Source organism: Balaenoptera borealis (genome assembly GCF_965194805.1).
Source record: "Balaenoptera borealis genome assembly, contig: HAP1_SCAFFOLD_297, whole genome shotgun sequence".
In the NCBI taxonomy this organism is placed as follows: Eukaryota; Metazoa; Chordata; class Mammalia; order Artiodactyla; family Balaenopteridae; genus Balaenoptera; species Balaenoptera borealis.
In genome coordinates this window covers 595,132-667,220 of record NW_028123885.1, presented here as the reverse complement: position 1 = coordinate 667,220, position 72,089 = coordinate 595,132, and positions in this window count along the sequence as shown.

Here is a 72,089-nt window from a genome sequence, read left to right as displayed (position 1 = left end):
ACCATCTTCTGGGTTTCTCATGCATGTTTTTGATGTAGGAAGATGCCCTTGAACCTGGAGATTTGGGACCCATGTGATGGGTGTCACGCAGTATTACTTTAAAGGGTCTGCGTTGGCTCATCCAACCTCACCAAACCTCTCAGCCGCAAGAGTGTCCACCCTTATGTCTCACCCAGCTGTGGGTCTAGATATGGTCGATCCAGGTTGCATCACAGCCCCTGAACGAATTGTGTAAGAATTTCTCTCTCTTTCACTGTCTTTGTTTCATGGGTGTTTCAAAGTAATTTATTTTTATAATGGGGTTTAGCTGCTTTTCACTGCTGTGTTTATGCCGCTTTACACCCACTTGACACACTAACAGAGAGATATCAATACATAGGTTTTACGATTATTATTAGTCAGATATATTCTTGTGCGGTGAATAGGGCGTGTTGAGTCCAGTTCTCTGAGCAAGGAGTAGGTCTTGTCTATTACATATTGGGTTTATGGAACGGTATCTGAGCTAATTTGATACCCTTGTTTTATGTATCACCCCACCTCACCTTTCCCGTTAAGCAGCCGTAGTGTGTTTTCTGCATGTGTGACTCTGTTCTGTTTTGTAATTCAGTTCAAGTGTAACGGATTTTACATTCCCTCTATCAGTGATACCTTATGAGAAGTGTCCTTTTCTGTGTGACTTATTTCACTTAGAATCGTCGTACCTAAATCCACTCATCATGCTGCTACTAACCTTACGACATTGATTTCATGGCTGAGTGATATTCCATTGTACATAAGGACCACAACTTCTTTATCCATTTTTCTCTTTCCTGGGATATTTAAGGTGGAATGAAGTGGAGGTCCTGGTCAACAGAGCAGCCCTAAACTTTGGGGTGCTTGTGTCTTGCTGATTTTTAATTTTCCCAATTTATACCCCCATGAGTGGAAGTGCCCTATGCTCTCTAAGCTGTGTTTTTCAGATGTTTCAGGACTCACCGGACACTTCTCCGGAGTGGCTCTTGGCAATTTACATCCCGCCCATCAGTGTAGTAAGGCTCCCATTTCTCCATGGCCTGTCCTGCATTTCTGGTTTTGACACTTTTTTCAGCATGGCCCTTTTGACCGATGGGAAGCGAGACTTCTTTGTAGCGCTGATTTGCCTTTCCAGGTTGCTTGGTTGGCCAAAAAGGGCGTATGCGTTTTTTCTTGAATATATTCAGGAAAAAACGCATACGCCCTTTTTGGCCAAGGGCATCATTGTCAACGTTATGCCGCTTTTCATGTGCTTTAAAGGCGATTTGTATCTACCTCCTGAAATCTGTTTCCTGCAATTCTGCCTTGATTTCAAATCCTCTTCTTTGCCTTCCCTCAATATATTTGTGGACGAGAGTTATCATTTATAACTCTGCAGGTTTGTGAATTGCAGTGCCCTGAACCTCCATTTTACAACTCGTTTTTATGGGAGCTGGCCGCAAAATCGCAGAATGGCTTCAGGCCCTGTTCTGGTTCCGGGGGGCAGGCTGAGCCTGTGGTTAATTCTTCTTTCTGATGGGAAAATAGAGTGACCTGTGCCTGTCCCAACACCAAGAGCTAGTCTCTCGTTGGTTCCACGTCTTCCCGTTTATCCTCAGGACAAATTGCAACCTGTATGGAACAGGAGGTTAAAGGTGCTGATGCTCCAAGTAGGGAGCTTGCTAGTAAAGTGGCTGGAATGGCGAACCCGGGCACAAGGAGATGAGAAATGAGGTGCGTTTTAGAAACCTTTCCCCATCACACGGTGGACCATCTTCTGGGTTTCTCATGCATGTTTTTGATGTAGGAAGATGCCCTTGAACCTGGAGATTTCGGACCCATGCGATGGGTACCACGCAGTATTCCTTTAAAGGGTCTGCGTTTGCTCACCCAACCTCACCAAACCTCTCATCCCCAAGAGTGTCCACCCTTATGTCTCATCCAGCTGTGCGTCTAGATATGGTCAATCCAGGTTGCATCACAGCCCCTGAACGCATTGTGTAAGAATTTCTCTCTCTTTCACTGTCTTTGTTTCATGGGTGTTTCAAAGTAATTTATTTTTATAATGGGGTTTAGCTGCTTTTCACTGCTGTGTTTATGCCGCTTTACACCCACTTGACACACTAACAGAGAGATATCAATACATAGGTTTTACGATTATTATTAGTCAGATATATTCTTGTGCGGTGAATAGGGCGTGTTGAGTCCAGTTCTCTGAGCAAGGAGTAGGTCTTGTCTATTACATATTGGGTTTATGGAACGGTATCTGAGCTAATTTGATACCCTTGTTTTATGTATCACCCCACCTCACCTTTCCCGTTAAGCAGCCATAGTGTGTTTTCTGCATGTGTGACTCTGTTCTGTTTTGTAATTCAGTTCAAGTGTAACGGTTTTTACATTCCCTCTATCAGTGATACCTTATGAGAAGTGTCCTTTTCTGTGTGACTTATTTCACTTAGAATCGTCGTACCTAAATCCACTCATCATGCTGCTACTAACCTTACGACATTGATTTCATGGTTGAGTGATATTCCATTGTACATAAGGACCACAACTTCTTTATCCATTTTTCTCTTTCCTGGGATATTTAAGGTGGAATGAAGTGGAGGTCCTGGTCAACAGAGCAGCCCTAAACTTTGGGGTGCTTGTGTCTTGCTGATTTTTAATTTTCCCAATTTATACCCCCATGAGTGGAAGTGCCCTATGCTCTCTAAGCTGTGTTTTTCAGATGTTTCAGGACTCACCGGACACTTCTCCAGAGTGGCTGTTGACAATTTACATCCCGCCCATCAGTGTAGCAAGGCTCCCATTTCTCCATGGCCTGTCCTGCATTTCTGGTTTTGGCACTTTTTCCAGCATGGCCCTTTTGACCGATGGGAAGCGAGACTTCTTTGTAGAGCTGATTTGCCTTTCCAGGTTGCTTGGTTGGCCAAAAAGGGCGTATGCGTTTTTTCCTGAATATATTCAGGAAAAAACGCATACGCCCTTTTTGGCCAAGGGCATCACTGTCAACGTTTTGCCGCTTTTCATGTGCTTTAAAGGCGATTCGTATCTACCTCCTGAAATCTGTTTCCTGCAATTCTGCCTTGATTTCAAATCCTCTTCTTTGCCTTCCCTCAATATATTTGTGGACGAGAGTTATCATTTATAACTCTGCAGGTTTGTGAATTGCAGTGCCCTGAACCTCCATTTTACAACTCGTTTTTATGGGAGCTGGCCGCAAAATCGCAGAATGGCTTCAGGCCCTGTCCTGGTTCCGGGGCGCAGGCTGAGCCTGTGGTTAATTCTTCTTTTTGATGGGAAAATAGAGTGACCTGTGCCTGTCCCAACACCAAGAGCTAGTCTCTCGTTGGTTCCACGTCTTCCCGTTTATCCTCAGGACAAATTGCAACCTGTATGGAACAGGAGGTTAAAGGTGCTGATGCTCCAAGTAGGGAGCTTGCTAGTAAAGAGGCTGGAATGGCGAACCCGGGCACAAGGAGATGAGAAATGAGGTGCGTTTTAGAAACCTTTCCCCATCACACGGTGTACCATCTTCTGGGTTTCTCATGCATGTTTTTGATGTAGGAAGATGCCCTTGAACCTGGAGATTTGGGACCCATGCGATGGGTACCACGCAGTATTACTTTAAAGGGTCTGCGTTTGCTCACCCAACCTCACCAAACCTCTCAGCCCCAAGAGTGTCCACCCTTATGTCTCATCCAGCTGTGCGTCTAGATATGGTCAATCCAGGTTGCATCACAGCCCCTGAACGCATTGTGTAAGAATTTCTCTCTGTTTCACTGTCTTTGTTTCATGGGTGTTTCAAAGTAATTTATTTTTATAATGGGGTTTAGCTGCTTTTCACTGCTGTGTTTATGCCGCTTTACACCCACTTGACACACTAACAGAGAGATATCAATACATAGGTTTTACGATTATTATTAGTCAGATATAGTCTTGTACGGTGAATAGGGCGTGTTGAGTCCAGTTCTCTGAGCAAGGAGTAGGTCTTGTCTATTACATATTGGGTTTATGGAACGGTATCTGAGCTAATTTGATACCCTTGTTTTATGTATCACCCCACCTCACCTTTCCCGTTAAGCAGCCATAGTGTGTTTTCTGCATGTGTGACTCTGTTCTGTTTTGTAATTCAGTTCAAGTGTAACGGTTTTTACATTCCCTCTATCAGTGATACCTTATGAGAAGTGTCCTTTTCTGTGTGACTTATTTCACTTAGAATCGTCGTACCTAAATCCACTCATCATGCTGCTACTAACCTTACGACATTGATTTCCTGGCTGAGTGATATTCCATTGTACATAAGGACCACAACTTCTTTATCCATTTTTCTCTTTCCTGGGATATTTAAGGTGGAATGAAGTGGAGGTCCTGGTCAACAGAGCAGCCCTAAACTTTGGGGTGCTTGTGTCTTGCTGATTTTTAATTTTCCCAATTTATACCCCCATGAGTGGAAGTGCCCTATGCTCTCTAAGCTGTGTTTTTCAGATGTTTCAGGACTCACCGGACACTTCTCCAGAGTGGCTCTTGGCAATTTACATCCCGCCCATCAGTGTAGCAAGGCTCCCATTTCTCCATGGCCTGTCCTGCATTTCTGGTTTTGACACTTTTTTCAGCATGGCCCTTTTGACCGATGGGAAGCGAGACTTCTTTGTAGAGCTGATTTGCCTTTCCAGGTTGCTTGGTTGGCCAAAAAGGGCGTATGCGTTTTTTCCTGAATATATTCAGGAAAAAACGCATACGCCCTTTTTGGCCAAGGGCATCACTGTCAACGTTTTGCCGCTTTTCATGTGCTTTAAAGGCGATTCGAATCTACCTCCTGAAATCTGTTTCCTGCAATTCTGCCTTGATTTCAAATCCTCTTCTTTGCCTTCCCTCAATATATTTGTGGACGAGAGTTATCATTTATAACTCTGCAGGTTTGTGAATTGCAGTGCCCTGAACCTCCATTTTACAACTCGTTTTTATGGGAGCTGGCCGCAAAATCGCAGAATGGCTTCAGGCCCTGTTCTGGTTCCGGGGGTCAGGCTGAGCCTGTGGTTAATTCTTCTTTCTGATGGGAAAATAGAGTGACCTGTGCCTGTCCCAACACCAGGAGCTAGTCTCTCGTTGGTTCCACGTCTTCCCGTTTATCCTCAGGACAAATTGCAACCTGTACGGAACAGGAGGTTAAAGGTGCTGATGCTCCAAGTAGGGAGTTTGCTAGTAAAGCGGCTGGAATGGCGAACCCGGGCACAAGGAGATGAGAAATGAGGTGCGTTTTAGAAACCTTTCCCCATCACACGGTGTACCATCTTCTGGGTTTCTCATGCATGTTTTTGATGTAGGAAGATGCCCTTGAACCTGGAGATTTGGGACCCATGCGATGGGTACCACGCAGTATTACTTTAAAGGGTCTGCGTTTGCTCACCCAACCTCACCAAACCTCTCAGCCCCAAGAGTGTCCACCCTTATGTCTCATCCAGCTGTGCGTCTAGATATGGTCAATCCAGGTTGCATCACAGCCCCTGAACGCATTGTGTAAGAATTTCTCTCTCTTTCACTGTCTTTGTTTCATGGGTGTTTCAAAGTAATTTATTTTTATAATGGGGTTTAGCTGCTTTTCACTGCTGTGTTTATGCCGCTTTACACCCACTTGACACACTAACAGAGAGATATCAATACATAGGTTTTACGATTATTATTAGTCAGATATATTCTTGTGCGGTGAATAGGGCGTGTTGAGTCCAGTTCTCTGAGCAAGGAGTAGGTCTTGTCTATTACATATTGGGTTTATGGAACGGTATCTGAGCTAATTTGAAACCCTTGTTTTATGTATCACCCCACCTCACCTTTCCCGTTAAGCAGCCACAGTGTGTTTTCTGCATGTGTGACTCTGTTCTGTTTTGTAATTCAGTTCAAGTGTAACGGTTTTTACATTCCCTCTATCAGTGATACCTTATGAGAAGTGTCCTTTTCTGTGTGACTTATTTCACTTAGAATCGTCGTACCTAAATCCACTCATCATGCTGCTACTAACCTTACGACATTGATTTCATGGCTGAGTGATATTCCATTGTACATAAGGACCACAACTTCTTTATCTATTTTTCTCTTTCCTGGGATATTTAAGGTGGAATGAAGTGGAGGTCCTTGTCAACAGAGCAGCCCTAAACTTTGGGGTGCTTGTGTCTTGCTGATTTTTAATTTTCCCAATTTATACCCCCATGAGTGGAAGTGCCCTATGCTCTCTAAGCTGTGTTTTTCAGATGTTTCAGGACTCACCGGACACTTCTCCAGAGTGGCTCTTGGCAATTTACATCCCGCCCATCAGTGTAGCAAGGCTCCCAGTTCTCCATGGCCTGTCCTGCATTTCTGGTTTTGACACTTTTTTCAGCATGGCCCTTTTGACCGATGGGAAGCGAGACTTCTTTGTAGCGCTGATTTGCCTTTCCAGGTTGCTTGGTTGGCCAAAAAGGGCGTATGCGTTTTTTCCTGAATATATTCAGGAAAAATCGCATACGCCCTTTTTGGCCAAGGGCATCATTGTCAACGTTTTGCCACTTTTCATGTGCTTTAAAGGCGATTCGAATCTACCTCCTGAAATCTGTTTCCTGCAATTCTGCCTTGATTTCAAATCCTCTTCTTTGCCTTCCCTCAGTATATTTGTGGAGGAGAGTTATCATTTATAACTCTGCAGGTTTGTGAATTGCAGTGCCCTGAACCTCCATTTTACAACTCGTTTTTATGGGAGCTGGCCGCAAAATCGCAGAATGTCTTCAGGCCCTGTTCTGGTTCCAGGGGTCAGGCTGAGCCTGTGGTTAATTCTTCTTTCTGATGGGAAAATAGAGTGACCTGTGCCTGTCCCAACACCAAGAGCTAGTCTCTCGTTGGTTCCACGTCTTCCCGTTTATCCTCAGGACAAATTGCAACCTGTACGGAACAGGAGGTTAAAGGTGCTGATGCTCCAAGTAGGGAGCTTGCTAGTAAAGCGGCTGGAATGGCGAACCTGGGCACAAGGAGATGAGAAATGAGGTGCGTTTTAGAAACCTTTCCCCATCACACGGTGTACCATCTTCTGGGTTTCTCATGCATGTTTTTGATGTAGGAAGATGCCCTTGAACCTGGAGATTTGGGACCCATGCGATGGGTACCACGCAGTATTACTTTAAAGGGTCTGCATTTGCTCACCCAACCTCACCAAACCTCTCAGCCCCAAGAGTGTCCACCCTTATGTCTCATCCAGCTGTGCGTCTAGATATGGTCAATCCAGGTTGCATCACAGCCCCTGAACGCATTGTGTAAGAATTTCTCTCTCTTTCACTGTCTTTGTTTCATGGGTGTTTCAAAGTAATTTATTTTTATAATGGGGTTTAGCTGCTTTTCACTGCTGTGTTTATGCCGCTTTACACCCACTTGACACACTAACAGAGAGATATCAATACATAGGTTTTACGATTATTATTAGTCAGATATATTCTTGTGCGGTGAATAGGGCGTGTTGAGTCCAGTTCTCTGAGCAAGGAGTAGGTCTTGTCTATTACATATTGGGTTTATGGAACGGTATCTGAGCTAATTTGATACCCTTGTTTTATGTATCACCCCACCTCACCTTTCCCGTTAAGCAGCCACAGTGTGTTTTCTGCATGTGTGACTCTGTTCTGTTTTGTAATTCAGTTCAAGTGTAACGGTTTTTACATTCCCTCTATCAGTGATACCTTATGAGAAGTGTCCTTTTCTGTGTGACTTATTTCACTTAGAATCGTCGTACCTAAATCCACTCATCATGCTGCTACTAACCTTACGACATTGATTTCCTGGCTGAGTGATATTCCATTGTACATAAGGACCACAACTTCTTTATCTATTTTTCTCTTTCCTGGGATATTTAAGGTGGAATGAAGTGGAGGTCCTGGTCAACAGAGCAGCCCTAAACTTTGGGGTGCTTGTGTCTTGCTGATTTTTAATTTTCCCAATTTATACCCCCATGAGTGGAAGTGCCCTATGCTCTCTAAGCTGTGTTTTTCAGATGTTTCAGGACTCACCGGACACTTCTCCAGAGTGGCTCTTGGCAATTTACATCCCGCCCATCAGTGTAGCAAGGCTCCCAGTTCTCCATGGCCTGTCCTGCATTTCTGGTTTTGACACTTTTTTCAGCATGGCCCTTTTGACCGATGGGAAGCGAGACTTCTTTGTAGCGCTGATTTGCCTTTCCAGGTTGCTTGGTTGGCCAAAAAGGGCGTATGCGTTTTTTCCTGAATATATTCAGGAAAAAACGCATACGCCCTTTTTGGCCAAGGGCATCATTGTCAACGTTTTGCCGCTTTTCATGTGCTTTAAAGGCGATTCGAATCTACCTCCTGAAATCTGTTTCCTGCAATTCTGCCTTGATTTCAAATCCTCTTCTTTGCCTTCCCTCAGTATATTTGTGGAGGAGAGTTATCATTTATAACTCTGCAGGTTTGTGAATTGCAGTGCCCTGAACCTCCATTTTACAACTCGTTTTTATGGGAGCTGGCCGCAAAATCACAGAATGGCTTCAGGCCCTGTTCTGGTTCTGGGGCGCAGGCTGAGCCTGTGGTTAATTCTTCTTTCTGATGGGAAAATAGAGTGACCTGTGCCTGTCCCAACACCAAGAGCTAGTCTCTCGTTGGTTCCACGTCTTCCCGTTTATCCTCTGGACAAATTGCAACCTGTATGTAACAGGAGGTTAAAGGTGCTGATGCTCCAAGTAGGGAGCTTGCTAGTAAAGAGCCTGGAATGGCGAACCCGGGCACAAGGAGATGAGAAATGAGGTGCGTTTTAGAAACCTTTCCCCATCACACGGTGTACCATCTTCTGGGTTTCTCATGCATGTTTTTGATGTAGGAAGATGCCCTTGAACCTGGAGATTTGGGACCCATGCGATGGGTACCACGCAGTATTACTTTAAAGGGTCTGCGTTTGCTCACCCAACCTCACCAAACCTCTCAGCCCCAAGAGTGTCCACCCTTATGTCTCATCCAGCTGTGCGTCTAGATATGGTCAATCCAGGTTGCATCACAGCCCCTGAACGCATTGTGTAAGAATTTCGCTCTCTTTCACTGTCTTTGTTTCATGGGTGTTTCAAAGTAATTTATTTTTATAATGGGGTTTAGCTGCTTTTCACTGCTGTGTTTATGCCGCTTTACACCCACTTGACACACTAACAGAGAGATATCAATACATAGGTTTTACGATTATTATTAGTCAGATATAGTCTTGTGCGGTGAATAGGGCGTGTTGAGTCCAGTTCTCTGAGCAAGGAGTAGGTCTTGTCTATTACATATTGGGTTTATGGAACGGTATCTGAGCTAATTTGATACCCTTGTTTTATGTATCACCCCACCTCACCTTTCCCGTTAAGCAGCCATAGTGTGTTTTCTGCATGTGTGACTCTGTTCTGTTTTGTAATTCAGTTCAAGTGTAACGGTTTTTACATTCCCTCTATCAGTGATACCTTATGAGAAGTGTCCTTTTCTGTGTGACTTATTTCACTTAGAATCGTCGTACCTAAATCCACTCATCATGCTGCTACTAACCTTACGACATTGATTTCCTGGCTGAGTGATATTCCATTGTACATAAGGACCACAACTTCTTTATCCATTTTTCTCTTTCCTGGGATATTTAAGGTGGAATGAAGTGGAGGTCCTGGTCAACAGAGCAGCCCTAAACTTTGGGGTGCTTGTGTCTTGCTGATTTTTAATTTTCCCAATTTATACCCCCATGAGTGGAAGTGCCCTATGCTCTCTAAGCTGTGTTTTTCAGATGTTTCAGGACTCACCGGACACTTCTCCAGAGTGGCTCTTGGCAATTTACATCCCGCCCATCAGTGTAGCAAGGCTCCCATTTCTCTATGGCCTGTCCTGCATTTCTGGTTTTGACACTTTTTTCAGCATGGCCCTTTTGACCGATGGGAAGCGAGACTTCTTTGTAGCGCTGATTTGCCTTTCCAGGTTGCTTGGTTGGCCAAAAAGGGCGTATGCGTTTTTTCCTGAATATATTCAGGAAAAAACGCATACGCCCTTTTTGGCCAAGGGCATCATTGTCAACGTTTTGCCGCTTTTCATGTGCTTTAAAGGCGATTCGAATCTACCTCCTGAAATCTGTTTCCTGCAATTCTGCCTTGATTTCAAATCCTCTTCTTTGCCTTCCCTCAGTATATTTGTGGAGGAGAGTTATCATTTATAACTCTGCAGGTTTGTGAATTGCAGTGCCCTGAACCTCCATTTTACAACTCGTTTTTATGGGAGCTGGCCGCAAAATCGCAGAATGGCTTCAGGCCCTGTTCTGGTTCCAGGGGTCAGGCTGAGCCTGTGGTTAATTCTTCTTTCTGATGGGAAAATAGAGTGACCTGTGCCTGTCCCAACACCAAGAGCTAGTCTCTCGTTGGTTCCACGTCTTCCCGTTTATCCTCAGGACAAATTGCAACCTGTACGGAACAGGAGGTTAAAGGTGCTGATGCTCCAAGTAGGGAGCTTGCTAGTAAAGCGGCTGGAATGGCGAACCCGGGCACAAGGAGATGAGAAATGAGGTGCGTTTTAGAAACCTTTCCCCATCACACGGTGTACCATCTTCTGGGTTTCTCATGCATGTTTTTGATGTAGGAAGATGCCCTTGAACCTGGAGATTTGGGACCAATGCGATGGGTACCACGCAGTATTACGTTAAAGGGTCTGCGTTTGCTCACCCAACCTCACCAAACCTCTCAGCCCCAAGAGTGTCCACCCTTATGTCTCATCCAGCTGTGCGTCTAGATATGGTCAATCCAGGTTGCATCACAGCCCCTGAACGCATTGTGTAAGAATTTCTCTCTGTTTCACTGTCTTTGTTTCATGGGTGTTTCAAAGTAATTTATTTTTATAATGGGGTTTAGCTGCTTTTCACTGCTGTGTTTATGCCGCTTTACACCCACTTGACACACTAACAGAGAGATATCAATACATAGGTTTACGATTATTATTAGTCAGATATATTCTTGTGCGGTGAATAGGGCGTGTTGAGTCCAGTTCTCTGAGCAAGGAGTAGGTCTTGTCTATTACATATTGGGTTTATGGAACGGTATCTGAGCTAATTTGATACCCTTGTTTTATGTATCACCCCACCTCACCTTTCCCGTTAAGCAGCCATAGTGTGTTTTCTGCATGTGTGACTCTGTTCTGTTTTGTAATTCAGTTCAAGTGTAACGGTTTTTACATTCCCTCTATCAGTGATACCTTATGAGAAGTGTCCTTTTCTGTGTGACTTATTTCACTTAGAATCGTCGTACCTAAATCCACTCATCATGCTGCTACTAACCTTACGACATTGATTTCCTGGCTGAGTGATATTCCATTGTACATAAGGACCACAACTTCTTTATCCATTTTTCTCTTTCCTGGGATATTTAAGGTGGAATGAAGTGGAGGTCCTGGTCAACAGAGCAGCCCTAAACTTTGGGGTGCTTGTGTCTTGCTGATTTTTAATTTTCCCAATTTATACCCCCATGAGTGGAAGTGCCCTATGCTCTCTAAGCTGTGTTTTTCAGATGTTTCAGGACTCACCGGACACTTCTCCGGAGTGGCTCTTGGCAATTTACATCCCGCCCATCAGTGTAGTAAGGCTCCCATTTCTCCATGGCCTGTCCTGCATTTCTGGTTTTGACACTTTTTTCAGCATGGCCCTTTTGACCGATGGGAAGCGAGACTTCTTTGTAGCGCTGATTTGCCTTTCCAGGTTGCTTGGTTGGCCAAAAAGGGCGTATGCGTTTTTTCTTGAATATATTCAGGAAAAAACGCATACGCCCTTTTTGGCCAAGGGCATCATTGTCAACGTTATGCCGCTTTTCATGTGCTTTAAAGGCGATTCGTATCTACCTCCTGAAATCTGTTTCCTGCAATTCTGCCTTGATTTCAAATCCTCTTCTTTGCCTTCCCTCAATATATTTGTGGACGAGAGTTATCATTTATAACTCTGCAGGTTTGTGAATTGCAGTGCCCTGAACCTCCATTTTACAACTCGTTTTTATGGGAGCTGGCCGCAAAATCGCAGAATGGCTTCAGGCCCTGTTCTGGTTCCGGGGGGCAGGCTGAGCCTGTGGTTAATTCTTCTTTCTGATGGGAAAATAGAGTGACCTGTGCCTGTCCCAACACCAAGAGCTAGTCTCTCGTTGGTTCCACGTCTTCCCGTTTATCCTCAGGACAAATTGCAACCTGTATGGAACAGGAGGTTAAAGGTGCTGATGCTCCAAGTAGGGAGCTTGCTAGTAAAGTGGCTGGAATGGCGAACCCGGGCACAAGGAGATGAGAAATGAGGTGCGTTTTAGAAACCTTTCCCCATCACACGGTGGACCATCTTCTGGGTTTCTCATGCATGTTTTTGATGTAGGAAGATGCCCTTGAACCTGGAGATTTCGGACCCATGCGATGGGTACCACGCAGTATTCCTTTAAAGGGTCTGCGTTTGCTCACCCAACCTCACCAAACCTCTCAGCCCCAAGAGTGTCCACCCTTATGTCTCATCCAGCTGTGCGTCTAGATATGGTCAATCCAGGTTGCATCACAGCCCCTGAACGCATTGTGTAAGAATTTCTCTCTCTTTCACTGTCTTTGTTTCATGGGTGTTTCAAAGTAATTTATTTTTATAATGGGGTTTAGCTGCTTTTCACTGCTGTGTTTATGCCGCTTTACACCCACTTGACACACTAACAGAGAGATATCAATACATAGGTTTTACGATTATTATTAGTCAGATATATTCTTGTGCGGTGAATAGGGCGTGTTGAGTCCAGTTCTCTGAGCAAGGAGTAGGTCTTGTCTATTACATATTGGGTTTATGGAACGGTATCTGAGCTAATTTGATACCCTTGTTTTATGTATCACCCCACCTCACCTTTCCCGTTAAGCAGCCGTAGTGTGTTTTCTGCATGTGTGACTCTGTTCTGTTTTGTAATTCAGTTCAAGTGTAACGGATTTTACATTCCCTCTATCAGTGATACCTTATGAGAAGTGTCCTTTTCTGTGTGACTTATTTCACTTAGAATCGTCGTACCTAAATCCACTCATCATGCTGCTACTAACCTTACGACATTGATTTCATGGCTGAGTGATATTCCATTGTACATAAGGACCACAACTTCTTTATCCATTTTTCTCTTTCCTGGGATATTTAAGGTGGAATGAAGTGGAGGTCCTGGTCAACAGAGCAGCCCTAAACTTTGGGGTGCTTGTGTCTTGCTGATTTTTAATTTTCCCAATTTATACCCCTATGAGTGGAAGTGCCCTATGCTCTCTAAGCTGTGTTTTTCAGATGTTTCAGGACTCACCGGACACTTCTCCGGAGTGGCTCTTGGCAATTTACATCCCGCCCATCAGTGTAGTAAGGCTCCCATTTCTCCATGGCCTGTCCTGCATTTCTGGTTTTGACACTTTTTTCAGCATGGCCCTTTTGACCGATGGGAAGCGAGACTTCTTTGTAGCGCTGATTTGCCTTTCCAGGTTGCTTGGTTGGCCAAAAAGGGCGTATGCGTTTTTTCTTGAATATATTCAGGAAAAAACGCATACGCCCTTTTTGGCCAAGGGCATCATTGTCAACGTTATGCCGCTTTTCATGTGCTTTAAAGGCGATTCGTATCTACCTCCTGAAATCTGTTTCCTGCAATTCTGCCTTGATTTCAAATCCTCTTCTTTGCCTTCCCTCAATATATTTGTGGACGAGAGTTATCATTTATAACTCTGCAGGTTTGTGAATTGCAGTGCCCTGAACCTCCATTTTACAACTCGCTTTTTAGGGAGCTGGCCGCAAAAGCGCAGGATGGCTTCAGGCCCTGTTCTGGTTCCGGGGGGCAGGCTGAGCCTGTGGTTAATTCTTCTTCCTGCTGGGAAAATGGAGTGACCTGTGCCTGTCCCAACACCAAGAGCTAGTCTCTCGTTGGTTCCACGTCTTCCCGTTCATCCTCAGGACAAATTGCAACTTGTACGGAACAGGAGGTTAAAGGTGCTGATGCTCCAAGTAGGGAGATTTCTATTAAAGCGGCTGGAATGGCGAACCCGGGCACAGGAGATGAGAAATGAGGCACGTTTTAGAAACCTTTCCCCATCACACGGTGTACCATCTTCTGGGTTTCTCATGCATGTTTTCAATGTAGGAAGATGCCCTTGAACCTGGAGATTTGGGACCCATGCGATGGGTACCACGCAGTATTACTTTAAAGGGTCTGCGTTTGCTCACCCAACCTCACCAAACCTCTCAGCCCCAAGAGTGTCCACCCTTATGTCTCATCCAGCTGTGGGTCTAGATATGGTCAATCCAGGTTGCATCACAGCCCGTGAACGCATTGTGTAAGAATTTCTCTCTCTTTCACTGTCTTTGTTTCATGGGTTTTTAAAAGTAATTTATTTTCATAATGGGGTTTAGCTGCTTTTCACTGCTGTGTTTATGCCGCTTTACACCCACTTGACACACTAACAGAGAGATATCAATACATAGGTTTTACGATTATTACTAGCCAGATATATTCTTGTGCGGTGAATAGGGGGTGTTGAGTCCAGTTCTCTGAGCAAGCAGTAGGTCTTGTCTATTATATATTGGGTTTATGGAACAGTATCTGAGCTCATTTGAAACCCTTGTTTTATGTATCACCCCACCTCACCTTTCCCGTTAAGAAGCCATAGTGTGTTTTCTGCATGTGTGACTCTGTTCTGTTTTGTAATTCAGTTTAAGTGTAACGGTTTTTACATTCCCTCTATCAGTGATACCTTATGAGAAGTGTCCTTTTCTGTGTGACTTATTTCACTTAGATTCGTCGTACCTAAATCCACTCATCATGCTGCTACTAGCCTTATAACATTGATTTCATGGCTGAGTGATATTCCATTGTACATAAGGACCACAACTTCTTTATCCATTTTTCTCTTTCCTGGGATATTGAAGGTGGAATGAAGTGGAGGTCCTTGTCAACAGAGCAGCCCTCAACTTTGGGGTGCTTGTGTCTTGCTGATTTTTAATTTTCCCAATTTATACCCCCATGAGTGGAAGTGCCCTATGCTCTCTAAGCTGTGTTTTTCAGATGTTTCAGGACACACCGTACACTTCTCCAGAGTGGCTGTTGGCAATTTACATCCCGCCCATCAGTGTAACAAGGCTCCCATTTCTCCATGGCCTGTCCTGCATTTCTGGTTTTGACACTTTTTTCAGCATGGCCCTTTTGACCGATGGGAAGCGAGACTTCTTTGTAGCGCTGATTTGCCTTTCCAGTTTGCTTGGTTGGCCAAAAAGGGCGTATGCGTTTTTTCCTGAATATATTCAGGAAAAAACGCATACGCCCTTTTTGGCCAAGGGCATCATTGTCAACGTTTTTCCGCTTTTCATGTGCTTTAAAGGCGATTCGAATCTACCTCCTGAAATCTGTTTCATGCAATTCTGCCTTGATTTCAAATCCTCTTCTTTGCCTTCCCTCAATATATTTGTGGACGAGAGTTATCATTTATAACTCTGCAGGTTTGTGAATTGCAGTGCCCTGAACCTCCATTTTACAACTCGCTTTTTTGGGAGCTGGCCGCAAAAGCGCAGGATGGCTTCAGGCCCTGTTCTGGTTCCGGGGGGCAGGCTGAGCCTGTGGTTAATTCTTCTTCCTGATGGGAAAATAGAGTCACCTGTGCCTGTCCCAAAACCAAGAGCTAGTCTCTCGTTGGTTCCCCGTATTCCCGTTCATCCTCAGGACAAATTGCAATCGGTACGGAACAGGAGGTTAAAGGTGCTGATGCTCCAAGTAGGGAGATTGCTAGTAAAGAGCATGGAATGGCGAACCCGGGCACAAGGAGATGAGAAATGAGGTGCGTTTTAGAATCCTTTCCCCATCACACGGTGTACCATCTTCTGGGTTTCTCATGCATGTTTTCGATGTAGGAAGATGCCCTTGAACCTGGAGATTTGGGACCCATGCGATGGGTACCACGCAGTATTACTTTAAAGGGTCTGCGTTTGCTCACCCAACCTCACCAAACCTCTCAGCACCAAGAGTGTCCACCCTTATGTCTCATCCAGCTGTGGGTCTAGATATGGTCAATCCAGGTTGCATCACAGCCCCTGAACGCATTGTGTAAGAATTTCTCTCTCTTTCACTGTCTTTGTTTCATGGGTGTTTCAAAGTAATTTATTTTTATAATGGGGTTTAGCTGCTTTTCAATGCTGTGTTTATGCTGCTTTACACCCACTTGACACACTAACAGAGAGATATCAATACATAGGTTTTAAGATTATTACTAATCAGATATATTCTTGTGCAGTGAATAGGGCGTGTTGAGTCCAGTTCTCTGAGCAAGGAGTAGGTCTTGTCTATTACATATTGGGTTTATGGAACGGTATCTGAGCTAATTTAAAACCCTTGTTTTATGTATCACCCCACCTCACCTTTCCCGTTAAGCAGCCATAGTGTGTTTTCTGCATGTGTGACTCTGTTTTGTTTTGTAATTCAGTTCAACTGTAACGGTTTGTACATTCCCTCTATCAGTGATACCTTATGAGAAGTGTCCTTTTCTGTGTGACTTATTTCACTTAGATTCGTCGTACCTAAATCCACTCATCATGCTGCTATAGCCTTATGACATTGATTTCATGGCTGAGTGATAGTCCATTGTACATAAGGACCACAACTTCTTTATCCATTTTTCTCTTTCCTGGGATATTTAAGGTGGAATGAAGTGGAGGTCCTTGTCAACAGAGCAGCCCTAAACTTTGTGGTGCTTGTGTCTTGCTGATTTTTAATTTTCCCAATTTATACCCCCATGAGTGGAAGTGCCCTATGCTCTCTAATCTGTGTTTTTCAGATGTTTCAGGACACACCCTACACTTCTCCAGAGTGGCTGTTGGCAATTTACATCCCGCCCATCAGTGTAGCAATGCTCCCATTTCTCCATGGCCTGTCCTGCATTTCTGGTTTTGACACTTTTTTCAGCATGGCCCTTTTGACCAATGGGAAGCGAGACTTGTTTGTAGCGCTGATTTGCCTTTCCAGGTTGCTTGGTTGGCCAAAAAGGGCGTATGCGTTTTTTCCTGAATATATTCAGGAAAAAACGCATACGCCCTTTTTGGCCAAGGGCATCATTGTCAACGTTTTGCCGCTTTTCATGTGCTTTAAAGGTGATTCGAATCTACCTCCTGAAATCTGTTTCCTGCAATTCTGCCTTGATTTCAAATCCTCTTCTTTGCCTTCCCTCAATATATTTGTGGACGAGAGTTATCATTTATAACTCTGCAGGTTTGTGAATTGCAGTGCCCTGAACCTCCATTTTACAACTCGCTTTTATGGAAGCTGGCCGCAAAAGTGCAGAATGGCTTCAGGCCCTGTTCTGGTTCCGGGGGGCAGGCTGAGCCTGTGGTTAATTCTTCTTCCTGATGGGAAAATAGAGTGACCTGTGCCTGTCCCAACACCAAGAGCTAGTCTCTCGTTGGATCCACGTCTTCCCGTTCATCCTCAGGACAAATTGCAACCTGTATGGAACAGGAGGTTAAAGGTGCTGATGCTCCAAGTAGGGAGATTGCTAGTAAAGCGGCTGGAATGGCGAACCCGGGCACAAGGAGATGAGAAATTAGGTGCGTTTTAGAAACCTTTCCCCATCACACGCTGTACCATCTTCTGGGTTTCTCATGCATGTTTTCGATGTAGGAAGATGCCCTTGAACCTGGAGATTTGGGACCCATGGGATGGGTACCACGCAGTATTACTTTAAAGGGTCTGCGTTTGCGCACCCAACCTCACCAAACCTCTCAGCCCCAAGAGTGTCCACCCTTATGTCTCATCCAGCTGTGGGTCTAGATATGGTCAATCCAGGTTGCATCACAGCCCCTGAACGCATTGTGTAAGAATGTCTCTCTCTTTCACTGTCTTTGTTTCATGGGTGTTTCAAAGTAATTTATTTTTATAATGGGGTTTAGCTGCTTTTCAGTGCTGTGTTTATGCCGCTTTACACCCACTTGACACACTAACAGAGAGATAACAATACATAGGTTTTACGATTATTATTAGTCAGATATATTCTTGTGCGGTGAATAGGGCGTGTTGAGTCCAGTTCTCTGAGCAAGGAGTAGGTCTTGTCTATTACATACTGGGTTTATGGAACGGTATCTGAGCTAATTTGATACCCTTGTTTTATGTATCACCCACCTCACCTTTCCCGTTAAGAAGCCATAGTGTGTTTTCTGCATGTGTGACTCTGTTCTGTTTTGTAATTCAGTTCAAGTGTAACGGTTTTTACATTCCCTCTATCAGTGATACCTTATGAGAAGTGTCCTTTTTTGTGTTACTTATTTCACTTAGAATCGTCGTACCTAAATCCACTCATCATGCTGCTACTAACCTTACGACATTGATTTCATGGCTGAGTGATATTCCATTGTACATAAGGACCACAACATCTTTATCCATTTTTCTCTTTCCTGGGATATTTAAAGTGGAATGAAGTGGAGGTCCTGGTCAACAGAGCAGCCCTAAACTTTGGGGTGCTTGTGTCTTGCTGATTTTTAATTTTCCCAATTTATACCCCCATGAGTGGAAGTGCCCTATGCTCTCTAAGCTGTGTTTTTCAGATGTTTCAGGACTCACCGTACAGTTCTCCAGAGTGGCTGTTGGCAATTTACATCCCGCCCATCACTGTAGCAAGGCTCCCATTTCTCCATGGCCTGTCCTGCATTTCTGGTTTTGACACTTTTTTCAGCATGGCCCTTTTGACCAATGGGAAGCGAGACTTCTTTGTAGCGCTGATTTGCCTTTCCAGGTTGCTTGGTTGGCCAAAAAGGGCGTATGCGTTTTTTCCTGAATATATTCAGGGAAAAACGCATACGCCCTTTTTGGCCAAGGGCATCATTGTCAACGTTTTGCCGCTTTTCATATGCTTTAAAGGCGATTCGAATCTACCTCCTGAAATCTGTTTCCTGCAATTCTGCCTTGATTTCAAATCCTCTTCTTTGCCTTCCCTCAATATATTTGTGGACGAGAGTTATCATTTATAACTCTGCAGGTTTGTGAATTGCAGTGCCCTGAACCTCCATTTTACAACTCGCTTTTTTGAGAGCTGGCCGCAAAAGCGCAGGATGGCTTCAGGCCCTGTTCTGGTTCCGGGGGCAGGCTGAGCCTGTGGTTAATTCTTCTTCCTGATGGGAAAATAGAGTGACCTGTGCCTGTCCCAACACAAAGAGCTAGTCTCTCATTGGTTCCACGTCTTCCCGTTCATCCTCAGGACAATTTGCAACCTATACGGAACAGGAGGTTAAAGGTGCTGATGCTCCAAATAGGGAGATTGCTAGTAAAGCGGCTGGAATGGCGACCCCGGGCACAAGGAGATGAGAAATGAGGTGTGTTTTAGAAACCTTTCCCCATCACACGGTGTACCATCTTCTGGGTTTCTCATGCATGTTTTCGATGTAGCAAGATGCCCTTGAACCTTGAGATTTGGGACCCATGCGATGGGTACCACGCAGGATTACTTTAAAGGGTCTGCGTTTGCTCACCCAACCTCACCAAAACTCTCAGCCCCAAGAGTGTCCACCCTTATGTCTCTTCCAGCTGTGGGTCTAGATATGGTCAATCCAGGTTGCATCACAGCCCCTGAATGCATAGTGTAAGAATTTCTCTCTCTTTCACTGTCTTTGTTTCATGGGTTTTTCAAAGTAATTTATTTTCATAATGGGGTTTAGCTGCTTTTCACTGCTGTGTTTATGCCGCTTTACACCCACTTGACACACTAACAGAGAGATATCAATACATAGGTTTTAAGATTATTACTAGTCAGATATATTCTTGTGCGGTGAATAGGGCGTTTTGAGTCCAGTTCTCTGAGCAAGGAGTAGGTCTTGTCTATTACATATTGGGTTTATGGAACGGTATCTGAGCTAATTTGAAACCCTTGTTTTATGTATCACCCCACCTCACCTTTCCCGTTAAGCAGCCATAGTGTGTTTTCTGCATGTGTGACTCTGTTTTGTTTTGTAATTCAGTTCAAGTGTAACGGTTTTTACATTCCCTCTATCAGTGATACCTTATGAGAAGTGTCCTTTTCTGTGTGACTTATTTCACTTAGAGTCGTCGTACCTAAATCCACTCATCATGCTGCTACTAGCCTTATAACATTGATTTCATGGCTGAGTGATATTCCATTGTACATAAGGACCACAACTTCTTTATCCATTTTTCTCTTTCCTGGGATATTGAAGGTGGAATGAAGTGGAGGTCCTTGTCAACAGAGCAGCCCTCAACTTTGGGGTGCTTGTGTCTTGCTGATTTTTAATTTTCCCAATTTATACCCCCATGAGTGGAAGTGCCCTATGCTCTCTAAGCTGTGTTTTTCAGATGTTTCAGGACACACCGTACACTTCTCCAGAGTGGCTGTTGGCAATTTACATCCCGCCCATCAGTGTAGCAAGGCTCCCATTTCTCCATGGCCTGTCCTGCATTTCTGGTTTTGACACTTTTTTCAGCATGGCCCTTTTGACCGATGGGAAGCGAGACTTCTTTGTAGCGCTGATTTGCCTTTCCAGTTTGCTTGGTTGGCCAAAAAGGGCGTATGCGTTTTTTCCTGAATATATTCAGGAAAAAACGCATACGCCCTTTTTGGCCAAGGGCATCATTGTCAACGTTTTTCCGCTTTTCATGTGCTTTAAAGGCGATTCGAATCTACCTCCTGAAATCTGTTTCCTGCAATTCTGCCTTGATTTCAAATCCTCTTCTTTGCCTTCCCTCAATATATTTGTGGACGAGAGTTATCATTTATAACTCTGCAGGTTTGTGAATTGCAGTGCCCTGAACCTCCATTTTACAACTCGCTTTTTTGGGAGCTGGCCGCAAAAGCGCAGGATGGCTTCAGGCCCTGTTCTGGTTCCGGGGGGCAGGCTGAGCCTGTGGTTAATTCTTCTTCCTGATGGGAAAATAGAGTGACCTGTGCCTGTCCCAACACCAAGAGCTAGTCTCTCATTGGTTCCACGTCTTCCCGTTCATCCTCAGGACAAATTGCAACCTGTACGGAACAGGAGGTTAAAGGTGCTGATGCTCTAAGTAGGGAGATTGCTAGTAAAACGGCTGGAATGGCGAACCCGGGCACAAGGAGATGAGAAATGAGGTGCGTTTTAGAATCCTTTCCCCATCACACGGTGTACCATCTTCTGGGTTTCTCATGCATGTTTTCGATGTAGGAAGATGCCCTTGAACCTGGAGATTTGGGACCCATGCGATGGGTACCACGCAGTATTACTTTAAAGGGTCTGCGTTTGCTCACCCAACCTCACCAAACCTCTCAGCCGCAACAGTGTCCACCCTTATGTCTCATCCAGCTGTGGGTCTAGATATGGTCAATCCAGGTTGCATCACAGCCCCTGAACGCATTGTGTAAGAATTTCTCTCTCTTTCACTGTCTTTGTTTCATGGGTGTTTCAAAGTAATTTATTTTTATAATGGGGTTTAGCTGCTTTTCAATGCTGTGTTTATGCTGCTTTACACCCACTTGACACACTAACAGAGAGATATCAATACATAGGTTTTAAGATTATTACTAATCAGATATATTCTTGTGCAGTGAATAGGGCGTGTTGAGTCCAGTTCTCTGAGCAAGGAGTAGGTCTTGTCTATTACATATTGGGTTTATGGAACGGTATCTGAGCTAATTTAAAACCCTTGTTTTATGTATCACCCCACCTCACCTTTCCCGTTAAGCAGCCATAGTGTGTTTTCTGCATGTGTGACTCTGTTTTGTTTTGTAATTCAGTTCAACTGTAACGGTTTGTACATTCCCTCTATCAGTGATACCTTATGAGAAGTGTCCTTTTCTGTGTGACTTATTTCACTTAGATTCGTCGTACCTAAATCCACTCATCATGCTGCTACTAACCTTATGACATTGATTTCATGGCTGAGTGATATTCCATTGTACATAAAGACCACAACTTTATTATCCATTTTTCTCTTTCCTGGGATATTTGAGGTGGAATGAAGTGGAGGTCCTTGTCAACAGAGCAGCCCTCAACTTTGGGGTGCTTGTGTCTTGCTGATTTTTAATTTTCCCAATTTATACCCCCATGAGTGGAAGTGCCCTATGCTCTCTAAGCTGTGTTTTTCAGATGTTTCAGGACACACCGTACACTTCTCCAGAGTGGCTGTTGGCAATTTACATCCCGCCCATCAGTGTAGCAAGGCTCCCATTTCTCCATGGCCTGTACTGCATTTCTGGTTTTGACACTTTTTTCAGCATGGCCCTTTTGACCGATGGGAAGCGAGACTTCTCTGTAGCGCTGATTTGCCTTTCCAGGTTGCTTGGTTGGCCAAAAAGGGCGTATGCGTTTTTTCCTGAATATATTCAGGAAAAAACGCATACGCCCTTTTTGGCCAAGGGCATCATTGTCAACGTTTTGCCGCTTTTCATGTGCTTTAAAGGCGATTCGAATCTACCTCCTGAAATCTGTTTCGTGCAATTCTGCCTTGATTTCAAATCCTCTTCTTTGCCTTCCCTCAATATATTTGTGGACGAGAGTTATCATTTATAACTCTGCAGGTTTGTGAATTGCAGTGCCCTGAACCTCCATTTTACAACTCGCTTTTTTGGGAGCTGGCCGCAAAAGTGCAGGATGGCTTCAGGCCCTGTTCTGGTTCCGGGGGGCAGGCTGAGCCTGTGGTTAATTCTTATTCCTGATGAGAAAATAGAGTGACCTGTGCCTGTCCCGACACCAAGAGCTAGTCTCTCGTTGGTTCCCCGTCTTCCCGTTCATCCTCAGGACAAATTGCAACCTGTACGGAACAGGAGGTTAAAGGTGCTGATGTTCCAAGTAGGGAGATTGCTAGTAAAGCGGCTGGAATGGCGAACCCGGGCACAAGGAGATGAGAAATGAGGTGCGTTTTAGAAACCTTTCCCCATCACATGGTGTACCATCTTCTGGGTTTCTCATGCATGTTTTCGATGTAGGAAGATGCCCTTGAACCTGGAGATTTGGGACCCATGCGATGGGTACCACGCAGTATTACTTTAAAGGGTCTGCATTTGCTCACCCAACCTCACCAAACCTCTCAGCCCCAAGAGTGTCCACCCTTATGTCTCATCCAGCTGTGGGTCTAGATATGGTCAATCCAGGTTGCATCACAGCCCCTGAACTCATTGTGTAAGAATTTCTATCTCTTTCACTGTCGTTGTTTCATGGGTTTTTCAAAGTAATTTATTTTCATAGTGGGGTTTAGCTGCTTTTCACTGCTGTGTTTATGCCGCTTTACACCCACTTGACACAGTAACAGAGAGATATCAATACATAGGTTTTAAGATTATTACTAGTCAGATATATTCTTGTGCGGTGAATAGGGCGTGTTGAGTCCAGTTCTCTGAGCAAGGAGTAGGTCTTGTCTACTACATATTGGGTTTATGGAACGGTATCTGAGCTAATTTGATACCCTTGTTTTATGTATCACCCCACCTCCCCTTTCCCGTTAAGCAGCCATAGTCTGTTTTCTGCATGTGTGACTCTGTTCTGCTTTGTAATTCAGTTCATGTGTAGCGGTTTTTACATTCCCTCTATAAGTGATAGCTTATGATAAGTGTCTTTTTCTGTGTGACTTATTTCACTTAGAATCGTCGTACCTAAATCCACTCATCATGCTGCTACTAGCCTTATGACATTCATTTCATGGCTGAGTGTTATTCCATTGTACATAAGGACCACCACTTCTTTATCCATTTTTCTCTTTCCTGGGATATTTCAGGTGTCATGAAGTGGAGGTTCTTGTCAACAGAGCAGCCCTCAATTTGGGGTGCCTGTGTCTTCCTGATTTTTCATTTTCCCAATTTATACGCCCATGAGTGGAAGTGCCATATGTTCTCTAAGCTGTGTTTTTTCGATGTTTCAGGACACACCGTCCACTTCTCCAGAGTGGCTGTTGGCAATTTACATCCCGCCCATCAGCGTAGCAAGGCTCCCATTTCTCCATGGCCTGTCTTGCATTTCTGGTTTTGACACTTTTTTCAGCATGGTCCTTTTGACCGATGGGAAGCGAGAATGCTTTGTAGCGCTGATTTGCCTTTCCAGGTTGCTTCGTTGGCCAAAAAGGGCGTATGCGTTTTTCCTGAATATATTCAGGAAAAAACGCATACGCCCTTTTTGGCCAAAGGCATCATTGTCGACGTTTTGCCGCTTTTCATGTGCTTTAAAAGCGATTCGTATCTACCTCCTGAAATCTGTTTCCTGCAATTCTGCCTTGATTTCAAATCCTCTTCTTTGCCTTCCCTCAGTATATTTGTGGAGGAGAGTTATCATTTAAAACTCTGCAGGTTTTGAGTTGCAGTGCTCCTGAGCTCCATTTTTCAACTCGCTTTTTTGGGAGCTGGCTGCAAAAGCGCAGGATGGTTTCAGGCCCTGTTCTTGTTCCGGGGGGCAGGCTGAGCCTGTGGTTAATTCTTCTTCCTGATGGGAAAATAGAGTGACCTGTGCCTGTCCCAACACCAAGAGCTAGTCTCTCGTTGGTTCCACGTCTTCCCATTCATCCTCAGGACAAATTGCAACCTGTACGAAACAGGAGGTTAAAGGTGCTGATGCTCCAAGTAGGGAGATTGCTAGTAAAGCGGCTGGAATGGCGAACCCGGGCACAAGGAGATGAGAAATGAGGTGCGTTTTAGAAACCTTTCCCCATCACATGGTGTACCATCTTCTGGGTTTCTCATGCATGTTTTCGATGTAGGAAGATGCCCTTGAACCTGGAGATTTGGGACCCATGCGATGGGAACCACGCAGTATTACTTTAAAGGCTCTGCGGTTGGTCCCCCTAACTCACCAAACCTCTCAGCCCCGAGAGTGTCCACCCTTATGTCTCATCCAGCTGTGGGTATAGATATGGTCAATCCAGGGTGCATCACAGCCCCTGAACGAATTTTTTAAGAATTTCTCTCTCTTTCACTGTCTTTGTTTCACGGGTTTTTAAAAGTAATTTATTTTCATAATGGGGTTTAGCTGCTTTTCACGGCTGTGTTTATGCCACTTTACACTCACTTGACTCACTTCCAGAGAGATATCAATACATAGGTTTTAAGATTCTTACTAGTCAGATATATTCTTGTGCGATGAATAGGGGGTGTTGAGTGCAGTTCACTGAGCAAGGAATAGGTCTTTCTGTAACGTATTGTGTTTATGGAACGGTATCTGAGCTAATTTGAAACCCTTGTTTTATGCATCACCCAACCTCACCTTTCCTGTTAAGCAGCCATATTGTGTTTTCTAAACGTGTCACTCTGTTCTGCTTTGTAATTCATTTCAAGTGTAGTGGTTTTTACATTCCCTCTATCAGTGATACCTTATGAGAAGTGTCCTTTTCTGTGTGACTTATTTCACTTAGAATCGTCATACCTAAATCCACTCATCATGCTGCTACTAGCCTTATGACATTGATTTCATGGCTGAGTGATATTCCATTGTACATAAGGACCACAACTTCTTTATCCATTTTTCTCTTTCCTGGGATATTTAAGGTGGAATGAAGTGGAGGTCCTTGTCAACAGAGCAGCCCTAAACTTTGGGGTGCTTGTGTCTTGCTGATTTTTCATTTTCCCAATTTATACCCCCATGAGTGGAAGTGCCCTATGTTCTCTAAGCTGTGCTTTTCAGATGTTACAGGACTCACCGTACACTTCTCCAGAGTGGCTCTTGGCAATTTACATCCCGCCCATCAGTGTAGCAAGGCTCCCATTTCTCCATTGCCTGTCCTGCATTTCTGGTTTTGACACTTTTTTCAGCATGGCCTTTTTGACCGATGGGAAGCGAGACTTTTTTGTAGCGCTGATTTGCCTTTCCAGGTTGCTTGGTTGGCCAAAAAGGGCGTATGCGTTTTTTCCTGAATATATTCAGGAAAAAACGCATACGCCCTTTTTGGCCAAGGGCATCATTGTCAACATTTTGCCGCTTTTCATGTGCTTTAAAGGCGATTCGAATCTACCTCCTGAAATCTGTTTCCTGCAATTCTGCCTTGATTTCAAATCCTCTTCTTTGCCTTCCCTCAATATATTTGTGGACGAGAGTTATCATTTATAACTCTGCAGGTTGGTGAATTGCAGTGCCCTGAACCTCCATTTTACAACTCGCTTTTTTGGAAGCTGGCCGCAAAAGCGCAGGATGGCTTCAGGCCCTGTTCTTGTTCCGGGGGGCAGGCTGAGCCTGTGGTTAATTCTTCTTCCTGATGGGAAAATAGAGTGACCTGTGCCTGTCCCAACATCAAGAGCTAGTCTCTCGTTGGTTCCCCGTCTTCCCGTTCATCCTCAGGACAAATTGCAACCTGTACGGAACAGGAGGTTAAAGGTGCTGATTCTCCATGGAGGGCGATTGCTACTAAAGCAGCTGGAATGGCGAACCCGAGCACAAGGAGAGGAGAAATGAGGTGCGTTTTAGAAACCTTTCCCGATCACACAGTGTACCACCTTCTGGGTTTCTCATGCATGTTTTCGATGTAGGAAGATGCCCTTGAACCTGGAGATTTGGAACCCATGGGATGGGTACCACGCAGTATTACTTTAAAGGCTCTGCGTTTGCTCCCCCAACCTCACCAAGCCTCTCAGCCCCGAGAGTGTCCACCCTTATGTCTCATCCAGCTGTGGGTCTAGATATGGTCAATCCAGGTGGCATCACAGCCCCTGAACGAATTTTGTAAGAATTTCTCTCTTTCACTGTCTTTGTTTCACGGGTTTTTAAAAGTAATTTATTTTTATAATGGGGTTTAGCTGCTTTTCACGGCTGTGTTTATGCCGCTTTACACCCACTTGACTCACTTCCAGAGAGATATCAATACACAGGTTTTACGATTCTTACTAGTCATATATGTTCTTGAGCGGTGAATAGGGGGTGTTTAGTCCAGTTCACTGAGCAAGGAGTAGGTCTTGTCTATTACATATTGGATTTATGGAACGTTATCTGAGCTAATTTGAAATCCTTGTTTTATGCATCACCCCACCTCACCTTTCCCGTTAAACAACCATAGTGTGTTTTCTTAATGTGTGAATCTGTTCTGTTTTGTAATTCCGTTCAAGTGTAGCAGTTTTTACATTCCCTCTGTTAGTGATATCTTATGATAAGTGTCTTTTTCTGTGTGACTTATTTCACTTAGAATAGTCCTACCTAAATCCACTCATCATGCTGCTACCAGCCTTATAATATTTATCTCACGCCTGAGTGATATACAATTGTACATATGGACCACAACTTCTTTATCCATTTTTCTCTTTCCTTGGATATTTAAGGTGGAATTATGTGGAGGTTTTTGTCTACAGAGCAGCCCTCATGTTTGGGGTGCCTGTGTCTTGCTGATTTTTAGTTTTCCCAATTTATACGCCCATGAGTGGATGTGCCCCTTTCTCTCTAGCTGTGTTTTTTAGATGTTTAAGAAACACCATACCCTTCTCCAGAGTCATCATTGGCAATTTATACCCCACCCATCAGTGTAACAAGGCTCCCTTTCCTCCCTGGCCTCTCCTGCATTTCTTGTTTTTACACTTTTTTAGCAAGGCCATTTTGACCGATGGGAAGTCAGACTTCTTTGTAGTGCTGAATTGCATTTCCGGCTTGCTTGTTTGGCCACAAAGGGCCTATGGGTTTTTTCCTGAATTCATTCAGAAAAAAACGCATATGCTCTTTTTGGCCAAGTGCATCATTGTCGACGTTTTGCCGCTTTTCATGTGCTTTAGGGGTGATTCGAATCTAACTCCTGAAATCTGTTTCCTGCAATTCTGCCTTGATTTCAAATCCTCTTCGTTGCCTTCCCTCAATATATTTGTGGACGAGAGTTATCATTTATAACTCTGCAGATTTGTGAATTGCAGTGCCCCTGAGCTCCATTTTTCAACTCGCTTTTTTGGGAGCTTTCCGCAGAAACTCTCATTTGCTTCTGGCCCTACTCTGGTTCCCGGTGGCAGGCTAAGCCTTTTCTTAATTCTTCTTCCTGACTGGAAAGTAGAGTGACATGTGCCTCTCCGAACATCTAGGGCTTGGCTCTCCTTGTTTCTCCTCCTTCCCCTTCTTCCTTTGGACAAATTCCAATTTCTGTGCAACTGGATGTTGAAGGTGCTGACATCCTCAAGTGGGGAGATTTTAAGGAAAAAGGCTGGAGGGGTGAACCCAACAACCAGGAAATTAGGAGTTTTGGTGCCTTTTCCAAAATCTTCCTGATCCAACCGTGTTCCATCTTCTGGGTGTCACAGGCATGTTTTAGCTGTAGGAAAGGTCCCGTGTATGTAAGGAGAACACAAGGGATTTTTCCAAATCAGTGTCTCCCCGAACTCCAATCTGGGGAATTTTTAAGCTACTGGTACATGTGTGTTCATTAAGGGACTTGGGCCGTGGGCAGAGTCCGAACTTTAGATGATTGAAGTCTTCAGGTTCAGAAACGCTCACCATCGGCCTCCTTTAGTTTCCATTTTATCTGTAGTTGATAGATGATGTCGATATAGATACCTATTGTTTTTCAGATTATTTCCCCTCAGGGGTCATTACAAAATATTGAGTATAGTTCCCTGTGCTATACAGTAGTTCCTTGTTGATGATATATTTTATACATAGCAGTGTGTATATGTTAATCTGAAACTGTTAATTTATCCCTCCTCCCACCTTTCCCCTTTGGTAATAAAAAATATAAGATTTTATACTTCTCAGAAATCTAGGAGCTGAAAGAGAGGTATCATTTTCAATGGAAAATCATTCCAAACAAGGTTGAAACTTCAACCAAGATTATTAGATGTACATCCTTGGAAAGAAATCACTGCATTTCTCTACTCTTGACCTGACAAATAAGACAAACCCCTCCACTGAACTTGCTTATAATAAAGTGATGGAAATATCAAATGGAAGTGTTAGAAACATCTTATTTTACACGAGCCTTATACACTGCTCTATGTTAATTACAGTTTGGCTCACACATCTGTTCATTGAAGTTACAATGTTCTCAAATTCTGTTACTGATCCTGCAGAGTGGGCCCCAACAAGGGTCTCCCTGCCCAGTGTCATTGGAGCCAACAGATCGAGACTGACTTTGGTTCAGAAGCAAAGGAAAACTTTATATTTTGATCAGAGAATGGAGAGGTGAGAGTGTGTGCTCCCCTGCGGGTTGTGGGCCGGGCTGCTGTGTAGGGATCCTGTCAGCATCAGCGGGAGGGAGGGGGCGGAGCTCTCGAGGGCCAGGTTGGCTGGAGCTCAGGCTCCTATGTCGCAGAGTCTGCACGGGGCCCCACGAGCTGAGGTGTCGGCCCAGCCATTTTGCACTAGGAAATCGGGTCTGAAGTGTCGGGTGTGGGACCTCTGCATGTGGAAACCTAGGAGCAAGTGAAATTAGACAAAGCACAAAGGAAAAAATGGTTAGACTTTATTTTATTGCCCAGATTCTATTTTTATCTCCCAGGAATTTTTAATGGGCTTTGCCAGTGACAAAGCCCTCCTCTGCCTTTTGTCCCATTCCTCATTCTTGGGGCGCTGAGGGTGCAGACACGTCTTCTGTAAATGCTTCATGCTGAGTTGGGTGTCCTCATACCCGGGGGGAGGGGCAGGACTTCTCCCCAGCAGCCTCCAGGTGAGGTTGATTGTCCGCAGGCCTCCTCCCTCACTGCTCGTCTGCCTGAGCACCAGCATTGGAAGTTTTATAGATTCTAATGACCTTTAAGGGTCCAGGAAAGAGATGTGCAGAGACGCTGGGGGGGTGGGCGGTTTTACCCTGCTCCACATTGGTTCGGCCCCCTTAGGCTGATGGTTTCTGCCAGCCTAGATGCTCTGACCAGTAGTCTGTGCTTTCTTCAGTTAGGCCACTGAATTAACGTACAAACAGCACCAGGTGTCAGAGCCCTGCTTGCTCAACTCCCAGACAGTCCAGGGCCGGTGGTGATCCAGGACCATGACGGCCACTCAGTCAACGGCCTTTTGAAGTAGCCAGGAGTACAGCCGGTCTCATTGGCCGCCGTCACTGCGGTGTCTGTAGGCTTTTCTATGGTGGCAGCGTTATTTACGGTTCCCCTGCCAAGTTTATTAGCTCCGCTCTGGGTGCAGTAAGTCCTGTAAGCAATAGTCTGCTCTTTTGGGGCACACTCTTGTTGTTTTCTGAGAGAAGCTCCAGGTCAAGTGATGGTCACACGAGTCGTCATGGGGGCCCATTGCCCCAGGTTGTCTCTCTGGAGGTTGGTGTTGGAGGGCCTCCTCACTCGAGGTCATTGTGCCCACGGAGCAATCCCTGCAACTTCAGGGCATGGTGGGTGGTTAGGATCACCAAGTGGCGTCCTTTTCCCTTAGGAGGGAGCTGGCCTTGCGGGCTGCTGATTTCCAGGTTTTTAGATACCCCCAGTATCCTGGTCGGATGGGGTGGCTGGCCAATGCCTGGAGGGCATTCTTGCATTGTTCCATTTCAAGTGGTCCCAGTTTTTGCACTAATACTCCAAGGGCGATTCGCCTTGGACCAGGAATGTAAAGGTCAAAGGGTTTAGCTAACTTAGGGAGGTCCAGGGCCAGGGTCTGAATTGACTGCTCTTTCCATTCTTGAAAGGCCGCTTCTGGATTCTATTCAAAAGGATCATCATCTTTTCCTTTCAGTGTTTCATATAGAGGCCCAGCTATTAGACTGTAGTTAGGGATCCAGATGCAGCAAACCCCGGTCTCCCCAGGAACCCCTAAGCTGTCTTCTAGTTTCAGGAAAGGTGAGGCTGCAAATGGCTTCTTCCCTTTCCTGGGGTGGGCTTCTCCGACCTTCTGTGCGAATGAAGCCCAGGAAGGCCACCTTAGTTTGTGATATTTGAGCCTTTTCCTTGGACACCTTCTATCTTTTATTGGCTAGGTAGTTCAGAGGCCTCCTTAGTCGGGCTGGTGATCAGAATGTCATCTGCATATTGAAGGAGGGTTCCCTTCTCCAGAGGTAGATCTTTTAGGTCTTTAGCTAACGTTTCCCCAAAGATGGTGTGGGAATTTTTGAACCCCTGGGGCAGGACGGCCCAGCAGTATTGTTTTTGTTGTAGGTTGAGTCCTGCCACTCACAGCCAAAATTTCTTGTGACTCTGGGACTAATGGAATACAGAAGAAGGCATCATTGAAGTCTAATACAGAATGCCATGTCCTGGTGGATGGTAGAATGACCAGCAGGGTGTAGGAATTAGGAACTACTAGATGTATATCCTCTGTGGCTTCACTGACTGTCCTGGCGTCCTCTACCAGGTCCCCAGCAGCCCACGGGGCTCTTGTGGTCAGGCCCCTCCCAGGATATGGAGCTCACCTGGGCAGGTACGCAGCAGTCCACGGGGCTCTCGTGGGCAGGCCCCTCCCTGGATATGGAGCTCCCGTGGACAGGTACCCCGGCAGGGCTGGGCACACAGGAACCGTGCACGTAGCCCTCATTGCAGAGCACCCCCAGCACCCCTGTCACTCAGAGCTGACACAGAGCACCTCAGAGCAGAGCTTGAACTAACAAACAGCAGCTCCAACAGGTCTGTGACCCTAGGCTTCACTCTGTGCGGCCTCCCTCTGCCTGGTCTTCCAGGGGCTTCCACTGCAGCCGGGGCACCAGGCCTCTGTCTCCACCCACCACCCCTCCTCTCCCTGACTCCTGGGTTCCTCTCATTAGCAGAGGGTCTTCTTGAAGTTGTCTCCCACTCATGGACCAGATAAAATGATTCGAAAACAAGCCAGGGCTGCCGCCCCTTATCTATCCTGACTCTCGGGACCCTACACCTGTTCCTTGGATCTGGCCGGTGCAGCAAGGCCCATTTTCTGCAACTCTGAGCCCCTGAGGGGCGAGGATTGGCTGACCTGGGCAGCCTGACCCGGCCGGCCAGCCCTTCCCAGGTGTGCCTGGGTTGAGGTCAATATAAACACCCCTCCAGGCAGCAAAAGCCTCTGCAGCTGTGCCTGACGCCATATTCTCTGCCCCGTCAGCAGTCTCGGGGTTGGGCTGGTGGGAGGGAGTAGGGCCCACGGCTCTATGAGTGGCCCAGTGTGACTGGGGCTCTGCTGGACTTTCTGCAGGAGTTGCCGGGCTGCCACCTGCTAAAGAAGAGGATGTGTCACCCATACTTGCTGCTGGAATTTCTCCCCGGGCAGAGGTGAGGAAGGAAAAAAGCAGTGGGGGCCGGGACAGGAGGGGTACCTCAGGCAGGGAAATGGAAAGCTTCCAGACGAGCGCCCGGGGCCAGGACCATCCTGGCTGGCCTGCAGGCACCAAGTCGGCCTGCGTGCTGTCGCTGGTGTGACTCCAAGCCCCTTCCTCTAGTTTTTAAAGTCTTTGCACACATTCAGGTGTTTTACCTGGGAAGGGTGGGAAAAGTTCAGCAGCAGCTGGCCTGGGGCTCAGCTCACGTTTACTCAGAGACGCCTCCTCACGGTCCCCCAGCTTTGCAATGAGGATGCTCCTCGTGTGGGGGCTGCTGGCTGCATGGGAGATGATTCCCCACCTGTGACCAACTTCAGAATTGTTTACCCCTGGAGCAAGTGCCCTGATAGGGTTTTCCTCTGTATGACCAGTGGGTTCTGTTTTTTTTTTTTTTTTCTTTTTTGGTTCAAGGTAAGTTTTATTCCTCTTTTTGTATTTATGGATATAAGCATGGAAATAATTCATTCATATAAATACGTCTATGGGAAGGGCAGAACTTTTTTTTCTGTTTTATTTTTTTAAGTATTACTTATTTTTTAATTTTTGAATTTATTTTATTCATTTTTTTATACAGCAGGCTCTTATTGGTAACCTATTTTATACATATAAGTGTATATATGTCAATCCCAGGCTCGCAATTCATCCCACCACCACCACCCTGCCACTTTCCCCCCTTGGTGTCCATACATTTGTTCTCTACATCTGTGTCTCTATTTCTGCCTTGCAAACCGGTTCATCTTTACCATTTTTCTAGGTTCCACATGTATGCGTTAATATACGATATTTGTTTTTCTCTTTCTGACTTACTTCACTCTGTATGACAGTCTCTAGATCTATCCACGTCTCTACAAATGACCCAATTTCATTCCTTTTTATGGCTGAGTAATATTCCATTTTATATATGTAGCACATCTTTTCTGTTCGTCTGTCTATGGGCATTTAGGTTGCTTCCATGACCTGGCTATTGTAAATAGTGCTGCAATGAATATTGTGGTGAATATGTCTTTTTGAATTATGGTTTTCTCTGGGTATATGGCCAGTAGTGGGATTGCTGGGTCATATGGTAATTCTATTTTTAGTTTCTTAAGGAACCTCCATACTGTTCTCCATCGTGACTGTATCAATTTACATTCCCACAAATAGTGTAAGAGGGTTCCCTTTTCTCCACACCCTCTCCAGCATTTGTTGCTTGTAGATTTTCTGATGATGCCCATTCTAACTCGTGTGAGGTGATACCTCATTGTAGTTTTGGTTTATATTTCTCTAATAATTAGTGATGTTGAGCAGCTTTTCATGTGCTTCTTGGTCATCTGTATGTCTTCTTGGGACAAATGTCTATTTACGTCATCTGCCCATTTTTGGATTGGGTTGTTTGTTTTTTTACTGTTGAGCTGCATGAGCTGTTTATATACATTGGAGATTAATCCTTTGTCCATTGATTCGTTTGCAAATATTTTCTCCCATTGTGAGGGTTGTCTTTTCGTCTTGTTTGTAGTTTCCTTTGCTTTGCAAAAGCTTTTAGGTTTCATTTGCTCCCATATGTTTATTATTTTTTTTATTCCATTACTCTAGGAGGTGGATCAAAAAAGATCTTGCTGTGATTTATGTCAAAGAGTATTCTTCCTATGTTTTCCTCTAAGAGTTTTATAGTGTCCGGTCTTACATTTTGGTCTCTAATCCATTTTGAGTTTATTTTTTGTGTATGGTGTTAGGGAGTGTTCTAATTTCATTCTTTTACATGTAGCTGTCCATTTTTCCCAGCACCACTTATTGAAGAGACTGTCTTTTCTCCTTTGTATACCCTTGCCTCCTTTGTCATAGATTAGTGGGCCATAGGTGTGTAGGTTTATCTCTGGGCTTTTTTTTTTTCTTTTACATCTTTATTGGAGTATAATTGCTTTACAATTGTGTGTTAGTTTCTGCTGTATAAAAAAGTGAATCAGCTGTGCGTATACATATAACACCATATCCCCTCCCTCTTGCACCTCCCTCTCACTCCCTTATCCCACCCTTTTAGGTGGTCACAAAGCACAGCGCTGATCTCCCTGTGCTATGTGGCTGCTTCCCAGTAGCTATCAATTTTACATTTGGTAGTGTATATATGTCCATACCACTCTCTCACTTTGTCCCAGCTTACCCTTCCCTCTCCCCATGTCCTCAAGTCCTTTCTCTACGTCTGTGTCCTTAATCCTTTCCTGCCCCTAGGTTCTTCATAAACTTTTTTTTTTAAGATTCCATATATATGTGTTAGCATACGGTATTTGTTTTTCTCTTTCTGACTTACTTCACTCTGTAGGACAGACTCTAGATCCATCCACCTCACTAAAAGTAACTCAATTTCGTTTCTTTTTATGGCTGAATAATGTTCCATTGTATATTTGTGCCACATCTTCCTTATCCATTTATCTGTTGATGGACACTTAGGTTGCTTCCATGTCCTGGCTATTGTAAATAGAGCTACAGTGAACATTGTGGTACATGACTCTTTTTGAATTATGGTTTTCTCAGGGTAAATGTCCAGGAGTGGGTTTGCTGGGTTGTATGGTAGTTCTATTTTTAGTTTTTAAGGAACCCCCATACCGTTCTCCCTAGTGGCTATATCAATTTACATTCCCACCAACAGTGCAAGAGGGTTCCCTTTGCTCCAATAAATGCCTCTCCAGCATTTATTGTTGGTAGATTTTTTGATGATGGCCATTCTGACTGGTGTGAGGTGATACCTCACTGTAGTTTTGATTTGCATTTCTCTAATGATTAGTGATGTTCAGCATCCTTTCATGTGTTTGTTGGCAACCTGTATATCTTCTTTGGAGAAATGTCTATTTAGGTCTTCTGCCCATTTTTGGATTGGGTTGTTTGGTTTTGTGATATTGAGCTACATGAGCTGCTTTTTGGAGATTAATCCTTTGCCATTTGCTTCATTTGAAAATATTTTCTCCCATTCTGATGGTTGTCTTTTCATCTTGCTTATGTTTTCCTTTGCTGTGCAAAAGAATTTATGTTTCATTCGGTCCCATTTTTTTATTTTTGTTTTTATTTCCATTTCTCTAGGAGGTGGGTCAAAAAGGATCTTGCTGTGATTTATGTCATAGACTGTTCTGCTTATGTTTTCCTCTAAGAGTTTTATAGTGGCTGGTCTTATATTTAGGTCTCTAATCCATTTTGAGTTTATTTTTGTGTATGGTGTTAGGGAGTGTACTAATTTCATTCTTTTACATGTAACTGTCCAGTTTTCCCAGCACCACTTGCTGAAGACACTGTCTTTTCTCCATTGTATACCCTTGCCTCCTTTGTCATAGATTAGTGAACCATAGGTACGTGGGTTTATCTCTGTGCTTTCTATCCTGTTCTATTGACCTATATTTCTGTTCTTGTGTCAGTACCATATTATCTTGATTACTGTAGCTTTGCAATATAGTCTGAAGTCTGGAAGTCTGATTCCTCCAGCTCTTTTTTTTCCCCCCTCAAGACTGCTTTGGCTATCCAGGGTCTTTTGTGTCTCCCTACAAATTTTAAGATTTTTTTTTTTCTTGTTCTGTAGAAAATGCCAAAGGTATTTTGATCGGGATTGCATTGAATCTGTAGATTGCTTTGGGTAGTATAGTCATTTTCACAATATTGATTCTTCTAATCCGAGAACATGGTATATGTCTCCATCTGTTTATATCATCTTTGATTTCTTTCATCAGTGTCTTATAGTTTTCTGAGTACAGGTCTTTTACTTCCTTAGGTAGGTTTATTCCTAGGTATTTTATTCTTTTTGTTGCAGTGGTAATGGGATTGTTTCCTTAATTTCTCTTTCTGATCTTTCATTGTTAGTGTATAGGAATGCAAGCAATTTCTGTGCATTAATTTTGTATCCTGCAACTTTACCAAATTCATTGATTAGCTCCAGTGGTTTTCTGGTGGCATCTTTAGGATTCTCTATCTATGATATCATGTCATCTGCAAACAGTGACAATTTTACTTCTTCTTTTCCTTTTTGTATTCCTTTTATTTCTTTTTCTTCTCTGATTGCCATGGCTAGGACTTCCAAAACTATGTTGAATAGCAGTGGTGAGAGTGGACATCCTCGTCTTGTTCCTGATCTTAGAGGAAACGCTTTCAGTTTTTCACCATTGAGAATGTTGTTTGCTGTGGGTTTGTCATATATGGCCTTTATTATGTTGAGGTAGTTTCCCTCTATGCCCACACTCTGCAGAGTTTTTATCGTAAATGAGTGTTGAATTTTCTCAAAATCTTTTCCTTCATCTATTGAGATGATCATATGCTTTTATTCTACAATTTGTTAATATGATGTATCACATTGATTTGTGTATATTGAAGAATCCTCGCATCCCTGGGATAAACCCCACTTGATCATGGTGTATGATCCTTTTCATGTGTTGTTCGATTCTGTTTGCTAGTATTTTGTTGAGGATTTTTACATCTATATTCATCAGTGATATTGGTCTATAATTTTCTTTCCTTGTAGTATCTCTGTCTGATTTTGGTATCAGGGTGATGGTGGTCTCATAGAATGAGTTTGGGAGTGTTCCTTCCGCTGCAATTGTTTTGAAGAATTTGAGAAGGTTGGGTGTTAGCTCTGCTCTAAATGTTTGATAGAATTCACCTGTGATGCCATCTGGTTCTGGACTTTTGTTTGTTGGAAGATTTTTAATCACAGTTTCAATTTCATTGCTTGTGATAGGTTTGTTCATATTTTCTATTTCTTCCTGGTTCAGTCTTAGAAGGTTATCCCTTTCTAAGAATTTGTCCATTTCTTCCAGATTGTCCATTTTATTGGCCTAGAGTTGCTTGTAGTAGTCTCTTAGGATGCTTTGTATTCCTGTGGTGTCTGTTATAACTTCTGCTTTTTCACTTCTAATTTTGTTGATTTGCGTCCTCTCCCTCTTTTTCTGGAGTCCGGCTAGAGGTTGATCATTTTTGCTTATCTTCTCAAAGAACCAGCTTTTAGTTTTATTGATCTTTGCTTTCGTTTTCTTTGTTTCTATTTCATTTATTTCTGCTCTGATCTTTATGATTTCTTTCCTTCTACTAACTTTGGGTTTTGTTCTTCTTTCTCTAGTTCCTCTAGGTGTAAGGTTAGATTGTTTAGTTGAGATTTTTCTTGTTTCTTGAGGTAGGCTTGTATTGCTATAAACTTCCCTCTTAGAACTCCTTTTGCTGCATCCCATAGGTTTTGGATCATCGTGTTTTTGTTGTCATTTGTCTCTAGGTAGTTTTTGATTTCCTCTTTGATTTCTTCAGTGATCTCTTGGTTATTTAGTAACGTATTGTTTAGCCTCCATGTGTTTGTGTTTTTTACGGTTTTTTCCGTGTAATTGATTTCTAATCTCATAGCCTTGTGGTCGGAACAGCTGCTTGATATGATTTCAGTTTTCTTAAATTTACTGAGGCTTTATCTGTGACCCAAGATGTGATCTATCCTGGAGAATGTTCCGTGTGCAGTTGAGAAGAACGTGTAATCTGCTGTTTTTGGATGGAATGTCCTATAAATATCAATTAATTCTATCTGGTCTATTGTGTCATTTAAAGCTTGTGTTTCCTTATTAATTTTCTGTCTGGCTGATCTCCACTGGTGTAAGTGAGCTGTTAAAGTCCCCCGCTATTATTGTGTTACTGTCGATTTCCTCTTTTATAGCTGTTAGCAGTTGCCTTATACATTGAGCTGCTCCTATTTTGGGTACATATATATTTATAATTGTTATATCTTCTTCTTGGATTGATCCCCTGACCATTATGTAGTGCCTTTCCTTGTCTCTTGTAACATTCTTTATTTTAAAGTCTATTTTATCTGATATGAGTATTGCTACTCCAGCTTTCTTTTGATTTTCATTTGCATAGAATATATTTTTCCATCGCCTCACTTTGAGTCTGTATGTGTCCCTAGGTCTGAAATGGATCTCTTGTAGACAGCATATATATGGGTCTTGTTTTTGTATCCATTCAGCGAGCCTGTGTCTTTTGGTTGGAACATGTAGTGCATTCACGTTTAAGATAATTATCGATATGTATGTTCCTACTACTATTTTCTTAATTGTTATGGGTTTGTCTTGGTGGGTCCTTTTCTTCTCTTGTGTTTCCCACTTAGAGAAGTTCCTTTAGCATTTGGTGTAGAGCTGGTTTCATGGTGCTGAATTCTCTTAGCTTTTGCTTGTCTGTAAGGCTTTTGATTTCTCCATCAAATCTGAATGAGCTCTTTGCAGGGTGGAGTACTCTTGGTTGTAGGTTCTTCCCTTTCATCACTTTAAATTTATCATGCCACTTCCTTCTGGCTTGTAGATTTTCTGCTGAGAAATCAGTTGTTATCCTTATGGGAGTTCCCTTGTATGTTATTTGTCATTTTTCCCTTGCTGCTTTCAATCATTTTTCTTTGTCGTTAATTTTTGTCAATTTGATTACTATGTGTCTTGTCATTTTTCTCCTTTGGTTTATCCTGCCTGGGACACTCTGTGCTTCTGGACTTGGGTGGCTATTTCTTTTCCCATGCTAGGGAAGTTTTTGACCATTATCTATTTAAATATATTCTCGGGTCCTTTCTCTCTCTCTTCTCCTTCTGGGACCCCTATAATGCGAATGTTGTTGCGTTTAATGTTGTCCCAGAGGACTCTTGGGGTGTCTTCGTTTATTTTCATTCTTTTTCTTTATTCTGTTCCATGGCAGTGATTTCCACCTTTCTGTCTTCCAGGTCACTTATCCGTTCTTCTGCCACAGTTATTCTGCTACTGATTCCTTCTAGTGTATTTTTCATTTCAGTTATTCCATTGTTCACCTCTGTTTGTTTGTTCTTTAATTCTTCTAGGTGTTTGTTCCTTAATTCTTCTAGGTCTTTGTTAAACATTTCTTGCATCTTCTCGATCTTTGCCTCCTTTCTTTTTCCAAGGTCTTGGCTCAACTTCACTATCATTATTCTGAATTTTTTTTCTGGAAGGTTCCCTATCTCCACCTCATTTCGTTTTTTTTTTCTGGGGTTTTATCTTGTTCCTTGATCTGGTATAAAGTCCTCTGCCTTTTCATTTTGTCTATCTTTCTGTGAATGTGGTTTTCCTTCCACAGGCTGCAGAATTGTAGTTCTTCTTGCTTCTGCTGTCTGCTCTCCAGTGGATGAGTCTATCTTAGAGGCTTGTGCAAGCTTCCTGATGGGAAGGACTGGTGGTGGGTAGAGCTGGGTGTTGCTTTGGTGGGCAGAGCTTTAATCCGCTTGTCTACGGATTAAATAAAACTTTAATAAAAAGTTTAATCCGCTTGTCTGCTGATGCATGGGGCTGGGTTCCCTCCCTGTTGGTTGTTTGGCCTGAGGCGACCCAGCCCTGGAGCCTACCTTGCTCTTGGTGGGGCTAATGGCGGACTCTGGGAGGGCTCACACCAAGGAGTATTTCCCAGAACTTCTGCTGCCAGTGTCGTTGTCCTCACGGTGAGCCACAGCCACAGCCACCACCTGCCTCTGCAGGAGACCCTCTAAAAGTAGCAGGTAGTTCTGGTCATTCTCCTACAGGGTCACTGCTCCTTCCCCTGGGTCCTGATGTGCACACTACTTTGTGTGTGCCCTCCAAGAGTGGAGTATCTGAGTGGAGTTGAGACTCTGAGACTCTGTGTGGAGTTGCACAGACTCTGGGTCCTGTGAAGCTTCGATGTTTTGTGATTCTAGAAATCCTATAGGAGACGGTCCACAGCAGGTGACGCTAATGTTGTCAGTAGAGGTGTTGAAGCCAAAGATCTGCAGTTCCAACTAGAGGTGCCGATGTACATACAGGACAAAATCATCTCGTGTGAATGTAGTTCAGGCATGTTTAAGATGAATGCAGTCATGTTAATGCCTACCATATTCTATCTTGAGCCTCTCCTCAGGGACCCCCTCCTCAGTTCCTGAGGCTCCTGTAAGTCATGTACAGGGGACTGGAGAGTGGGCTCTGTCCAGTCTGAGCCCTGAGTTACCCTGTGTGTATCTTAGGATACTTTGTATTTCTGTGGTGTCTGTTGTAACATCATCTCTTTCATTTCAGATTTATTTGGGCCCTCTCTTTTTAAAAAAACATACTACTGTTGTCTTTTATTCTCTACAGAAGCTTAATAAGTGTTTGATCTACTATCCTTACCCTATGTATACTTTTTGCAGTGAGATTTTTACTTTTCTTTGTTTCCTTGTTACTATCAATAATTAGTGAGACTTCTTTTAAGCTACCTTCAACATTGCTTATAAAGCTGCTTTATTAGTGATGACAGAGCCTTAATGGAAGTCATGTTCTGGTTGTAAATTAGAATGCAATGTGCCAGCAAATAGCCCCTTAAGTTTATGTCTCATTACTTCTTGTTCTTTTTTTAATTTAATTTTTATTTTTTGTCAGAGCAAATGTAATTAAAATGTTTTGTTTCTTCTAGGTGTGAAAGATGTGGTTCTTTTAAACATATACATATATCTATTCTTCTTTGGATCATTTTCCCATGTAGGTTATGACACGATGTTGAGTAGTCTTGTCTTGGTATTACGTAGGTCTTTGGTGATTACATATTTCACATGTGTTTCTATATCTATCTTAACCCCAATATCCTAATGTATCCAATCCTCACACCTTTCCATTTGGTGAACCATAAGTTTGTTTAATGAATCTGTGATTGCATTTCTCTGTGGAAATATCTTCATTGGTATCAATGTTTAGCTAAGACCTATAAGTGATATTATAGGATATGTGTCTTTTGCTTTCTGACTTAGTACAATTTGCCTGATTACCTCAAGAATCATACATGGTGCTGCAAATGGCACTGTTTCATTTTTTTCCCTGGCTAATATTCCATCTGTACGTGTACCAGTTCTTCTTTGGCCACGCACCTCTTGATGGACTTTCTGGTTGCCTCCATGTCTTGGCTATTGTAATACTGCTGCAATGCACATTTGCTTGTCTGTGTCTTTCCAGTTATGTCTTCTTATGTTATAGGCCAAGGAGTGGGCTTGCTGTATCATATGGTAGCTCAGTGTGTATGTTTTAAAGGCACCACCATTCAGTTCTCATTAGTGGCTCTTTCCAGGTTATGTCCCACTTAAAATTGAGGGTATGCATTTCTCCAAAACACCTTCAATATTTATTGTTTGTAGTTTTCTTGCTGATGGTTATTCTAACAGGTGCGAGCTGATACCTATCTGTGGTTGAATTTGCATGTGTCCCATAATCTGTTGAAATTGAGCTTTAAAGCATGCCCTTTTTATTTATCAAACTGTGATTACAGCTTAGTTCTTCAAAGTGTTTTCTTAAAGTAAGTGTCACATTTTGAAAATTTTTGGCCATTACCTCCCTCAAGACATTTTGAGGGCACGTTTCATTTACAGCCCTGAAGTACTTGTTCATATGAAGTGACCATTAGCACAGGTTTTAAAGCTGCTTTTGCAGGTAACGGCCAGAGGGTGGCAGCTTTTCTACGTTCCCAATCTGGTAAATAGGGAAAGAGACCTTCAGCCCCAAGAGTGTCCAGCTTTATTTCTCATCCAGCTGTGGGTCTAGATATGGTCACACCAGGTTGCATCACAGCCCCGGAACGAATTATGTAAAAATTTCTCCCTCTATCACTGTCTTTGTTTTTTTGGGATTTTAAAGTAATTTATTTTTATAATGGGGTTTACCTGATTTTCACTGCTGTGTTTATGCCCCTTTACACCCACTTGATTCACTTACAGAGAGAAATCAATACATAGGTTTTAAGATTTTTACTAGTCAGATATATTCTTGTTCGTTGAATAGGGGGTGTTGCATCCACTTCACTGAGCAAGGAGTAGGTCTTGTCTATTACATATTGGGTTTATGGATCGGTATTTGAGCTAATATGAAACCCTTGTTTTATGCATCACCCCACCTCACCTTTCCCGTTAAGCAGCCATAGTGTGTTTTCTAAACGTGTGACTCTGTTCTGCTTTGTAATTCAGTTCAAGTGTAGCGGTTTTTACATTCCCTCTATAAGTGATAGCTTATGATAAGTGTCTTTTTCTGTGTGACTTATTTCACTTAGAATCGTCGAACATAAATCCACTCATCATGCTGCTAATAGCCTTATGACATTGATTTCATGGCTGAGTGATATTCCATTGTACATAAGGACCACAACATCGTTATCCATTTTCCTATTTCCTGGGATATTTAAGGTGTAATAAAGAGAAGGTTCTTGTCAACAGAGCGGCCCTAAAGTTTGGTGTGCCTGTGTCTTGCTGATTTTTAGTTTTCCCAATTTATACGCCCATGAGTGGAAATGCCCTATGCTCTCTAAGCTGTGTTTTTTAGATGTTTCAAGACACACTGTACACTTCTCCAGAGTGGCTGTTGGCAATTTACATCCCGCCCATCAGTGTAGCAAGGCTCCCATTTCTCCATGGCCTGTCCTGCATTTCTGGTTTTGACACTTTTTTCAGCATGGCCCTTTTGACCGATGGGAAGCGAGACTTCTTTGTAGCGCTGATTTGCCTTTCCAGGTTGCTTGGTTGGCCAAAAAGGGCGTATGCGTTTTTTCCTGAATATATTCAGGAAAAAACGCATACGCCCTTTTTGGCCAAGGGTATCATTGTCAACGTTTTGCCGCTTTTTATTTGCTTTAAAGGCGATTCGAATCTACCTCCTTAAGTCTGTTTCTGCAATTCTGCCTTGCTTTCAAATCCTCTTCTTTGCCTTCCCTCAATATATTTGTGGACGAGAGTTATCATTGATAACTCTGCAGGTTTGTGAATTGCAGTGCCCCTGAGATCCATTTTTCAACTCGCTTTTTTGGGAGTTGGCCGCAAAAGCGCAGGATTGCTTCAGGCCCTGTTCTACTTCCGGGGGGCAGGCTGAGCCTGTGGTTAATTCTTCTTTCTGAAGGGAAAATAGAGTGACCTGTGCTTGTCCCAACACCTAGATCTAGTCTCTCATTGGTTCCCCCTCTTCCCGTTCATCCTCAGTACAAATTGCAACCTGTACGGAACAGGAGGTTAAAGGTGCTGATGCTCCAAGTAGGGAGATTGCTAGGAAAGTGGCTGGAATGGCGAACCCGAGCACAAGGAGATGATAAATGAGGTGCATTTTAGAAACCTTTCCCGATCACATGGTGTACCATCTTCTGGGTTTCTCATGCATGTTTTTGATGTAGGAAGATGCCCTTGAACCTGGAGATTTGGGACCCATGTGATGGGTGTCACGCAGTATTACTTTAAAGGGTCTGCGTTGGCTCATCCAACCTCACCAAACCTCTCAGCCGCAAGAGTGTCCACCCTTATGTCTCACCCAGCTGTGGGTCTAGATATGGTCGATCCAGGTTGCATCACAGCCCCTGAACGAATTGTGTAAGAATTTCTCTCTCTTTCACTGTCTTTGTTTCATGGGTGTTTCAAAGTAATTTATTTTTATAATGGGGTTTAGCTGCTTTTCACTGCTGTGTTTATGCCGCTTTACACCCACTTGACACACTAACAGAGAGATATCAATACATAGGTTTTACGATTATTATTAGTCAGATATATTCTTGTGCGGTGAATAGGGCGTGTTGAGTCCAGTTCTCTGAGCAAGGAGTAGGTCTTGTCTATTACATATTGGGTTTATGGAACGGTATCTGAGCTAATTTGATACCCTTGTTTTATGTATCACCCCACCTCACCTTTCCCGTTAAGCAGCCGTAGTGTGTTTTCTGCATGTGTGACTCTGTTCTGTTTTGTAATTCAGTTCAAGTGTAACGGATTTTACATTCCCTCTATCAGTGATACCTTATGAGAAGTGTCCTTTTCTGTGTGACTTATTTCACTTAGAATCGTCGTACCTAAATCCACTCATCATGCTGCTACTAACCTTACGACATTGATTTCATGGCTGAGTGATATTCCATTGTACATAAGGACCACAACTTCTTTATCCATTTTTCTCTTTCCTGGGATATTTAAGGTGGAATGAAGTGGAGGTCCTGGTCAACAGAGCAGCCCTAAACTTTGGGGTGCTTGTGTCTTGCTGATTTTTAATTTTCCCAATTTATACCCCCATGAGTGGAAGTGCCCTATGCTCTCTAAGCTGTGTTTTTCAGATGTTTCAGGACTCACCGGACACTTCTCCGGAGTGGCTCTTGGCAATTTACATCCCGCCCATCAGTGTAGTAAGGCTCCCATTTCTCCATGGCCTGTCCTGCATTTCTGGTTTTGACACTTTTTTCAGCATGGCCCTTTTGACCGATGGGAAGCGAGACTTCTTTGTAGCGCTGATTTGCCTTTCCAGGTTGCTTGGTTGGCCAAAAAGGGCGTATGCGTTTTTTCTTGAATATATTCAGGAAAAAACGCATACGCCCTTTTTGGCCAAGGGCATCATTGTCAACGTTATGCCGCTTTTCATGTGCTTTAAAGGCGATTTGTATCTACCTCCTGAAATCTGTTTCCTGCAATTCTGCCTTGATTTCAAATCCTCTTCTTTGCCTTCCCTCAATATATTTGTGGACGAGAGTTATCATTTATAACTCTGCAGGTTTGTGAATTGCAGTGCCCTGAACCTCCATTTTACAACTCGTTTTTATGGGAGCTGGCCGCAAAATCGCAGAATGGCTTCAGGCCCTGTTCTGGTTCCGGGGGGCAGGCTGAGCCTGTGGTTAATTCTTCTTTCTGATGGGAAAATAGAGTGACCTGTGCCTGTCCCAACACCAAGAGCTAGTCTCTCGTTGGTTCCACGTCTTCCCGTTTATCCTCAGGACAAATTGCAACCTGTATGGAACAGGAGGTTAAAGGTGCTGATGCTCCAAGTAGGGAGCTTGCTAGTAAAGTGGCTGGAATGGCGAACCCGGGCACAAGGAGATGAGAAATGAGGTGCGTTTTAGAAACCTTTCCCCATCACACGGTGGACCATCTTCTGGGTTTCTCATGCATGTTTTTGATGTAGGAAGATGCCCTTGAACCTGGAGATTTCGGACCCATGCGATGGGTACCACGCAGTATTCCTTTAAAGGGTCTGCGTTTGCTCACCCAACCTCACCAAACCTCTCATCCCCAAGAGTGTCCACCCTTATGTCTCATCCAGCTGTGCGTCTAGATATGGTCAATCCAGGTTGCATCACAGCCCCTGAACGCATTGTGTAAGAATTTCTCTCTCTTTCACTGTCTTTGTTTCATGGGTGTTTCAAAGTAATTTATTTTTATAATGGGGTTTAGCTGCTTTTCACTGCTGTGTTTATGCCGCTTTACACCCACTTGACACACTAACAGAGAGATATCAATACATAGGTTTTACGATTATTATTAGTCAGATATATTCTTGTGCGGTGAATAGGGCGTGTTGAGTCCAGTTCTCTGAGCAAGGAGTAGGTCTTGTCTATTACATATTGGGTTTATGGAACGGTATCTGAGCTAATTTGATACCCTTGTTTTATGTATCACCCCACCTCACCTTTCCCGTTAAGCAGCCATAGTGTGTTTTCTGCATGTGTGACTCTGTTCTGTTTTGTAATTCAGTTCAAGTGTAACGGTTTTTACATTCCCTCTATCAGTGATACCTTATGAGAAGTGTCCTTTTCTGTGTGACTTATTTCACTTAGAATCGTCGTACCTAAATCCACTCATCATGCTGCTACTAACCTTACGACATTGATTTCATGGTTGAGTGATATTCCATTGTACATAAGGACCACAACTTCTTTATCCATTTTTCTCTTTCCTGGGATATTTAAGGTGGAATGAAGTGGAGGTCCTGGTCAACAGAGCAGCCCTAAACTTTGGGGTGCTTGTGTCTTGCTGATTTTTAATTTTCCCAATTTATACCCCCATGAGTGGAAGTGCCCTATGCTCTCTAAGCTGTGTTTTTCAGATGTTTCAGGACTCACCGGACACTTCTCCAGAGTGGCTGTTGACAATTTACATCCCGCCCATCAGTGTAGCAAGGCTCCCATTTCTCCATGGCCTGTCCTGCATTTCTGGTTTTGGCACTTTTTCCAGCATGGCCCTTTTGACCGATGGGAAGCGAGACTTCTTTGTAGAGCTGATTTGCCTTTCCAGGTTGCTTGGTTGGCCAAAAAGGGCGTATGCGTTTTTTCCTGAATATATTCAGGAAAAAACGCATACGCCCTTTTTGGCCAAGGGCATCACTGTCAACGTTTTGCCGCTTTTCATGTGCTTTAAAGGCGATTCGTATCTACCTCCTGAAATCTGTTTCCTGCAATTCTGCCTTGATTTCAAATCCTCTTCTTTGCCTTCCCTCAATATATTTGTGGACGAGAGTTATCATTTATAACTCTGCAGGTTTGTGAATTGCAGTGCCCTGAACCTCCATTTTACAACTCGTTTTTATGGGAGCTGGCCGCAAAATCGCAGAATGGCTTCAGGCCCTGTCCTGGTTCCGGGGCGCAGGCTGAGCCTGTGGTTAATTCTTCTTTTTGATGGGAAAATAGAGTGACCTGTGCCTGTCCCAACACCAAGAGCTAGTCTCTCGTTGGTTCCACGTCTTCCCGTTTATCCTCAGGACAAATTGCAACCTGTATGGAACAGGAGGTTAAAGGTGCTGATGCTCCAAGTAGGGAGCTTGCTAGTAAAGAGGCTGGAATGGCGAACCCGGGCACAAGGAGATGAGAAATGAGGTGCGTTTTAGAAACCTTTCCCCATCACACGGTGTACCATCTTCTGGGTTTCTCATGCATGTTTTTGATGTAGGAAGATGCCCTTGAACCTGGAGATTTGGGACCCATGCGATGGGTACCACGCAGTATTACTTTAAAGGGTCTGCGTTTGCTCACCCAACCTCACCAAACCTCTCAGCCCCAAGAGTGTCCACCCTTATGTCTCATCCAGCTGTGCGTCTAGATATGGTCAATCCAGGTTGCATCACAGCCCCTGAACGCATTGTGTAAGAATTTCTCTCTGTTTCACTGTCTTTGTTTCATGGGTGTTTCAAAGTAATTTATTTTTATAATGGGGTTTAGCTGCTTTTCACTGCTGTGTTTATGCCGCTTTACACCCACTTGACACACTAACAGAGAGATATCAATACATAGGTTTTACGATTATTATTAGTCAGATATAGTCTTGTACGGTGAATAGGGCGTGTTGAGTCCAGTTCTCTGAGCAAGGAGTAGGTCTTGTCTATTACATATTGGGTTTATGGAACGGTATCTGAGCTAATTTGATACCCTTGTTTTATGTATCACCCCACCTCACCTTTCCCGTTAAGCAGCCATAGTGTGTTTTCTGCATGTGTGACTCTGTTCTGTTTTGTAATTCAGTTCAAGTGTAACGGTTTTTACATTCCCTCTATCAGTGATACCTTATGAGAAGTGTCCTTTTCTGTGTGACTTATTTCACTTAGAATCGTCGTACCTAAATCCACTCATCATGCTGCTACTAACCTTACGACATTGATTTCCTGGCTGAGTGATATTCCATTGTACATAAGGACCACAACTTCTTTATCCATTTTTCTCTTTCCTGGGATATTTAAGGTGGAATGAAGTGGAGGTCCTGGTCAACAGAGCAGCCCTAAACTTTGGGGTGCTTGTGTCTTGCTGATTTTTAATTTTCCCAATTTATACCCCCATGAGTGGAAGTGCCCTATGCTCTCTAAGCTGTGTTTTTCAGATGTTTCAGGACTCACCGGACACTTCTCCAGAGTGGCTCTTGGCAATTTACATCCCGCCCATCAGTGTAGCAAGGCTCCCATTTCTCCATGGCCTGTCCTGCATTTCTGGTTTTGACACTTTTTTCAGCATGGCCCTTTTGACCGATGGGAAGCGAGACTTCTTTGTAGAGCTGATTTGCCTTTCCAGGTTGCTTGGTTGGCCAAAAAGGGCGTATGCGTTTTTTCCTGAATATATTCAGGAAAAAACGCATACGCCCTTTTTGGCCAAGGGCATCACTGTCAACGTTTTGCCGCTTTTCATGTGCTTTAAAGGCGATTCGAATCTACCTCCTGAAATCTGTTTCCTGCAATTCTGCCTTGATTTCAAATCCTCTTCTTTGCCTTCCCTCAATATATTTGTGGACGAGAGTTATCATTTATAACTCTGCAGGTTTGTGAATTGCAGTGCCCTGAACCTCCATTTTACAACTCGTTTTTATGGGAGCTGGCCGCAAAATCGCAGAATGGCTTCAGGCCCTGTTCTGGTTCCGGGGGTCAGGCTGAGCCTGTGGTTAATTCTTCTTTCTGATGGGAAAATAGAGTGACCTGTGCCTGTCCCAACACCAGGAGCTAGTCTCTCGTTGGTTCCACGTCTTCCCGTTTATCCTCAGGACAAATTGCAACCTGTACGGAACAGGAGGTTAAAGGTGCTGATGCTCCAAGTAGGGAGTTTGCTAGTAAAGCGGCTGGAATGGCGAACCCGGGCACAAGGAGATGAGAAATGAGGTGCGTTTTAGAAACCTTTCCCCATCACACGGTGTACCATCTTCTGGGTTTCTCATGCATGTTTTTGATGTAGGAAGATGCCCTTGAACCTGGAGATTTGGGACCCATGCGATGGGTACCACGCAGTATTACTTTAAAGGGTCTGCGTTTGCTCACCCAACCTCACCAAACCTCTCAGCCCCAAGAGTGTCCACCCTTATGTCTCATCCAGCTGTGCGTCTAGATATGGTCAATCCAGGTTGCATCACAGCCCCTGAACGCATTGTGTAAGAATTTCTCTCTCTTTCACTGTCTTTGTTTCATGGGTGTTTCAAAGTAATTTATTTTTATAATGGGGTTTAGCTGCTTTTCACTGCTGTGTTTATGCCGCTTTACACCCACTTGACACACTAACAGAGAGATATCAATACATAGGTTTTACGATTATTATTAGTCAGATATATTCTTGTGCGGTGAATAGGGCGTGTTGAGTCCAGTTCTCTGAGCAAGGAGTAGGTCTTGTCTATTACATATTGGGTTTATGGAACGGTATCTGAGCTAATTTGAAACCCTTGTTTTATGTATCACCCCACCTCACCTTTCCCGTTAAGCAGCCACAGTGTGTTTTCTGCATGTGTGACTCTGTTCTGTTTTGTAATTCAGTTCAAGTGTAACGGTTTTTACATTCCCTCTATCAGTGATACCTTATGAGAAGTGTCCTTTTCTGTGTGACTTATTTCACTTAGAATCGTCGTACCTAAATCCACTCATCATGCTGCTACTAACCTTACGACATTGATTTCATGGCTGAGTGATATTCCATTGTACATAAGGACCACAACTTCTTTATCTATTTTTCTCTTTCCTGGGATATTTAAGGTGGAATGAAGTGGAGGTCCTTGTCAACAGAGCAGCCCTAAACTTTGGGGTGCTTGTGTCTTGCTGATTTTTAATTTTCCCAATTTATACCCCCATGAGTGGAAGTGCCCTATGCTCTCTAAGCTGTGTTTTTCAGATGTTTCAGGACTCACCGGACACTTCTCCAGAGTGGCTCTTGGCAATTTACATCCCGCCCATCAGTGTAGCAAGGCTCCCAGTTCTCCATGGCCTGTCCTGCATTTCTGGTTTTGACACTTTTTTCAGCATGGCCCTTTTGACCGATGGGAAGCGAGACTTCTTTGTAGCGCTGATTTGCCTTTCCAGGTTGCTTGGTTGGCCAAAAAGGGCGTATGCGTTTTTTCCTGAATATATTCAGGAAAAATCGCATACGCCCTTTTTGGCCAAGGGCATCATTGTCAACGTTTTGCCACTTTTCATGTGCTTTAAAGGCGATTCGAATCTACCTCCTGAAATCTGTTTCCTGCAATTCTGCCTTGATTTCAAATCCTCTTCTTTGCCTTCCCTCAGTATATTTGTGGAGGAGAGTTATCATTTATAACTCTGCAGGTTTGTGAATTGCAGTGCCCTGAACCTCCATTTTACAACTCGTTTTTATGGGAGCTGGCCGCAAAATCGCAGAATGTCTTCAGGCCCTGTTCTGGTTCCAGGGGTCAGGCTGAGCCTGTGGTTAATTCTTCTTTCTGATGGGAAAATAGAGTGACCTGTGCCTGTCCCAACACCAAGAGCTAGTCTCTCGTTGGTTCCACGTCTTCCCGTTTATCCTCAGGACAAATTGCAACCTGTACGGAACAGGAGGTTAAAGGTGCTGATGCTCCAAGTAGGGAGCTTGCTAGTAAAGCGGCTGGAATGGCGAACCTGGGCACAAGGAGATGAGAAATGAGGTGCGTTTTAGAAACCTTTCCCCATCACACGGTGTACCATCTTCTGGGTTTCTCATGCATGTTTTTGATGTAGGAAGATGCCCTTGAACCTGGAGATTTGGGACCAATGCGATGGGTACCACGCAGTATTACTTTAAAGGGTCTGCATTTGCTCACCCAACCTCACCAAACCTCTCAGCCCCAAGAGTGTCCACCCTTATGTCTCATCCAGCTGTGCGTCTAGATATGGTCAATCCAGGTTGCATCACAGCCCCTGAACGCATTGTGTAAGAATTTCTCTCTCTTTCACTGTCTTTGTTTCATGGGTGTTTCAAAGTAATTTATTTTTATAATGGGGTTTAGCTGCTTTTCACTGCTGTGTTTATGCCGCTTTACACCCACTTGACACACTAACAGAGAGATATCAATACATAGGTTTACGATTATTATTAGTCAGATATATTCTTGTGCGGTGAATAGGGCGTGTTGAGTCCAGTTCTCTGAGCAAGGAGTAGGTCTTGTCTATTACATATTGGGTTTATGGAACGGTATCTGAGCTAATTTGATACCCTTGTTTTATGTATCACCCCACCTCACCTTTCCCGTTAAGCAGCCACAGTGTGTTTTCTGCATGTGTGACTCTGTTCTGTTTTGTAATTCAGTTCAAGTGTAACGGTTTTTACATTCCCTCTATCAGTGATACCTTATGAGAAGTGTCCTTTTCTGTGTGACTTATTTCACTTAGAATCGTCGTACCTAAATCCACTCATCATGCTGCTACTAACCTTACGACATTGATTTCCTGGCTGAGTGATATTCCATTGTACATAAGGACCACAACTTCTTTATCTATTTTTCTCTTTCCTGGGATATTTAAGGTGGAATGAAGTGGAGGTCCTGGTCAACAGAGCAGCCCTAAACTTTGGGGTGCTTGTGTCTTGCTGATTTTTAATTTTCCCAATTTATACCCCCATGAGTGGAAGTGCCCTATGCTCTCTAAGCTGTGTTTTTCAGATGTTTCAGGACTCACCGGACACTTCTCCAGAGTGGCTCTTGGCAATTTACATCCCGCCCATCAGTGTAGCAAGGCTCCCAGTTCTCCATGGCCTGTCCTGCATTTCTGGTTTTGACACTTTTTTCAGCATGGCCCTTTTGACCGATGGGAAGCGAGACTTCTTTGTAGCGCTGATTTGCCTTTCCAGGTTGCTTGGTTGGCCAAAAAGGGCGTATGCGTTTTTTCCTGAATATATTCAGGAAAAAACGCATACGCCCTTTTTGGCCAAGGGCATCATTGTCAACGTTTTGCCGCTTTTCATGTGCTTTAAAGGCGATTCGAATCTACCTCCTGAAATCTGTTTCCTGCAATTCTTCCTTGATTTCAAATCCTCTTCTTTGCCTTCCCTCAGTATATTTGTGGAGGAGAGTTATCATTTATAACTCTGCAGGTTTGTGAATTGCAGTGCCCTGAACCTCCATTTTACAACTCGTTTTTATGGGAGCTGGCCGCAAAATCACAGAATGGCTTCAGGCCCTGTTCTGGTTCTGGGGCGCAGGCTGAGCCTGTGGTTAATTCTTCTTTCTGATGGGAAAATAGAGTGACCTGTGCCTGTCCCAACACCAAGAGCTAGTCTCTCGTTGGTTCCACGTCTTCCCGTTTATCCTCTGGACAAATTGCAACCTGTATGTAACAGGAGGTTAAAGGTGCTGATGCTCCAAGTAGGGAGCTTGCTAGTAAAGAGCCTGGAATGGCGAACCCGGGCACAAGGAGATGAGAAATGAGGTGCGTTTTAGAAACCTTTCCCCATCACACGGTGTACCATCTTCTGGGTTTCTCATGCATGTTTTTGATGTAGGAAGATGCCCTTGAACCTGGAGATTTGGGACCCATGCGATGGGTACCACGCAGTATTACTTTAAAGGGTCTGCGTTTGCTCACCCAACCTCACCAAACCTCTCAGCCCCAAGAGTGTCCACCCTTATGTCTCATCCAGCTGTGCGTCTAGATATGGTCAATCCAGGTTGCATCACAGCCCCTGAACGCATTGTGTAAGAATTTCGCTCTCTTTCACTGTCTTTGTTTCATGGGTGTTTCAAAGTAATTTATTTTTATAATGGGGTTTAGCTGCTTTTCACTGCTGTGTTTATGCCGCTTTACACCCACTTGACACACTAACAGAGAGATATCAATACATAGGTTTTACGATTATTATTAGTCAGATATAGTCTTGTGCGGTGAATAGGGCGTGTTGAGTCCAGTTCTCTGAGCAAGGAGTAGGTCTTGTCTATTACATATTGGGTTTATGGAACGGTATCTGAGCTAATTTGATACCCTTGTTTTATGTATCACCCCACCTCACCTTTCCCGTTAAGCAGCCATAGTGTGTTTTCTGCATGTGTGACTCTGTTCTGTTTTGTAATTCAGTTCAAGTGTAACGGTTTTTACATTCCCTCTATCAGTGATACCTTATGAGAAGTGTCCTTTTCTGTGTGACTTATTTCACTTAGAATCGTCGTACCTAAATCCACTCATCATGCTGCTACTAACCTTACGACATTGATTTCCTGGCTGAGTGATATTCCATTGTACATAAGGACCACAACTTCTTTATCCATTTTTCTCTTTCCTGGGATATTTAAGGTGGAATGAAGTGGAGGTCCTGGTCAACAGAGCAGCCCTAAACTTTGGGGTGCTTGTGTCTTGCTGATTTTTAATTTTCCCAATTTATACCCCCATGAGTGGAAGTGCCCTATGCTCTCTAAGCTGTGTTTTTCAGATGTTTCAGGACTCACCGGACACTTCTCCAGAGTGGCTCTTGGCAATTTACATCCCGCCCATCAGTGTAGCAAGGCTCCCATTTCTCTATGGCCTGTCCTGCATTTCTGGTTTTGACACTTTTTTCAGCATGGCCCTTTTGACCGATGGGAAGCGAGACTTCTTTGTAGCGCTGATTTGCCTTTCCAGGTTGCTTGGTTGGCCAAAAAGGGCGTATGCGTTTTTTCCTGAATATATTCAGGAAAAAACGCATACGCCCTTTTTGGCCAAGGGCATCATTGTCAACGTTTTGCCGCTTTTCATGTGCTTTAAAGGCGATTCGAATCTACCTCCTGAAATCTGTTTCCTGCAATTCTGCCTTGATTTCAAATCCTCTTCTTTGCCTTCCCTCAGTATATTTGTGGAGGAGAGTTATCATTTATAACTCTGCAGGTTTGTGAATTGCAGTGCCCTGAACCTCCATTTTACAACTCGTTTTTATGGGAGCTGGCCGCAAAATCGCAGAATGGCTTCAGGCCCTGTTCTGGTTCCAGGGGTCAGGCTGAGCCTGTGGTTAATTCTTCTTTCTGATGGGAAAATAGAGTGACCTGTGCCTGTCCCAACACCAAGAGCTAGTCTCTCGTTGGTTCCACGTCTTCCCGTTTATCCTCAGGACAAATTGCAACCTGTACGGAACAGGAGGTTAAAGGTGCTGATGCTCCAAGTAGGGAGCTTGCTAGTAAAGCGGCTGGAATGGCGAACCCGGGCACAAGGAGATGAGAAATGAGGTGCGTTTTAGAAACCTTTCCCCATCACACGGTGTACCATCTTCTGGGTTTCTCATGCATGTTTTTGATGTAGGAAGATGCCCTTGAACCTGGAGATTTGGGACCAATGCGATGGGTACCACGCAGTATTACTTTAAAGGGTCTGCGTTTGCTCACCCAACCTCACCAAACCTCTCAGCCCCAAGAGTGTCCACCCTTATGTCTCATCCAGCTGTGCGTCTAGATATGGTCAATCCAGGTTGCATCACAGCCCCTGAACGCATTGTGTAAGAATTTCGCTCTCTTTCACTGTCTTTGTTTCATGGGTGTTTCAAAGTAATTTATTTTTATAATGGGGTTTAGCTGCTTTTCACTGCTGTGTTTATGCCGCTTTACACCCACTTGACACACTAACAGAGAGATATCAATACATAGGTTTACGATTATTATTAGTCAGATATATTCTTGTGCGGTGAATAGGGCGTGTTGAGTCCAGTTCTCTGAGCAAGGAGTAGGTCTTGTCTATTACATATTGGGTTTATGGAACGGTATCTGAGCTAATTTGATACCCTTGTTTTATGTATCACCCCACCTCACCTTTCCCGTTAAGCAGCCATAGTGTGTTTTCTGCATGTGTGACTCTGTTCTGTTTTGTAATTCAGTTCAAGTGTAACGGTTTTTACATTCCCTCTATCAGTGATACCTTATGAGAAGTGTCCTTTTCTGTGTGACTTATTTCACTTAGAATCGTCGTACCTAAATCCACTCATCATGCTGCTACTAACCTTACGACATTGATTTCCTGGCTGAGTGATATTCCATTGTACATAAGGACCACAACTTCTTTATCTATTTTTCTCTTTCCTGGGATATTTAAGGTGGAATGAAGTGGAGGTCCTGGTCAACAGAGCAGCCCTAAACTTTGGGGTGCTTGTGTCTTGCTGATTTTTAATTTTCCCAATTTATACCCCCATGAGTGGAAGTGCCCTATGCTCTCTAAGCTGTGTTTTTCAGATGTTTCAGGACTCACCGGACACTTCTCCAGAGTGGCTCTTGGCAATTTACATCCCGCCCATCAGTGTAGCAAGGCTCCCAGTTCTCCATGGCCTGTCCTGCATTTCTGGTTTTGACACTTTTTTCAGCATGGCCCTTTTGACCGATGGGAAGCGAGACTTCTTTGTAGCGCTGATTTGCCTTTCCAGGTTGCTTGGTTGGCCAAAAAGGGCGTATGCGTTTTTTCCTGAATATATTCAGGAAAAAACGCATACGCCCTTTTTGGCCAAGGGCATCATTGTCAACGTTTTGCCGCTTTTCATGTGCTTTAAAGGCGATTCGAATCTACCTCCTGAAATCTGTTTCCTGCAATTCTGCCTTGATTTCAAATCCTCTTCTTTGCCTTCCCTCAGTATATTTGTGGAGGAGAGTTATCATTTATAACTCTGCAGGTTTGTGAATTGCAGTGCCCTGAACCTCCATTTTACAACTCGTTTTTATGGGAGCTGGCCGCAAAATCACAGAATGGCTTCAGGCCCTGTTCTGGTTCTGGGGCGCAGGCTGAGCCTGTGGTTAATTCTTCTTTCTGATGGGAAAATAGAGTGACCTGTGCCTGTCCCAACACCAAGAGCTAGTCTCTCGTTGGTTCCACGTCTTCCCGTTTATCCTCAGGACAAATTGCAACCTGTACGGAACAGGAGGTTAAAGGTGCTGATGCTCCAAGTAGGGAGCTTGCTAGTAAAGCGGCTGGAATGGCGAACCCGGGCACAAGGAGATGAGAAATGAGGTGCGTTTTAGAAACCTTTCCCCATCACACGGTGTACCATCTTCTGGGTTTCTCATGCATGTTTTTGATGTAGGAAGATGCCCTTGAACCTGGAGATTTGGGACCAATGCGATGGGTACCACGCAGTATTACTTTAAAGGGTCTGCGTTGGCTCATCCAACCTCACCAAACCTCTCAGCCGCAAGAGTGTCCACCCTTATGTCTCACCCAGCTGTGGGTCTAGATATGGTCGATCCAGGTTGCATCACAGCCCCTGAACGCATTGTGTAAGAATTTCTCTCTCTTTCACTGTCTTTGTTTCATGGGTGTTTCAAAGTAATTTATTTTTATAATGGGGTTTAGCTGCTTTTCACTGCTGTGTTTATGCCGCTTTACACCCACTTGACACACTAACAGAGAGATATCAATACATAGGTTTTACGATTATTATTAGTCAGATATATTCTTGTGCGGTGAATAGGGCGTGTTGAGTCCAGTTCTCTGAGCAAGGAGTAGGTCTTGTCTATTACATATTGGGTTTATGGAACGGTATCTGAGCTAATTTGATACCCTTGTTTTATGTATCACCCCACCTCACCTTTCCCGTTAAGCAGCCGTAGTGTGTTTTCTGCATGTGTGACTCTGTTCTGTTTTGTAATTCAGTTCAAGTGTAACGGATTTTACATTCCCTCTATCAGTGATACCTTATGAGAAGTGTCCTTTTCTGTGTGACTTATTTCACTTAGAATCGTCGTACCTAAATCCACTCATCATGCTGCTACTAACCTTACGACATTGATTTCATGGCTGAGTGATATTCCATTGTACATAAGGACCACAACTTCTTTATCCATTTTTCTCTTTCCTGGGATATTTAAGGTGGAATGAAGTGGAGGTCCTGGTCAACAGAGCAGCCCTAAACTTTGGGGTGCTTGTGTCTTGCTGATTTTTAATTTTCCCAATTTATACCCCCATGAGTGGAAGTGCCCTATGCTCTCTAAGCTGTGTTTTTCAGATGTTTCAGGACTCACCGGACACTTCTCCGGAGTGGCTCTTGGCAATTTACATCCCGCCCATCAGTGTAGTAAGGCTCCCATTTCTCCATGGCCTGTCCTGCATTTCTGGTTTTGACACTTTTTTCAGCATGGCCCTTTTGACCGATGGGAAGCGAGACTTCTTTGTAGCGCTGATTTGCCTTTCCAGGTTGCTTGGTTGGCCAAAAAGGGCGTATGCGTTTTTTCTTGAATATATTCAGGAAAAAACGCATACGCCCTTTTTGGCCAAGGGCATCATTGTCAACGTTATGCCGCTTTTCATGTGCTTTAAAGGCGATTCGTATCTACCTCCTGAAATCTGTTTCCTGCAATTCTGCCTTGATTTCAAATCCTCTTCTTTGCCTTCCCTCAATATATTTGTGGACGAGAGTTATCATTTATAACTCTGCAGGTTTGTGAATTGCAGTGCCCTGAACCTCCATTTTACAACTCGTTTTTATGGGAGCTGGCCGCAAAATCGCAGAATGGCTTCAGGCCCTGTTCTGGTTCCGGGGGGCAGGCTGAGCCTGTGGTTAATTCTTCTTTCTGATGGGAAAATAGAGTGACCTGTGCCTGTCCCAACACCAAGAGCTAGTCTCTCGTTGGTTCCACGTCTTCCCGTTTATCCTCAGGACAAATTGCAACCTGTATGGAACAGGAGGTTAAAGGTGCTGATGCTCCAAGTAGGGAGCTTGCTAGTAAAGTGGCTGGAATGGCGAACCCGGGCACAAGGAGATGAGAAATGAGGTGCGTTTTAGAAACCTTTCCCCATCACACGGTGGACCATCTTCTGGGTTTCTCATGCATGTTTTTGATGTAGGAAGATGCCCTTGAACCTGGAGATTTCGGACCCATGCGATGGGTACCACGCAGTATTCCTTTAAAGGGTCTGCGTTTGCTCACCCAACCTCACCAAACCTCTCAGCCCCAAGAGTGTCCACCCTTATGTCTCATCCAGCTGTGCGTCTAGATATGGTCAATCCAGGTTGCATCACAGCCCCTGAACGCATTGTGTAAGAATTTCTCTCTCTTTCACTGTCTTTGTTTCATGGGTGTTTCAAAGTAATTTATTTTTATAATGGGGTTTAGCTGCTTTTCACTGCTGTGTTTATGCCGCTTTACACCCACTTGACACACTAACAGAGAGATATCAATACATAGGTTTTACGATTATTATTAGTCAGATATATTCTTGTGCGGTGAATAGGGCGTGTTGAGTCCAGTTCTCTGAGCAAGGAGTAGGTCTTGTCTATTACATATTGGGTTTATGGAACGGTATCTGAGCTAATTTGATACCCTTGTTTTATGTATCACCCCACCTCACCTTTCCCGTTAAGCAGCCGTAGTGTGTTTTCTGCATGTGTGACTCTGTTCTGTTTTGTAATTCAGTTCAAGTGTAACGGATTTTACATTCCCTCTATCAGTGATACCTTATGAGAAGTGTCCTTTTCTGTGTGACTTATTTCACTTAGAATCGTCGTACCTAAATCCACTCATCATGCTGCTACTAACCTTACGACATTGATTTCATGGCTGAGTGATATTCCATTGTACATAAGGACCACAACTTCTTTATCCATTTTTCTCTTTCCTGGGATATTTAAGGTGGAATGAAGTGGAGGTCCTGGTCAACAGAGCAGCCCTAAACTTTGGGGTGCTTGTGTCTTGCTGATTTTTAATTTTCCCAATTTATACCCCCATGAGTGGAAGTGCCCTATGCTCTCTAAGCTGTGTTTTTCAGATGTTTCAGGACTCACCGGACACTTCTCCGGAGTGGCTCTTGGCAATTTACATCCCGCCCATCAGTGTAGTAAGGCTCCCATTTCTCCATGGCCTGTCCTGCATTTCTGGTTTTGACACTTTTTTCAGCATGGCCCTTTTGACCGATGGGAAGCGAGACTTCTTTGTAGCGCTGATTTGCCTTTCCAGGTTGCTTGGTTGGCCAAAAAGGGCGTATGCGTTTTTTCTTGAATATATTCAGGAAAAAACGCATACGCCCTTTTTGGCCAAGGGCATCATTGTCAACGTTATGCCGCTTTTCATGTGCTTTAAAGGCGATTCGTATCTACCTCCTGAAATCTGTTTCCTGCAATTCTGCCTTGATTTCAAATCCTCTTCTTTGCCTTCCCTCAATATATTTGTGGACGAGAGTTATCATTTATAACTCTGCAGGTTTGTGAATTGCAGTGCCCTGAACCTCCATTTTACAACTCGTTTTTATGGGAGCTGGCCGCAAAATCGCAGAATGGCTTCAGGCCCTGTTCTGGTTCCGGGGGGCAGGCTGAGCCTGTGGTTAATTCTTCTTTCTGATGGGAAAATAGAGTGACCTGTGCCTGTCCCAACACCAAGAGCTAGTCTCTCGTTGGTTCCACGTCTTCCCGTTTATCCTCAGGACAAATTGCAACCTGTATGGAACAGGAGGTTAAAGGTGCTGATGCTCCAAGTAGGGAGCTTGCTAGTAAAGTGGCTGGAATGGCGAACCCGGGCACAAGGAGATGAGAAATGAGGTGCGTTTTAGAAACCTTTCCCCATCACACGGTGGACCATCTTCTGGGTTTCTCATGCATGTTTTTGATGTAGGAAGATGCCCTTGAACCTGGAGATTTGGGACCCATGCGATGGGTACCACGCAGTATTCCTTTAAAGGGTCTGCGTTTGCTCACCCAACCTCACCAAACCTCTCATCCCCAAGAGTGTCCACCCTTATGTCTCATCCAGCTGTGCGTCTAGATATGGTCAATCCAGGTTGCATCACAGCCCCTGAACGCATTGTGTAAGAATTTTTCTCTCTTTCACTGTCTTTGTTTGATGGGTGTTTCAAAGTAATTTATTTTTATAATGGGGTTTAGCTGCTTTTTACTGCTGTGTTTATGCCGCTTTACACCCACTTGACACACTAACAGAGAGATATCAATACATAGGTTTTACGATTATTATTAGTCAGATATATTCTTGTGCGGTGAATAGGGCGTGTTGAGTCCAGTTCTCTGAGCAAGGAGTAGGTCTTGTCTATTACATATTGGGTTTATGGAACGGTATCTGAGCTAATTTGATACCCTTGTTTTATGTATCACCCCACCTCACCTTTCCCGTTAAGCAGCCATAGTGTGTTTTCTGCATGTGTGACTCTGTTCTGTTTTGTAATTCAGTTCAAGTGTAACGGTTTTTACATTCCCTCTATCAGTGATACCTTATGAGAAGTGTCCTTTTCTGTGTGACTTATTTCACTTAGAATCGTCGTACCTAAATCCACTCATCATGCTGCTACTAACCTTACGACATTGATTTCATGGTTGAGTGATATTCCATTGTACATAAGGACCACAACTTCTTTATCCATTTTTCTCTTTCCTGGGATATTTAAGGTGGAATGAAGTGGAGGTCCTGGTCAACAGAGCAGCCCTAAACTTTGGGGTGCTTGTGTCTTGCTGATTTTTAATTTTCCCAATTTATACCCCCATGAGTGGAAGTGCCCTATGCTCTCTAAGCTGTGTTTTTCAGATGTTTCAGGACTCACCGGACACTTCTCCAGAGTGGCTGTTGGCAATTTACATCCCGCCCATCAGTGTAGCAAGGCTCCCATTTCTCCATGGCCTGTCCTGCATTTCTGGTTTTGGCACTTTTTCCAGCATGGCCCTTTTGACCGATGGGAAGCGAGACTTCTTTGTAGAGCTGATTTGCCTTTCCAGGTTGCTTGGTTGGCCAAAAAGGGCGTATGCGTTTTTTCCTGAATATATTCAGGAAAAAACGCATACGCCCTTTTTGGCCAAGGGCATCACTGTCAACGTTTTGCCGCTTTTCATGTGCTTTAAAGGCGATTCGTATCTACCTCCTGAAATCTGTTTCCTGCAATTCTGCCTTGATTTCAAATCCTCTTCTTTGCCTTCCCTCAATATATTTGTGGACGAGAGTTATCATTTATAACTCTGCAGGTTTGTGAATTGCAGTGCCCTGAACCTCCATTTTACAACTCGTTTTTATGGGAGCTGGCCGCAAAATCGCAGAATGGCTTCAGGCCCTGTTCTGGTTCCGGGGCGCAGGCTGAGCCTGTGGTTAATTCTTCTTTTTGATGGGAAAATAGAGTGACCTGTGCCTGTCCTAACACCAAGAGCTAGTCTCTCGTTGGTTCCACGTCTTCCCGTTTATCCTCAGGACAAATTGCAACCTGTATGGAACAGGAGGTTAAAGGTGCTGATGCTCCAAGTAGGGAGCTTGCTAGTAAAGAGGCTGGAATGGCGAACCCGGGCACAAGGAGATGAGAAATGAGGTGCGTTTTAGAAACCTTTCCCCATCACACGGTGTACCATCTTCTGGGTTTCTCATGCATGTTTTTGATGTAGGAAGATGCCCTTGAACCTGGAGATTTGGGACCCATGCGATGGGTACCACGCAGTATTACTTTAAAGGGTCTGCGTTTGCTCACCCAACCTCACCAAACCTCTCAGCCCCAAGAGTGTCCACCCTTATGTCTCATCCAGCTGTGCGTCTAGATATGGTCAATCCAGGTTGCATCACAGCCCCTGAACGCATTGTGTAAGAATTTCTCTCTGTTTCACTGTCTTTGTTTCATGGGTGTTTCAAAGTAATTTATTTTTATAATGGGGTTTAGCTGCTTTTCACTGCTGTGTTTATGCCGCTTTACACCCACTTGACACACTAACAGAGAGATATCAATACATAGGTTTTACGATTATTATTAGTCAGATATAGTCTTGTACGGTGAATAGGGCGTGTTGAGTCCAGTTCTCTGAGCAAGGAGTAGGTCTTGTCTATTACATATTGGGTTTATGGAACGGTATCTGAGCTAATTTGATACCCTTGTTTTATGTATCACCCCACCTCACCTTTCCCGTTAAGCAGCCATAGTGTGTTTTCTGCATGTGTGACTCTGTTCTGTTTTGTAATTCAGTTCAAGTGTAACGGTTTTTACATTCCCTCTATCAGTGATACCTTATGAGAAGTGTCCTTTTCTGTGTGACTTATTTCACTTAGAATCGTCGTACCTAAATCCACTCATCATGCTGCTACTAACCTTACGACATTGATTTCCTGGCTGAGTGATATTCCATTGTACATAAGGACCACAACTTCTTTATCCATTTTTCTCTTTCCTGGGATATTTAAGGTGGAATGAAGTGGAGGTCCTGGTCAACAGAGCAGCCCTAAACTTTGGGGTGCTTGTGTCTTGCTGATTTTTAATTTTCCCAATTTATACCCCCATGAGTGGAAGTGCCCTATGCTCTCTAAGCTGTGTTTTTCAGATGTTTCAGGACTCACCGGACACTTCTCCAGAGTGGCTCTTGGCAATTTACATCCCGCCCATCAGTGTAGCAAGGCTCCCATTTCTCCATGGCCTGTCCTGCATTTCTGGTTTTGACACTTTTTTCAGCATGGCCCTTTTGACCGATGGGAAGCGAGACTTCTTTGTAGAGCTGATTTGCCTTTCCAGGTTGCTTGGTTGGCCAAAAAGGGCGTATGCGTTTTTTCCTGAATATATTCAGGAAAAAACGCATACGCCCTTTTTGGCCAAGGGCATCACTGTCAACGTTTTGCCGCTTTTCATGTGCTTTAAAGGCGATTCGAATCTACCTCCTGAAATCTGTTTCCTGCAATTCTGCCTTGATTTCAAATCCTCTTCTTTGCCTTCCCTCAATATATTTGTGGACGAGAGTTATCATTTATAACTCTGCAGGTTTGTGAATTGCAGTGCCCTGAACCTCCATTTTACAACTCGTTTTTATGGGAGCTGGCCGCAAAATCGCAGAATGGCTTCAGGCCCTGTTCTGGTTCCGGGGGTCAGGCTGAGCCTGTGGTTAATTCTTCTTTCTGATGGGAAAATAGAGTGACCTGTGCCTGTCCCAACACCAGGAGCTAGTCTCTCGTTGGTTCCACGTCTTCCCGTTTATCCTCAGGACAAATTGCAACCTGTACGGAACAGGAGGTTAAAGGTGCTGATGCTCCAAGTAGGGAGCTTGCTAGTAAAGAGGCTGGAATGGCGAACCCGGGCACAAGGAGATGAGAAATGAGGTGCGTTTTAGAAACCTTTCCCCATCACACGGTGTACCATCTTCTGGGTTTCTCATGCATGTTTTTGATGTAGGAAGATGCCCTTGAACCTGGAGATTTCGGACCCATGCGATGGGTACCACGCAGTATTACTTTAAAGGGTCTGCGTTTGCTCACCCAACCTCACCAAACCTCTCAGCCCCAAGAGTGTCCACCCTTATGTCTCATCCAGCTGTGCGTCTAGATATGGTCAATCCAGGTTGCATCACAGCCCCTGAACGCATTGTGTAAGAATTTCGCTCTCTTTCACTGTCTTTGTTTCATGGGTGTTTCAAAGTAATTTATTTTTATAATGGGGTTTAGCTGCTTTTCACTGCTGTGTTTATGCCGCTTTACACCCACTTGACACACTAACAGAGAGATATCAATACATAGGTTTTACGATTATTATTAGTCAGATATAGTCTTGTGCGGTGAATAGGGCGTGTTGAGTCCAGTTCTCTGAGCAAGGAGTAGGTCTTGTCTATTACATATTGGGTTTATGGAACGGTATCTGAGCTAATTTGATACCCTTGTTTTATGTATCACCCCACCTCACCTTTCCCGTTAAGCAGCCATAGTGTGTTTTCTGCATGTGTGACTCTGTTCTGTTTTGTAATTCAGTTCAAGTGTAACGGTTTTTACATTCCCTCTATCAGTGATACCTTATGAGAAGTGTCCTTTTCTGTGTGACTTATTTCACTTAGAATCGTCGTACCTAAATCCACTCATCATGCTGCTACTAACCTTACGACATTGATTTCCTGGCTGAGTGATATTCCATTGTACATAAGGACCACAACTTCTTTATCCATTTTTCTCTTTCCTGGGATATTTAAGGTGGAATGAAGTGGAGGTCCTGGTCAACAGAGCAGCCCTAAACTTTGGGGTGCTTGTGTCTTGCTGATTTTTAATTTTCCCAATTTATACCCCCATGAGTGGAAGTGCCCTATGCTCTCTAAGCTGTGTTTTTCAGATGTTTCAGGACTCACCGGACACTTCTCCAGAGTGGCTCTTGGCAATTTACATCCCGCCCATCAGTGTAGCAAGGCTCCCATTTCTCTATGGCCTGTCCTGCATTTCTGGTTTTGACACTTTTTTCAGCATGGCCCTTTTGACCGATGGGAAGCGAGACTTCTTTGTAGCGCTGATTTGCCTTTCCAGGTTGCTTGGTTGGCCAAAAAGGGCGTATGCGTTTTTTCCTGAATATATTCAGGAAAAAACGCATACGCCCTTTTTGGCCAAGGGCATCATTGTCAACGTTTTGCCGCTTTTCATGTGCTTTAAAGGCGATTCGAATCTACCTCCTGAAATCTGTTTCCTGCAATTCTGCCTTGATTTCAAATCCTCTTCTTTGCCTTCCCTCAGTATATTTGTGGAGGAGAGTTATCATTTATAACTCTGCAGGTTTGTGAATTGCAGTGCCCTGAACCTCCATTTTACAACTCGTTTTTATGGGAGCTGGCCGCAAAATCACAGAATGGCTTCAGGCCCTGTTCTGGTTCTGGGGCGCAGGCTGAGCCTGTGGTTAATTCTTCTTTCTGATGGGAAAATAGAGTGACCTGTGCCTGTCCCAACACCAAGAGCTAGTCTCTCGTTGGTTCCACGTCTTCCCGTTTATCCTCAGGACAAATTGCAACCTGTACGGAACAGGAGGTTAAAGGTGCTGATGCTCCAAGTAGGGAGCTTGCTAGTAAAGCGGCTGGAATGGCGAACCCGGGCACAAGGAGATGAGAAATGAGGTGCGTTTTAGAAACCTTTCCCCATCACACGGTGTACCATCTTCTGGGTTTCTCATGCATGTTTTTGATGTAGGAAGATGCCCTTGAACCTGGAGATTTGGGACCAATGCGATGGGTACCACGCAGTATTACTTTAAAGGGTCTGCGTTTGCTCACCCAACCTCACCAAACCTCTCAGCCCCAAGAGTGTCCACCCTTATGTCTCATCCAGCTGTGCGTCTAGATATGGTCAATCCAGGTTGCATCACAGCCCCTGAACGCATTGAGTAAGAATTTCTCTCTCTTTCACTGTCTTTGTTTCATGGGTGTTTCAAAGTAATTTATTTTTATAATGGGGTTTAGCTGCTTTTCACTGCTGTGTTTATGCCGCTTTACACCCACTTGACACACTAACAGAGAGATATCAATACATAGGTTTACGATTATTATTAGTCAGATATATTCTTGTGCGGTGAATAGGGCGTGTTGAGTCCAGTTCTCTGAGCAAGGAGTAGGTCTTGTCTATTACATATTGGGTTTATGGAACGGTATCTGAGCTAATTTGATACCCTTGTTTTATGTATCACCCCACCTCACCTTTCCCGTTAAGCAGCCATAGTGTGTTTTCTGCATGTGTGACTCTGTTCTGTTTTGTAATTCAGTTCAAGTGTAACGGTTTTTACATTCCCTCTATCAGTGATACCTTATGAGAAGTGTCCTTTTCTGTGTGACTTATTTCACTTAGAATCGTCGTACCTAAATCCACTCATCATGCTGCTACTAACCTTACGACATTGATTTCCTGGCTGAGTGATATTCCATTGTACATAAGGACCACAACTTCTTTATCTATTTTTCTCTTTCCTGGGATATTTAAGGTGGAATGAAGTGGAGGTCCTGGTCAACAGAGCAGCCCTAAACTTTGGGGTGCTTGTGTCTTGCTGATTTTTAATTTTCCCAATTTATACCCCCATGAGTGGAAGTGCCCTATGCTCTCTAAGCTGTGTTTTTCAGATGTTTCAGGACTCACCGGACACTTCTCCAGAGTGGCTCTTGGCAATTTACATCCCGCCCATCAGTGTAGCAAGGCTCCCAGTTCTCCATGGCCTGTCCTGCATTTCTGGTTTTGACACTTTTTTCAGCATGGCCCTTTTGACCGATGGGAAGCGAGACTTCTTTGTAGCGCTGATTTGCCTTTCCAGGTTGCTTGGTTGGCCAAAAAGGGCGTATGCGTTTTTTCCTGAATATATTCAGGAAAAAACGCATACGCCCTTTTTGGCCAAGGGCATCATTGTCAACGTTTTGCCGCTTTTCATGTGCTTTAAAGGCGATTCGAATCTACCTCCTGAAATCTGTTTCCTGCAATTCTGCCTTGATTTCAAATCCTCTTCTTTGCCTTCCCTCAGTATATTTGTGGAGGAGAGTTATCATTTATAACTCTGCAGGTTTGTGAATTGCAGTGCCCTGAACCTCCATTTTACAACTCGTTTTTATGGGAGCTGGCCGCAAAATCACAGAATGGCTTCAGGCCCTGTTCTGGTTCTGGGGCGCAGGCTGAGCCTGTGGTTAATTCTTCTTTCTGATGGGAAAATAGAGTGACCTGTGCCTGTCCCAACACCAAGAGCTAGTCTCTCGTTGGTTCCACGTCTTCCCGTTTATCCTCAGGACAAATTGCAACCTGTACGGAACAGGAGGTTAAAGGTGCTGATGCTCCAAGTAGGGAGCTTGCTAGTAAAGCGGCTGGAATGGCGAACCCGGGCACAAGGAGATGAGAAATGAGGTGCGTTTTAGAAACCTTTCCCCATCACACGGTGTACCATCTTCTGGGTTTCTCATGCATGTTTTTGATGTAGGAAGATGCCCTTGAACCTGGAGATTTGGGACCAATGCGATGGGTACCACGCAGTATTACTTTAAAGGGTCTGCGTTTGCTCACCCAACCTCACCAAACCTCTCAGCCCCAAGAGTGTCCACCCTTATGTCTCATCCAGCTGTGCGTCTAGATATGGTCAATCCAGGTTGCATCACAGCCCCTGAACGCATTGTGTAAGAATTTCGCTCTCTTTCACTGTCTTTGTTTCATGGGTGTTTCAAAGTAATTTATTTTTATAATGGGGTTTAGCTGCTTTTCACTGCTGTGTTTATGCCGCTTTACACCCACTTGACACACTAACAGAGAGATATCAATACATAGGTTTACGATTATTATTAGTCAGATATATTCTTGTGCGGTGAATAGGGCGTGTTGAGTCCAGTTCTCTGAGCAAGGAGTAGGTCTTGTCTATTACATATTGGGTTTATGGAACGGTATCTGAGCTAATTTGATACCCTTGTTTTATGTATCACCCCACCTCACCTTTCCCGTTAAGCAGCCATAGTGTGTTTTCTGCATGTGTGACTCTGTTCTGTTTTGTAATTCAGTTCAAGTGTAACGGTTTTTACATTCCCTCTATCAGTGATACCTTATGAGAAGTGTCCTTTTCTGTGTGACTTATTTCACTTAGAATCGTCGTACCTAAATCCACTCATCATGCTGCTACTAACCTTACGACATTGATTTCCTGGCTGAGTGATATTCCATTGTACATAAGGACCACAACTTCTTTATCTATTTTTCTCTTTCCTGGGATATTTAAGGTGGAATGAAGTGGAGGTCCTGGTCAACAGAGCAGCCCTAAACTTTGGGGTGCTTGTGTCTTGCTGATTTTTAATTTTCCCAATTTATACCCCCATGAGTGGAAGTGCCCTATGCTCTCTAAGCTGTGTTTTTCAGATGTTTCAGGACTCACCGGACACTTCTCCAGAGTGGCTCTTGGCAATTTACATCCCGCCCATCAGTGTAGCAAGGCTCCCATTTCTCCATGGCCTGTCCTGCATTTCTGGTTTTGACACTTTTTCCAGCATGGCCCTTTTGACCGATGGGAAGCGAGACTTCTTTGTAGCGCTGATTTGCCTTTCCAGGTTGCTTGGTTGGCCAAAAAGGGCGTATGCGTTTTTTCCTGAATATATTCAGGAAAAAACGCATACGCCCTTTTTGGCCAAGGGCATCATTGTCAACGTTTTGCCGCTTTTCATGTGCTTTAAAGGCGATTCGTATCTACCTCCTGAAATCTGTTTCCTGCAATTCTGCCTTGATTTCAAATCCTCTTCTTTGCCTTCCCTCAGTATATTTGTGGAGGAGAGTTATCATTTATAACTCTGCAGGTTTGTGAATTGCAGTGCCCTGAACCTCCATTTTACAACTCGTTTTTATGGGAGCTGGCCGCAAAATCACAGAATGGCTTCAGGCCCTGTTCTGGTTCTGGGGCGCAGGCTGAGCCTGTGGTTAATTCTTCTTTCTGATGGGAAAATAGAGTGACCTGTGCCTGTCCCAACACCAAGAGCTAGTCTCTCGTTGGTTCCACGTCTTCCCGTTTATCCTCTGGACAAATTGCAACCTGTATGTAACAGGAGGTTAAAGGTGCTGATGCTCCAAGTAGGGAGCTTGCTAGTAAAGAGGCTGGAATGGCGAACCCGGGCACAAGGAGATGAGAAATGAGGTGCGTTTTAGAAACCTTTCCCCATCACACGGTGTACCATCTTCTGGGTTTCTCATGCATGTTTTTGATGTAGGAAGATGCCCTTGAACCTGGAGATTTCGGACCCATGCGATGGGTACCACGCAGTCTTACTTTAAAGGGTCTGCGTTTGCTCACCCAACCTCACCAAACCTCTCAGCCCCAAGAGTGTCCACCCTTATGTCTCATCCAGCTGTGCGTCTAGATATGGTCAATCCAGGTTGCATCACAGCCCCTGAACGCATTGTGTAAGAATTTCTCTCTGTTTCACTGTCTTTGTTTCATGGGTGTTTCAAAGTAATTTATTTTTATAATGGGGTTTAGCTGCTTTTCACTGCTGTGTTTATGCCGCTTTACACCCACTTGACACACTAACAGAGAGATATCAATACATAGGTTTACGATTATTATTAGTCAGATATATTCTTGTGCGGTGAATAGGGCGTGTTGAGTCCAGTTCTCTGAGCAAGGAGTAGGTCTTGTCTATTACATATTGGGTTTATGGAACGGTATCTGAGCTAATTTGATACCCTTGTTTTATGTATCACCCCACCTCACCTTTCCCGTTAAGCAGCCATAGTGTGTTTTCTGCATGTGTGACTCTGTTCTGTTTTGTAATTCAGTTCAAGTGTAACGGTTTTTACATTCCCTCTATCAGTGATACCTTATGAGAAGTGTCCTTTTCTGTGTGACTTATTTCACTTAGAATCGTCGTACCTAAATCCACTCATCATGCTGCTACTAACCTTACGACATTGATTTCCTGGCTGAGTGATATTCCATTGTACATAAGGACCACAACTTCTTTATCTATTTTTCTCTTTCCTGGGATATTTAAGGTGGAATGAAGTGGAGGTCCTGGTCAACAGAGCAGCCCTAAACTTTGGGGTGCTTGTGTCTTGCTGATTTTTAATTTTCCCAATTTATACCCCCATGAGTGGAAGTGCCCTATGCTCTCTAAGCTGTGTTTTTCAGATGTTTCAGGACTCACCGGACACTTCTCCAGAGTGGCTCTTGGCAATTTACATCCCGCCCATCAGTGTAGCAAGGCTCCCAGTTCTCCATGGCCTGTCCTGCATTTCTGGTTTTGACACTTTTTTCAGCATGGCCCTTTTGACCGATGGGAAGCGAGACTTCTTTGTAGCGCTGATTTGCCTTTCCAGGTTGCTTGGTTGGCCAAAAAGGGCGTATGCGTTTTTTCCTGAATATATTCAGGAAAAAACGCATACGCCCTTTTTGGCCAAGGGCATCATTGTCAACGTTTTGCCGCTTTTCATGTGCTTTAAAGGCGATTCGAATCTACCTCCTGAAATCTGTTTCCTGCAATTCTGCCTTGATTTCAAATCCTCTTCTTTGCCTTCCCTCAGTATATTTGTGGAGGAGAGTTATCATTTATAACTCTGCAGGTTTGTGAATTGCAGTGCCCTGAACCTCCATTTTACAACTCGTTTTTATGGGAGCTGGCCGCAAAATCACAGAATGGCTTCAGGCCCTGTTCTGGTTCTGGGGCGCAGGCTGAGCCTGTGGTTAATTCTTCTTTCTGATGGGAAAATAGAGTGACCTGTGCCTGTCCCAACACCAAGAGCTAGTCTCTCGTTGGTTCCACGTCTTCCCGTTTATCCTCAGGACAAATTGCAACCTGTACGGAACAGGAGGTTAAAGGTGCTGATGCTCCAAGTAGGGAGCTTGCTAGTAAAGCGGCTGGAATGGCGAACCCGGGCACAAGGAGATGAGAAATGAGGTGCGTTTTAGAAACCTTTCCCCATCACACGGTGTACCATCTTCTGGGTTTCTCATGCATGTTTTTGATGTAGGAAGATGCCCTTGAACCTGGAGATTTGGGACCAATGCGATGGGTACCACGCAGTATTACTTTAAAGGGTCTGCGTTTGCTCACCCAACCTCACCAAACCTCTCAGCCCCAAGAGTGTCCACCCTTATGTCTCATCCAGCTGTGCGTCTAGATATGGTCAATCCAGGTTGCATCACAGCCCCTGAACGCATTGTGTAAGAATTTCTCTCTCTTTCACTGTCTTTGTTTCATGGGTGTTTCAAAGTAATTTATTTTTATAATGGGGTTTAGCTGCTTTTCACTGCTGTGTTTATGCCGCTTTACACCCACTTGACACACTAACAGAGAGATATCAATACATAGGTTTACGATTATTATTAGTCAGATATATTCTTGTGCGGTGAATAGGGCGTGTTGAGTCCAGTTCTCTGAGCAAGGAGTAGGTCTTGTCTATTACATATTGGGTTTATGGAACGGTATCTGAGCTAATTTGATACCCTTGTTTTATGTATCACCCCACCTCACCTTTCCCGTTAAGCAGCCATAGTGTGTTTTCTGCATGTGTGACTCTGTTCTGTTTTGTAATTCAGTTCAAGTGTAACGGTTTTTACATTCCCTCTATCAGTGATACCTTATGAGAAGTGTCCTTTTCTGTGTGACTTATTTCACTTAGAATCGTCGTACCTAAATCCACTCATCATGCTGCTACTAACCTTACGACATTGATTTCCTGGCTGAGTGATATTCCATTGTACATAAGGACCACAACTTCTTTATCTATTTTTCTCTTTCCTGGGATATTTAAGGTGGAATGAAGTGGAGGTCCTGGTCAACAGAGCAGCCCTAAACTTTGGGGTGCTTGTGTCTTGCTGATTTTTAATTTTCCCAATTTATACCCCCATGAGTGGAAGTGCCCTATGCTCTCTAAGCTGTGTTTTTCAGATGTTTCAGGACTCACCGGACACTTCTCCAGAGTGGCTCTTGGCAATTTACATCCCGCCCATCAGTGTAGCAAGGCTCCCAGTTCTCCATGGCCTGTCCTGCATTTCTGGTTTTGACACTTTTTTCAGCATGGCCCTTTTGACCGATGGGAAGCGAGACTTCTTTGTAGCGCTGATTTGCCTTTCCAGGTTGCTTGGTTGGCCAAAAAGGGCGTATGCGTTTTTTCCTGAATATATTCAGGAAAAAACGCATACGCCCTTTTTGGCCAAGGGCATCATTGTCAACGTTTTGCCGCTTTTCATGTGCTTTAAAGGCGATTCGAATCTACCTCCTGAAATCTGTTTCCTGCAATTCTGCCTTGATTTCAAATCCTCTTCTTTGCCTTCCCTCAGTATATTTGTGGAGGAGAGTTATCATTTATAACTCTGCAGGTTTGTGAATTGCAGTGCCCTGAACCTCCATTTTACAACTCGTTTTTATGGGAGCTGGCCGCAAAATCACAGAATGGCTTCAGGCCCTGTTCTGGTTCTGGGGCGCAGGCTGAGCCTGTGGTTAATTCTTCTTTCTGATGGGAAAATAGAGTGACCTGTGCCTGTCCCAACACCAAGAGCTAGTCTCTCGTTGGTTCCACGTCTTCCCGTTTATCCTCAGGACAAATTGCAACCTGTACGGAACAGGAGGTTAAAGGTGCTGATGCTCCAAGTAGGGAGCTTGCTAGTAAAGCGGCTGGAATGGCGAACCCGGGCACAAGGAGATGAGAAATGAGGTGCGTTTTAGAAACCTTTCCCCATCACACGGTGTACCATCTTCTGGGTTTCTCATGCATGTTTTTGATGTAGGAAGATGCCCTTGAACCTGGAGATTTGGGACCAATGCGATGGGTACCACGCAGTATTACTTTAAAGGGTCTGCGTTTGCTCACCCAACCTCACCAAACCTCTCAGCCCCAAGAGTGTCCACCCTTATGTCTCATCCAGCTGTGCGTCTAGATATGGTCAATCCAGGTTGCATCACAGCCCCTGAACGCATTGTGTAAGAATTTCGCTCTCTTTCACTGTCTTTGTTTCATGGGTGTTTCAAAGTAATTTATTTTTATAATGGGGTTTAGCTGCTTTTCACTGCTGTGTTTATGCCGCTTTACACCCACTTGACACACTAACAGAGAGATATCAATACATAGGTTTACGATTATTATTAGTCAGATATATTCTTGTGCGGTGAATAGGGCGTGTTGAGTCCAGTTCTCTGAGCAAGGAGTAGGTCTTGTCTATTACATATTGGGTTTATGGAACGGTATCTGAGCTAATTTGATACCCTTGTTTTATGTATCACCCCACCTCACCTTTCCCGTTAAGCAGCCATAGTGTGTTTTCTGCATGTGTGACTCTGTTCTGTTTTGTAATTCAGTTCAAGTGTAACGGTTTTTACATTCCCTCTATCAGTGATACCTTATGAGAAGTGTCCTTTTCTGTGTGACTTATTTCACTTAGAATCGTCGTACCTAAATCCACTCATCATGCTGCTACTAACCTTACGACATTGATTTCCTGGCTGAGTGATATTCCATTGTACATAAGGACCACAA